This window comes from Cucurbita pepo, chromosome LG14, assembly GCF_002806865.2.
Source record: "Cucurbita pepo subsp. pepo cultivar mu-cu-16 chromosome LG14, ASM280686v2, whole genome shotgun sequence".
Taxonomy (NCBI): Eukaryota; Viridiplantae; Streptophyta; class Magnoliopsida; order Cucurbitales; family Cucurbitaceae; genus Cucurbita; species Cucurbita pepo.
In genome coordinates this window covers 3,030,018-3,099,068 of record NC_036651.1, presented here as the reverse complement: position 1 = coordinate 3,099,068, position 69,051 = coordinate 3,030,018, and the positions used below count along the sequence as shown (strand labels likewise).

General features: G+C 36.4%; 10 protein-coding genes across 11 annotated transcripts in view; 3 read left to right on the top strand and 7 right to left on the bottom strand.

Moving 5' to 3' along the window:
- Window positions 1–843, top strand: part of LOC111810945 (respiratory burst oxidase homolog protein A-like) — an 8,171-nt gene extending 7,328 nt beyond the window's left edge. Inside the window, exons 13-14 of the mRNA XM_023697805.1 lie at window positions 201–279; window positions 367–843. Of these exons, the coding sequence (XP_023553573.1) occupies window positions 201–279; window positions 367–476 (189 nt within the window). The 3' untranslated portion in view covers window positions 477–843. The remainder of the gene's footprint in view (window positions 1–200; window positions 280–366) is intronic.
- Window positions 844–3,531: 2,688 nt separating this feature from the next.
- Window positions 3,532–5,976, bottom strand: LOC111810946 (probable membrane-associated kinase regulator 2). Its single transcript, XM_023697806.1, has 2 exons — window positions 4,334–5,976; window positions 3,532–4,234 (listed from the first exon to the last, which is right to left on the bottom strand). Exons 1-2 carry the CDS (start codon window positions 5,652–5,654, stop codon window positions 4,155–4,157), a joined length of 1,401 nt encoding a protein of 466 aa, XP_023553574.1. The 5' UTR covers window positions 5,655–5,976; the 3' UTR covers window positions 3,532–4,154.
- A 4,997-nt stretch (window positions 5,977–10,973) lies between these two features.
- Window positions 10,974–16,887, bottom strand: LOC111809632 (peroxisomal biogenesis factor 6-like). Its single transcript, XM_023696000.1, has 16 exons — window positions 16,357–16,887; window positions 15,671–15,792; window positions 15,491–15,579; window positions 15,375–15,410; window positions 15,198–15,294; window positions 15,065–15,107; window positions 14,885–14,985; window positions 13,368–13,432; window positions 12,784–13,280; window positions 12,625–12,712; window positions 12,430–12,540; window positions 11,782–12,350; window positions 11,569–11,707; window positions 11,430–11,498; window positions 11,217–11,345; window positions 10,974–11,087 (listed from the first exon to the last, which is right to left on the bottom strand). Exons 1-16 carry the CDS (start codon window positions 16,575–16,577, stop codon window positions 10,974–10,976), a joined length of 2,490 nt encoding a protein of 829 aa, XP_023551768.1. The 5' UTR covers window positions 16,578–16,887.
- Window positions 16,888–21,877: 4,990 nt separating this feature from the next.
- On the top strand, window positions 21,878–28,009 carry LOC111810688 (ubiquinone biosynthesis monooxygenase COQ6, mitochondrial). Of its 2 annotated transcripts, none has more exons than XM_023697435.1 (10): window positions 21,878–21,928; window positions 22,475–22,586; window positions 22,718–22,817; window positions 23,183–23,326; window positions 23,611–23,669; window positions 24,543–24,610; window positions 24,686–24,737; window positions 24,939–25,112; window positions 25,201–25,800; window positions 27,584–28,009. In XM_023697435.1, the coding sequence occupies exons 1-10, from the start codon at window positions 21,921–21,923 to the stop codon at window positions 27,797–27,799; spliced, it is 1,533 nt and encodes a 510-aa protein (XP_023553203.1). In that variant the 5' UTR covers window positions 21,878–21,920; the 3' UTR covers window positions 27,800–28,009. The 2 variants fall into 2 exon arrangements, with proteins under 2 accessions (XP_023553203.1, XP_023553204.1); XM_023697436.1 differs by lacking the exon at window positions 21,878–21,928 and adding an exon at window positions 21,965–22,283.
- An 894-nt stretch (window positions 28,010–28,903) lies between these two features.
- LOC111810312 (disease resistance response protein 206-like) lies at window positions 28,904–29,812 on the bottom strand. Its single transcript, XM_023697005.1, has one exon. The coding sequence runs from the start codon at window positions 29,623–29,625 to the stop codon at window positions 29,038–29,040; it is 588 nt and encodes a 195-aa protein (XP_023552773.1). The 5' UTR covers window positions 29,626–29,812; the 3' UTR covers window positions 28,904–29,037.
- A 2,311-nt stretch (window positions 29,813–32,123) lies between these two features.
- Window positions 32,124–47,646, top strand: LOC111810277 (protein translocase subunit SECA2, chloroplastic). The gene is made up of 31 exons (XM_023696945.1): window positions 32,124–32,436; window positions 32,534–32,668; window positions 32,771–32,840; window positions 32,936–33,000; window positions 33,106–33,226; window positions 33,733–33,824; window positions 34,028–34,093; window positions 34,369–34,433; window positions 34,511–34,598; window positions 35,645–35,710; window positions 35,854–35,969; window positions 36,192–36,282; window positions 37,990–38,073; window positions 38,141–38,233; window positions 38,348–38,443; window positions 38,534–38,619; window positions 40,650–40,728; window positions 40,824–40,937; window positions 41,044–41,139; window positions 41,230–41,293; window positions 41,410–41,699; window positions 42,041–42,096; window positions 43,792–43,909; window positions 43,995–44,075; window positions 44,352–44,431; window positions 44,999–45,053; window positions 45,141–45,210; window positions 45,293–45,482; window positions 45,585–45,708; window positions 46,789–46,863; window positions 46,947–47,646. Exons 1-31 carry the CDS (start codon window positions 32,251–32,253, stop codon window positions 47,106–47,108), a joined length of 3,174 nt encoding a protein of 1,057 aa, XP_023552713.1. The 5' UTR covers window positions 32,124–32,250; the 3' UTR covers window positions 47,109–47,646.
- Window positions 47,647–47,777: 131 nt separating this feature from the next.
- Window positions 47,778–48,488, bottom strand: LOC111810613 (disease resistance response protein 206-like). Its single transcript, XM_023697343.1, has one exon. It carries the CDS (start codon window positions 48,476–48,478, stop codon window positions 47,909–47,911), a length of 570 nt encoding a protein of 189 aa, XP_023553111.1. The 5' UTR covers window positions 48,479–48,488; the 3' UTR covers window positions 47,778–47,908.
- A 2,256-nt stretch (window positions 48,489–50,744) lies between these two features.
- On the bottom strand, window positions 50,745–55,124 carry LOC111810311 (cation/H(+) antiporter 18-like). Its single transcript, XM_023697004.1, has 4 exons — window positions 54,943–55,124; window positions 53,500–53,768; window positions 52,344–53,345; window positions 50,745–52,243 (listed from the first exon to the last, which is right to left on the bottom strand). The coding sequence occupies exons 2-4, from the start codon at window positions 53,698–53,700 to the stop codon at window positions 51,047–51,049; spliced, it is 2,400 nt and encodes a 799-aa protein (XP_023552772.1). The 5' UTR covers window positions 53,701–53,768; window positions 54,943–55,124; the 3' UTR covers window positions 50,745–51,046.
- A 2,923-nt stretch (window positions 55,125–58,047) lies between these two features.
- Window positions 58,048–60,985, bottom strand: LOC111810911 (cation/H(+) antiporter 18-like). The gene is made up of 2 exons (XM_023697751.1): window positions 60,662–60,985; window positions 58,048–60,400 (listed from the first exon to the last, which is right to left on the bottom strand). Exons 1-2 carry the CDS (start codon window positions 60,860–60,862, stop codon window positions 58,229–58,231), a joined length of 2,373 nt encoding a protein of 790 aa, XP_023553519.1. The 5' UTR covers window positions 60,863–60,985; the 3' UTR covers window positions 58,048–58,228.
- Window positions 60,986–62,956: 1,971 nt separating this feature from the next.
- LOC111810403 (cation/H(+) antiporter 18-like) lies at window positions 62,957–65,834 on the bottom strand. The gene is made up of 3 exons (XM_023697110.1): window positions 65,634–65,834; window positions 63,698–65,247; window positions 62,957–63,616 (listed from the first exon to the last, which is right to left on the bottom strand). The coding sequence occupies exons 1-3, from the start codon at window positions 65,832–65,834 to the stop codon at window positions 62,977–62,979; spliced, it is 2,391 nt and encodes a 796-aa protein (XP_023552878.1). The 3' UTR covers window positions 62,957–62,976.
- Between the last annotated feature and the right edge of the window lie 3,217 nt (window positions 65,835–69,051).

Here is a 69,051-nt window from a genome sequence, read left to right as displayed (position 1 = left end):
CCTTTATTATGTTTACTGAAGTAAATGTACAAACTTGAAAATTATGCCAAATATGCAATCAACCAAACCCTAAAAAAAATAGCGAGGAATTTTAAGTGCTCCTATATTGACTAACAAATTTTGTGGCCATATTAGTCCTTGATTCACAGTGTCATCGTTTAGACATCCCCATATTAAAGCTTTTGTTGGCCCCAATGCAGGTGCGAACCCACTTTGCCAGGCCTAACTGGAAGAAAGTTCTCAGCAAAATCAGTTCCAAGCACTGTGGTGCAAGGATAGGTTGGTTGATTTCAACTATATAACAGTAGAAACTTATCAAATAAATCTTACCTTTTCTCATATTGTGGTTTTGACATTTTCTACTAGGTGTCTTCTATTGCGGTGCTCCAGTTTTGGCCAAAGAACTTGGCCAGCTCTGCCATGAGATTAATCGAAACGGTTCGGCCAAGTTAGATTTTCACAAGGAACATTTTTAAGATAAGTTTGGATGCATCACTTTCTCCCTCATTCTCATCTCAAAAATATGTCGAGATTAAAAATTTCTAGAATTGTAGAAGTCATGAAAAAGAAAAAGAATAAAAGAAATAAGATTTATAACTTGTAGAGACTAGGTAGGAAAGCAGAGACGAAAAAAAAGAGTTGAGTTATACCAGGTGACTTTGTAGATTTAGCCATATTAGTCCAAGCACAATCACAAATAAACATTATGGTTTAGTAGGATTAGGAATTTTAAACAGGCTGAGTTCTTATATTTAGAGAGGGAATTTTTGTTATTACTATTGTTCCTTGAACGCCATGTGATCATCCCATAAAAGTACAGCGTCAAATTTTTTTTCTTCGAAATTAATGGACACTTCTACTCTTGTAATCATTGAACTTATGGTAATGCCTTATATGGATCTCTATTTTAAAAATCATGTTATACTACTTCCATATTTTGCTTGCTTAATATTCTCTGTCCAAATTTCCTTAATAAGGATCATGGTGATATACATGCTTGGCATATCTTAACATCTATATCAAGCTCTATCTGCTTTTTCTAGAAAATTTCAAGGTTGGGACTGGAGAGAACGAAGAGCTGTACTAAGATCTTGAAGCATGGCAAGTCTTGTGGTATGTCATTGCCATATTATCTTGTTCTAGGTGTTATTTTGACATTCGACTAAAGATTTTGATAGAAAAACCATTTATTAAGACAAAGCACATTTACATAAAATTTAGGGAATAGTTGAGTTACTTGACACACGATTAGTCGTGAAACTACAATCTTATTGTTGAAAGGATAACATAGCAAGTTTGTTATATAATGACTCAAGAACTTTTGAGCTTTAGATAAATGTCCTGTTTTCTAAAAACTTGTTTTCCTAACCTCTTACCTGGCGAGGGCCGTAAAAACCAAGCTTTGATAGGGGACAAAGAAACCTTTTGAATATCGTCTCGGATTCATACATTTCCCCGGTCACAATCTCGGCTAAGAAGAGACCGGGAAGGAAGGCATGGACTTCCTGTTTGAAATCGAACGGGAAGACGAATGATCGATTGTTGGGAAAGGAGTCCCACATTGACTAATTAAGAGGAGTCTCACATCGACTAATTAAAGTGTTTATTATAGATTTACTTGAATACATCAGACCTTTTAGGAAAACCAAAAGTAAAACCATGAGAGTATATGTTCAAAGTGGACAATATTATATCATGGGGAGCTCTGTAATTCCTAACGTGGTCCGCTAGTTCGAGTCACCAGGAAGGAATGGGGCGACTGGTTGTCGTGTTTGGTAGAAGGAAACAACGAGGAGGAAGAAGAATACAGAGTGAAGTGAAGACGAGTACCGATGACGTCAATGGGTTAGAAAAACAAGTTTCTAGAAAACGAATCATTTATCTTAAAGCCCAATTGTCTTTTAGTAATAATTGGCTAGCTTGTTAGGCAATTTTAGCTCTATAGTTGCTTTAGTGGATAATCTCTCAGTAAATAGAAGCTTCATATTTGTACTAAGGATGAATGATCATTAGGAACAACTTTTGACTTTGAATAATGATAGACATTTGGCAAATGGAATTTTTGGAGAATGCATTAGGATGCATTACTAGCAGTAAAAAGCCTTTATACGTCCATGATCTCAGCTGAAGAAATCTAACGTATTATTAATCAGTTTAAATCTGATTATCCATTAGAATGACTCAGATCAAGAGGCATTCCAAAGCCTCCCAATAGACATAGTATAGTGGTGCCTCTGATCCTCGTTTAAAATTGTAGGAGAATCACAAGACAAAAAGGATGAAGACGAGGTCTCCTCTTCCTTAGATCCAGACATATATGACAAATTCAAAACTAAATTAGAAACAAAACAAGTCCTCACATGTCGACTCGAAGAATCCTATTTGAAAATTAGAAACCCATTGTTTATGATGAGTTAATTGATGTCTAGAAGGGAAGAACTGCTGGTCAACCTCTGTAGCTTCACATGTAGGAGACATTATACTTACAATTAATCATCTGCCTAATCTCTGTCTCCCGTTGACTTAAAAAGGATAGGAATGAAAAAGGGAAATGGAGATGTGAAAAATACCCGTGTTCATATACTACCATAAATGTACATCTCTGTAAAAGCCCAAACCCACCACCAGTAAATATTATCTCTTTGGACTTTCTCTTCTAAGTTTCCTTTCAAGATTTTAAAATGCGTGCATTAGGGAGAGGTTTTCACACATTTATAGAGAATGTTTCTTGTTCTCCTCCCCAACCAATATAGGATCTCACAATCCACCTCTTTTAGGGGCCCAATATCCTCACTATCACACCACTCGATATCTGATTCTAATACCGTTTGTAACAGTTCAAGCCTACCGCTAGTAGATCAGGTACTCTTTGGGGTTCCCCTTCTGGGTTTCCCCTCAAAGTTATAAAACGAGTGCACTAAGGAGAAATTTTCACATGTTTATAAAGAATATTTTTCGTTCCCTTTTCCAACCAATGTGAAACCTCACAATCTCATATAATGCCCTGGCCTCTGCACCTGATCAAGTTGGATATTAATTTTTCAATGGCAACACAGAAGAAAAAGGAGAGGGAAAAGGGTTGTTGTACAGTACAATCAAAGGAGAGTCTGAATCATTATACTTGTGAGATTTTGTAAGTTTCTGCCTCCTTCATTCAACTCTTCATCTTCTTCCTCCAATGAATGATGAAGATTTTAAGCAAGAAAACTTCTATCACATAGTTTAGCTTTTTAGAGTAAATAGTAAGGGCAGAACAACTTAGAAGGAGAAAAAGAAACAGAACTCAGAAAGGTCCAAAAACCCTCTGTTGGAAAAAATCTCCACCATCCATTGAGACAATAATACGTTTATATGTACTCCAAAAGATATTGAAACATAGAAAGAAAAAACAACCATGATATGGAACAAGATAGCATTCCCAGAAGCAGTGATTCTCATGGGACCAAATCAAAACCTTATGTCTTGAAAAGACAGAATTGAATCCATATATAAATACCTAATATTTTAAAAACTTTAGCTCAAGATTTCAACTGATTCATGAATATGGAGACCCATCATCATTAACCTCCATAAAGGCATTCAATAAATCCCCACATGCTTCCCTTTCTTCTTACTTTTAGACCATAATCCATTGGATAAAACAAGAAATGGAGAGAGAAAAGAAAACAGAACAAACAAAGAAACTCATTTTCACTATTTAAGTAAAACCCACTTTTCCCCACTTCTCTGACCACTAAACACACCATTTTTTGCCACAGAGAACACCCTAAGTTAAGACCCACATCCTTTACCAATCTCAAAAGCCAAAAAAAGCAACATAGTTTCATAGCACCCACTTGAGCTCAGTGGTTTTTCAGCTCCAATTGGTATAGGCAAAGGAAAAATCACATACTTAGGGGCAACGCTCTTGGTTTGTGTGCATCTTTCTACTGATTACAAAAAACGCATACAATCCAATATTTCTTCCCTTCTTCTCTTTTCCCTTCAATGGAAAGATTGAACTTTTACTTAGAAGCCACCCCAGGAATTCAATCCTAACCCAACACAGCTGGCTGCATATGTTACATATACTACACATATTTATATATAAAGCGAGAGAAATCTTCAGGATATCGATCAAAAATTTCCCGCCGTTTCTGTCGGCTTTAATCTGATCATTGTTTTTCTGTTAAATCTGAAGGTTTCTCACGCAGAGTGTCGCTTACTGACCTTGATAGCAAGGAAGACTCTGAATCTGTCATTGAAAGAAATTATCCGTTAATGAAGAGAAGAAGAAGAAGAAAAGGGTTAATTTTTAATACAAGTAACGGAATAGTTAGACAGTTTTATTCACCTCGAGATGCGTTGAAGGATCTCTTGCAATGGAGAATCGCGCTCTGGATTCCGTCTTGTTGCTGGATAAGCGAATCGTCCCTTCTCGAGGGAGCCATCCCTGGTGGCGCCGCTGCTACGGCGGAGGAAGCTGACCGACTTTTCCCCAAATGCTTGCAAACTACTCTTAGCTTAGCCGGCATGTTCCTGCCCTTGCTGTTGGCGGTGGTTGTTGGTGCTTGCACTTGCACACCATCTGTCTGTGTCTGTGTCTCTGTCTCTGTCTTTGTCATGGGTTTCTCCAACGGCGGCGAGGTGGGTGGCGGTGCACCGGACTTGGCTCCGGCTGCCCCCAAAATAAGCTGCCCGGATAGCCTGAACTTCTCGCCGTATCTCCTTGAAACCCGAATGTACAGAGGCTTCACCATCTTCAAGTACTTTTGCATTATTACGTCTTTGGAGAATCGATTTTCCTCCGAAGTTAGTTCATCGGAGCTTTGTTTCTGGGGTTTATTGTTGTTGTTGTTGTTGTTGCTGCTGCTGGTAGTTCCTCCGGAGCCTCTTGAACTGTTGTCTCTGGTAAACAGAGACATGATCGGAACTTCCTCCACCTTAAGTTTCACAGCGAAAAGCTTACTTTTCGTCTGGTTCTGTTCTTTTCCCGGTTGGTTCTCGTTTTTCTCCGGTGGGATTTCCGTCGTCTCTTCCTTCACCTCAGTTTTGGTCATTTCCCCAACAGATCCATCTGTCTCTGGTTTCTTTTCCCCGTTCGATTTCGACTTCTTGAGACCCGACATGAATACCCTAAACTTGGCAGCTGATTTCAACAATGTGACACGAAGCTGCGGCCTGGCGTTTGGTTCAGAACCGCCATTGGAGGAGGCTTCAACTGGGACAAGCTTTCCCTTGAAAAACAAGTCATCAGAAGGAGAAAACGCGAGATTGGCATCGGCATGTTCGTTGCTAGAGCCAGATGACAGCGTGAAGTTGAACTCTCTCTCACCATCCGAATCCCCATCTTCTTCATCATCATCTTCTTCTTCTCCTTCACTTCCACCAGCACAGTTTCTCCTCCCCTCATCATTTCCCCCCTGTTTTCGACTCTCATCCTCATCAGGAACAGCAAACTCCAAATCAAAGAACGGCCCATCATCCTCATCATTCTCCTCATCACTTTCCGCCTGGTTCTGCGGCACGGCGGTGACAACACTGACAGCGCCGGCAGCAGAGCAATTTCCATTAAAAGCAAAATCAACGGTGGCAGCAGCAACAGCAGCAGCAGGAGGAGGAAGAGTAGCACCGCCGCCCCCTCTCCAGTATTTGAGCAAGCTGAAGCTTTCCATGGTTGGGAGAGCCAGAATAGAGGAATGGGTTAGGTTTAGAGAAGAAGGGGGTAAAAAGGAAAAGAGAAGCAAGTAAAAGATAAGTTGGAAAAGGAGGTCCCTTGAGGTCGAGGTCAGTCAGAGGTTTCAGGAGAAGGACGATGGTAATGGTTGTTGCACTTTGCAGGTCTGAAAATGGGAGTGTGTCACAGAGTTGGTAAAGAAATACCCTTCTTTACCAAAGAAGAAAGATAAGATTTTTACGTTTATTTTCTCCCATCTCCATTATATCTTCTTCACAACCTTAACTCTGCCTTCAATTAAATTGATGATGGCGGAATTCATTATTGGGGTCAAAATTAAATAAATGGGTGGAGACATGTCAACTCCCAACCTTTTAATTAGGGTTCACTTTAATTTTCAAAATTTTCAATTTTTTTAGTTTATAATACTAGTTTTTACAGTCAATAAATATGAAATATATATATATATATACTTTTTTTAAATGTATTAGGGTTGAATTTTGAAGACAATATTAACACCAAAATTGGGTATAGATAATTAAAAGAAAAATTGGATTATTTACTATTTTTGGGTTTGGAGTCCAATTTCCCATAATAATATGATGAAGTGGGCCCCTTTGTACTGAGACGATAGCCTCTCCGAATCTTAAATGGGCCTCTCAGGGGTTGCCTGAGAACAGTACCCATCGGCTCCATTTCTCAAATAATTTTTTTTAAAAAAGTAAAAAAAAAAAAGGTTTTAATATTTTTCATAATTCATTGAAAAGCTTCCACCTGCATAAAATTCCCCACTTTCTCCTTCCTTCTCTTATCTGTGAATCCCAACCTACACGTGGGGTTATGACATTACATACCCCATACCCCCAAACATAAAGTTTATTTTATTATTTTTTTTTCTCTACATATTTCATTATTATTAATAAATTATTTAACGAAAACATGCTCTCAACCACGCTAAAATAAATTTTCTTCAAAAAAAAAAAAAAAAAAAATATATATATATATATACTAATGTATTTGTTGCAGCTTAATTTAAGGAATGATCATGGATTTATAATCAATGAATATTGTCTTCATTAGCTGAGATTTTCTGGAAAACCCAAAAGTCTTATACTCAAAGTTCTAAAGCAAAGTCACGAGAGCTTATACTCAAAGTTGACAATATCAATCTATTATGGAGAGTCATGTTCATCTAACATGGTATTAGAATCGTGCCCTAACTTAGCCATGTCAATAGAATCCTCAAATGTCGAACAAAGAACTCAAAAAGGAAAGAAGTCTAGCCTCGTGAACAATATCATACCATTGTAGAGAGTCGTGTTCATCGAGTAGAAACAATTTAATTCAAAAACACTTAAAAGCGTGTTCATCGCTTTTGTTTGGTTTTTTTTATGCTTTTCACTGCAGCTCTTTCCACACTTTCAAATGCCGCTCCTTTCTTTATTTCCTTAATAATCGAGTTGGCTATTTTTGTAACGTCAATGGTAGAGTTTGCGAAGAGAGTTGAAAAAGAAGAAAGAACCCCAAGATTTGTTCCTTGAAACGCCCTTATGAAAAAGGTAAAATAGATTGACGAGATAAATGGAAGAATTTATTAAAAATGTTTATAATTAAGTATTTTTTTATAAATAAAAATATATACTTTTAAATATGGTGTTGAATTTTCCTATTTTGAAATAAGTAAACAAAAAAACAAAATAATTAAAATTAATTTAAAGTGATAATTGTTGAGATATATTATTTATAGAATATATCTTAGATATTATATCTTAATATTCTTCCATTTATGATTTGATTTAGAGTATATTTTATTTTATTATCAGTATTTAATTATTTTATATTTTTCTCATTTGTACTTTTTGTATTCTATTTAAAGATATCAATATCAATGATAATATACACATTTCCAATTATATTTTCTATCTCATTCTTAACAATAATGAATTTATTTTTATAAAAAAATAAAAATAATATATTTTGGTAATGAAAATATAGAAGTGGGTACCCTTGGGTTGTCCTTGTCCCCCCAAACATAGATTTGTTTGGTGACCTTAGTTCAAATGTCATTGTAATATATATATATATATATATATATATATATATATATATATATATATTTCATTAATGAAAGAAACATATTATCCAAATTAATATATCATAACATCTGTTGCCAAAAAGATGGGAGCTTGGACCTTCCACGTGTTTTTTTTTTTTTTTTTTTTTTTTTTTTTTTTTTTTTTTTTTTTTTTTTTTTTTTTTTNTTCCAAAACAATTAAATTTTCATATTTTTTTTTAAAAAAAAAACAACTTTTTTCTTGGTGGGTTCAATGCATATTTATAAGTTAACAACAAAGTGGGGACATAAAAGATTTGGTGACGAATGAAACTAAGAATGAAGCAATGTTAAATGTTTGGTTTAATATGCAATTTAAAAATTCAAATTTTAAAATAAAAGATTCGATCAAATCAAAGTCGTGCTTCGTGTTTGGATACATGTGGTTGGAAGCAGATTCTAAGATTCGATACGTGTTTGATAATATATATTTATAAAACATAAAATTAATAATGAATATAAACTATTATTTTTAATAAATTTATGAATTTATTTTAGCGTATAATTCATAACACATATTTTAATTTAATAAAAATGAGATTAATAATTGAGTTTATAATATGAAGTACAATGCCCACATTAATATAGGACAAAACCTTAAAAAAAATAAAATAAAAAATAAAAAATAAACGGTTTAAAGAATCTTAATTTTATATCCACCTTTGTCGGATAAATTAACATAAAATAGTTATATTTACTTTTTAAAAACATATATTAATTGGCATTTAAAAAAAATTATCCAAAACTTTTTATTTAAAATTTTAAAAATAATATTGAAACTTTTGATAATTTACGTCTACTTCAAATTTCTAAGCTATTTTTTTAATTTATTTTAAAATAAATTACGTTAATATACCACAAATCTTTTCAAAATTCTAAAAATCATCGACTATCACAAAAACATATTAATTCTTCACCTATTTTATAAGGGTACAGTAGAAATCACTAAATTTTTAGATTTGAAACAAGACTTGGTTTGCTTACCCATTTGACAAGTATATTTAAATTTAGGAAGACGTCTAAGTAATAAATGAATTTTTTGAGATATTTGAAATCAAATGCATGTCTTAATCTTCTATATCATATGCAAAGTCGAAAGACACTTATCATTTGTAGGACAATCATTTAAATTAATAATGTACACATTAACATCTCTATTTCCAAACGAACATTTTCCGTATTATATATATATATATATATATATTATTAGTGAAAAAGAAAAGAAAAAAAAAAAGGGATGAGCATCTAGTTTATTAGAATGATTTGATTGGAAGTATGATGAAAAATGAGTATAAAGAGAACAAAAATGAGTTGAAAAATGGAAAATATTTCAAAAGAGAGTCAAAGGAGAGCTCTTTTCTCAATGCCTCAATAATTGCAACTCAAACTCTATTTTTTATAATATCAATTTTTTTTTCTTTTTTAATTTCCAAAATAAATATTAAACTTCACAAATTTGATTCATCTTATTAAAAAAAAAAATTAAATAAATGGAATTAGGAAATTAATATTCTAAAAATATGGACATTAATTTGGATTTTTTCGATTATTATTATTATTATTATGTTTTTATTAGAGATCAATCCTGAACCTGATGGATTACAAAGGAATCCACGGGTGACGAAAATTTCAAAGTCCAGCTGCCGAAAGCACGATATAACAGCTGCCGAAAGCACGACATAAAGTAGCGCCAAAGTGGGAAAAAAAAAACATTTAAACCTAAATTAATTTTAATATTCAAGATGTTTTTTTCTTATTAAGTGAATTTGTATTATTTATATGTTTATTTAAATTTTTAGAAATTTTAATGGGCCCATGGAGGTATATAGAGACAAAATGATGATGGTAAATCACAAATTTTGGCTTTTTTTTTTTTTTTTTTTTTTTTTTTTTTTTTTTTTTTTTTTTTTTTTTTTTTTTTTTTTTTTTTTTTTNATGGGAATTACACATTTTCTTCCTTTTATTATTTCTTTTACCTTTAGTTTTTGTGTTTTACTTTATCACATTTTTTACCTTTTTTTTTTCTTTTTTAACCTCCTTTTGTCTTATTTGGACATTTAATCAAATTCAAAAGTGACTTCTTTTATTTATTTTTTTAATCCAAATAGTAGTAATGACGATCGATAGAGGCCGAATTCAAGCCTTGGAGCTCTTAACGCCATAGGTGACAGGATAGAAGAAGTGTGGGTCAAATAGCATCGAGAAAGAGAAAGATAGGAAAGATGTCAAGTCAAGTCATGTTCTACTATCAGCCATTCATGAAGAAATGTTCGAGAATTGAGATATTTTCATAAAAAATCATTACACCTGAACATACTTAAAGAAAAATCGTCACATATTTATGTAATACTCAATTTTGAATGACCGATTTTTTTTTTCTTCTGTAAAATGAATGTATAACAGCCCAATCTCATCGCTAATAAATACTGTCTCTATGAGTTTTTCCTCCTATGTTTTCCCTCAAGATTTTAAAACGCGTCTACTATGAACAGTGTCTAGTCCTACTCCGACTAGTGTTTTGCACCGTCCAATAACTGACTCTAATACCATTTGTAACAGTCCAAGGGCAGTGTTGGTAGATATTATCCGTTTTGATACATGCCACTATTGGTAGATATTATCCGTTTCGATACGTGCCACTGTTGGTAGATATAATCCGTTACGTATCGTCATCAACCTCAGAGTTTTTAAACGCGTCGTCGAGAGAGAGATTTTCACACCCTTGTAAAAAAATGTTTCGTTCTCCTCTCTAACCGATGTAAGATCTCACGTAATAACTTGCTTTCTTGATATCATTAATCAAGAATCTCGCAAAAAAATGAACATTAGTATGTATAAATTCCACGAACACCAGTTAAACTTAACGTTTGATCTCTCTCTCAGTTAAAAAAACCAGGATCGGAATTTATATCCTTTCATCGAAACCTCCTAAATTACATTGATTTATCCTAAAAATTGAATCGAAATTGGATACAAACAACAATTTAACACAAAATATAGAACATAATGAACTAAGAACCAAAAGAAAAACAAGGTCTTTTACTGTCAAGAACAGCGCCAGCCGCCCATCCAAAGAAACTAGCTGCCTAAGTGGTAATGTAATAACATCCCGACAACAACAAAGCTCCATAGAAATGGAACAAATCATCAAACATCCATACATAAACTCTCCTCGTATTTACACAAACACACAGCTCATGATCCTCACAGGAAATAACTCAACTGTTGCTTCTTCCTACACCCTCCTTCCCCATATAACTCATTCCATTGCTTCAATTCACTCATCATCGACCCTTCCGCTGCAAAACTCGCTGCAACCTGAAAACCAACCGTTCAAACCGTCTTCCCGTTAGAATTCCCGTCTTTTTTCTCGATACGAAGCGTACTCTCCCTATGCCTACCTACCTAACAGGCTCGAACTAACAATGTGAGAAACGTCGACTTTACCTGATTCTTCGCTTGTTTGAAATCCTCCATATTTAGCGCCCGAAGAGTGATGACTCTTTCTTCCTTGCTTTCGCCATCTCCATCCCCTACTGCCTTATTCTGCCCTTCAGCAGCCCTTCGTTTTTTCTCCTTCGAAACAAGAAAACGAACGATATATAAAGAAACAACGACACGGGGATTGAAGTATGGCTGTGATGATTCCCTCATACTTACCATATCCTTGAGTCTTTCTTGCTTTATTAGCTCCCGAACGGGTCGATATGCAGCCGTCATACAGAAGTTCTGGTTTAAAACGTAACGGATAAGTCGATAAATTATTAACGTTTTCGAGGTGGAAAAAATGAAAGCAAACCTTGAGATCACTTCCACTATATCCTTCTGTGAATGCAGCAAGGAGCTTCATGTCTAGCCCTTCTTCAACCTTTTCTTTCCCCAACAGAGTTGTTAATATCATTTCTCTATTCTCTGCTGTTGGTAACCCCACCATTATTCTGTTCATAAAAAGCTTGGCCTTTGGTTAATCAATGGAGAAGGGTACATATTCAACAATGTTGTGGAGAAATACCTTCGCTCGAATCGACGTATGATGGCTTCGTCGAGGTCAAACGGCCTATTGGTTGCTGCAAGAACGAGCACGCGCTCCCCTGGCTTTGTCAACAGTCCATCCCAATGAGCCATGAACTCGTTCTTTATTTTCCTCATTGCCTCATGCTCGCCAACTCTCGTGCGCTGTCCGAGCATACTATCTACCTCGTCCACAAATATGATCGTGGGAGAGACTTTGGCTGCTAATGTGAATAAAGCTCGAACATTCTTCTCGTCTTCTCCGAACCATTTCGAAGTTATGGTCGACATCGATACATTAATGAAGCTTGCTCCGGCTTCTTTCGCTATGGCCTTGGCTAACATAGTCTTTCCAGTTCCGGGCGGTCCGAACAATAATATGCCTCTACATGGCTTCAAAAGACCTCCGAGAAATAAATCCGGCCTTCGTAAAGGAAGCATTACAAGTTCTTGAAGAGAATCTTTTATCTCCTCCATCGCCCCGATATCGGAAAATGTAATATTAATCTCGTTCGCTGGTATGACCTCCGGCCTAATGCGTTTCTCGAACTCGTTGTCTGGTTGAACTTCCTACGTGACAGGTGATCGTAATACAAACATCAGTAATGCCATTCATAGAGCTAGCAAAGGATTATAAGAAGAGACCTACCGGGGCTTTTGCAGCTGGAACCGCGGTCTCTCCCTCGGTTTTCGTCACTGCAGCAGGCGCTGCTTCAGCTGTGGTATCAGCTTTTGCTTCGGATTTCGCCGCTCCCGAGTCCTGGATATAACAATTAAAGCACTCGATGATCTTATTCGACCGTCCTCGAGGTTAAAACAAAAACGATCAAACTAAAATATGAACCTTTGAAGCTTCAGTTTGTGCTTCAAGCTGTACTGAATTCTTGCCAGTGGATTTTCCTGCTTGGAATATGCTCAATCCATGGGACAAACTGCTCGATCGACAACACGATGAGTACTTAAAACGAACAACGAGAACTCAAACAAAAAGAATTCATCTTACCTCTTGCTCGAAATGATCAGTTTTCCGTTTCGGTATTCGGGATCCTTGTTGTTCATTAGATGATAAGAAACTGCAGACACTACAATCTCTTCTACGTAGTTACTGAGAACCATCGTATCAGCAACGCAGATCGAGTCGAGATCATCACAGTCGAGATCATTTGCTGAAAGAACTTCGATGATATGGTTTCGGTTGTCCTGAACCTTGATCTTTTTCATATCTTCTTCCAATTGAGACTTCCAGCTGACATGCTGAGATTCATCTTCGGGTGGCCTGATCTCGATATTATAAGGAAAAAGAGCGGACAGCCGCTCGTCCACCTCCATATAATCATTGCTCGGATCGATAGTACGCGAACCGAGTATCAAAATTGATCCAGACAGTTTTTGTAGCATTTTTTGGAACAAGTTGTAGATCCTATTTGAGGTCGATAAGAAACTATCTACGTCACGAAGATATAAAACAATCGGACTCGCTTTCGACACGTATACAAGAACCTGAAACCAAATAAAAATGACTTATTGTCTAAACAAAGATCCTACAGAACTTCAATTGAATCAGTAAAGAATGCAACTCATTGTTACCTTATATAGTGACTGTATAAGCAGTTTCTCCTCGAACGCCCAGCTGCTCGTGTGCTTAAGGGAAGCTACAAACGATAAAACTTAAACTAAGCCGAGAAATCGGAACAAAGCACGACTAAAAGCAGATTTTTTGTAACAGTTCAAACCCACCGCTAGTAAATATTGTCTGTTTTGGCCCATTACGTATCGTTGTTAGCCTCACGGTTTTAAAACATGTCTACTAGGGAGAGGTTTCCACACCCTTATAATGAATGCTTCGTTCTCCTCTCCAACCGATGTGGGATCTCACAATCTATCCCCCTTGGGGGCCAGCGTCCTTGCTGGCACACCGCCCCGTGTCTAGCTCTGATACTGTTTGTAATAGTCCAAGCCCACTGGCCACCACTAACAGATATTGTCCACTTTGACCCGTTACGTATCGCCATCAGCCTCACGGTTTTAGAACACGTATACTAGGGAGAGGTTTCCACACCCTTATACTGAATGTTTCGTTCCACTCTCCAACCGATGTGGGATCTCACAAATCCACCCCCGTTGGGGACCCAGCCGTCCTCGCTGGCACACCGCGGTGTCTGGCTCTGATACCATTTGTAACAGTCCAAGCCCACCGCTAGCTAATATTGACCTTTTTAGCCCATTACGTATCGCCATCCCTCACGGTTTTAAAACGCGTATACTATGGAGAGGTTTCCACGCCCTTATAATGAATGCTTCGTTCTCCTCTCCAACCGATGTGGGATCTCACAATCTATCCCCCTTGGGGGCCAGCGTCCTTGCTGGCACACTGCCCGGTGTCTAGCTCTGATACTGTTTGTAATAGTCCAAGCCACTGGCCACCACTAGCAGATATTGTCCACTTTGGCCCATTACGTATCGCCATCAGCCTCACGGTTTTAGAACACGTATACTAGGGAGAGGTTTCCACACCCTTATACTGAATGTTTCGTTCCACTCTCCAACCGATGTGGGATCTCATAAATCCACCCCCGTTGGGGACCCAGCCGTCCTCGCTGGCACACTGCAGTGTCTGGCTCTAATACCATTTATAACAGTCAAAGCCCACCGCCGACTGATATTGTCTTCTTTGGCCCGTTACGTACCGCCATCAACCTCACGGTTTTAAAATGCGTATACTAGGGAGAGGTTTCCACACTCTTATAATGAATGCTTCGTTTCCCTCTCCAACAAATGTGGGATCTCATAAATCCACCCCCTTGGTGACCCAGTGTCCTCGCTCTAATACCATTTGTAACAGTCTAAGCCCACCGCTAGCAGATATTGTCCATTTTGACCCGTTACGTATCACCATCAGCCTAACGGTTTTAAAACACGTCTACTAGGGAGAGATTTCCACACTCTTATAAAGAATGCTTCATTCTCCTCTCCAACCAACGTGGGATCTCACATTCTTCAAACACAAAAAAGATCACAAAACATCTTCAACAACCAACAAACAAGTTTCGATTTTCAACGACATGTTTAAGTTCAACAACGACACGAAGATTTGAACAACAAACCTGACTTCTCGACATTGCACTGGTTCGCGAGGTTAATAATATTAGCAGCAGCAGACGAATTTCTTCGAAGTTTCGGAAGATTAGAAGATCCTTCCTTTCCCCTGCAATAGTTCAAGCACTAGATACATTACAAGACATCCCTTCTTCTATAACAATTAAACTAACATAGACCAATCATACCACGACGCTAGTTCCACACCACTACGTTGCCTCCGCAACGAACCTACAACGTGCACCAAAGTTTAGAGACTAAAACAGAATCGAAATCAACTTAAAATCATTATAGTTCTAAACTCGAAACTCAAAAACCGACCTGTTCTTTGTTCTTCTCGGGGTGGAAGGATCGAAAACGATCCAAATAAGCTAGACAATTTCTCCAATGTAGACTCTGAGGTAGACCTTCTAAAAGCCTAACACAACAAAAGGGATCATAAACTTGATTTCATGAACAAAAACCAAATAAAAATGACATCTTTTTAAGGATTCATACAGATTCCTTGACAGAAGTCCCATATTTGCTCTGAATCTGAACCAAACACAGGTATTAGTTCTTGATTCCAATGAAGAAAACCCCACAAAAACTGAAATGAAATTAAGAATCTTCACCTTCAAGGAGAAGTCAGTGATATCTAAAAGCAACAATTTGGCCTCGAAGTAGTGAGCCAATGCCTTGGCAAGCATTTGCTGGTAAAGCTCTTCATGAAGGGAACATAAGAACACAAAGATTACAACCTTTGAACATGATTTTTGGAAGATTGAAGTAAAAAGATTAGGGAGAAATGAGACCAGCTGGGCCAGAGAGTAAGATGGCTCGGCTTGCAGGCGAGAGGTTTCGAGTGAACTTCGAAACTTCAGCGTGTTTCAAATGCACGTACGCCGCACTTGTTAATACTACTCGTGTTTGTTCACTGTCCACACAAAAATAGAGTCAAGTGTCACTTATTTAATTCATAACTCTCATTTATTTAGTTCGTAGCCCTTTTGGTTAATAGTAAAGTTTTAAGTGGATATATAGTTTCGACACGAAAGAACATAAACATAGTGGTCGTCCAATGAGATGCTACTTCATAATAAGATAGTACCTCTTGGTAGCCGTACACATATTACGTGCTTACACTTATTTAATTTATTATTCTTCGTATTTTAATTATTTTCAAAATAGGATTTCGGCTTGTTTTATCGAACTCATTTCATATCATAGTTCAAACGTTAAAGATGGGGTTTACTAATTCCTTTCGGTTCCCACCGAATAGAACCCCTGGATCATCTGTCAAGTGCTGAATCAATTACTTCTTTTAAATGTGGCCTTTTGATCATTTTATTTCGATACATGAATTATCTTGATTCATGACATTAATCTTTGTATCTATTTGTTTAATTTCTATCTGTGAGGGTGTGTGAGTGCGATCAATCTTGTTTCAGCTTCCGTTAGAACGGTATCAATAGCAATAAGAGAGAGGGGGGAGAGATACCTGAGATAATAAGGGAAATCTTCAAAAGTGACTTTGCTTTGACGGCCATCAACAATCTGTTTAAGCATTTCCTGTTCGAGCTTGTCGGCGGTGATGAGGTTGGAGGAAGAATTAGAGGCGGACCATTTGGTGACGACGCTCTGTCCGGTGGCTAATCCGAGCCCCACTCCAACTCCGACGCCGACACTCAACGCCGACAGCAACAAACCCTTCTGCTCCATAATTAATAACCCAAAAAGCCTCTCTTCCTTTAATTGGGATCACAACGATCAAAATTCCTTATAATAAAAATGGGTCATCAATCAAAATTCCTTCCGACCTCTTAATTTTTCTTCTCTTTTACACAAAGATGGGTATTTTTAGGCGGAGCCGGCAGAACCGGATCTGAGTCACGGCGGCGGAGGGGAGTCGCTGCGGTGGTGGTGGGATATGTCCTCTGTTTGGTCTCTAGTTTTTTAAGGCATACACATCGGAGTGCGTGTTCCTCGGGTGGTTACGTGGCACTGTGTTGACGGTTGTACGAATCGGCAGGTCGGGTTTTTCCCCTTTTTTATTTCTCCTACTGTCCCACTCACGCGCCTACGTCACCCTTTTCTCAGAGTTTGCGCCGAAATGCGAGTCCTCCAGATGAGATAAGGTACCATTTTTATACTTTTAAGTATCCGTCAGTTTCACAGTTTTAAAATGCATTTGTTAGGAACAAGTTTTTACACTCTCATAAGAATGCTTTGTTTATTTCTTTAATCGACGTGGGATCTCACATATAAACTATAGTTCGAACCAATTCTCAATCAAATTTATTGGCTTAACCCAAAACTTTTCACTACTTATTCATACGTGACCTTAGTAAACAACATTGGATATTCATGCACTTTTAATTGCGAGAAATGCATAGACATTTCGTTTCGTATCGAGCACTCATGGTATCTTTTAAGGAGATGCAACATTCGTCGTATCTTATAAGATGGTATCCGAATAATTATAAATGGTGGATAAATAAAATTTTTTAAAAAATATTTTTTTTTAAGATGAAAGTCTCAGATACTCTAATTTAGGGAATGATCAAGGGTTTATAATAAAAAAATCCTATCTCCGTTGATATGAGATCTTTTGGGAAGTCCAAAGCAAAACTATGAAAGTCTGTACTCGACAATATTATACTATTGTAGAGAGTCGTATTCGTGTTTATCTAACTCCGACAACCCAACCCGAAGAGGAATAGGGAAAGGAGCCGACATTTAGCACGCAGAACAAGGTAGGCGCAACTCAGGTGGCTGCGTTACACTTTCCCGAGTACCCTATTTTGTACTGTTTTCCACAATTTCAAAAATCATTATAGTTCTAAACTCGAAACTCAAAAACCGACCTGTTCTTTGTTCTTCTCGGGGTGGAAGGATCGAAAACGATCCAAATAAGCTAGACAATTTCTCCAATGTAGACTCTGAGGTAGACCTTCTAAAAGCCTAACACAACAAAAGGGATCATAAACTTGATTTCATGAACAAAAACCAAATAAAAATGACATCTTTTTAAGGATTCATACAGATTCCTTGACAGAAGTCCCATATTTGCTCTGAATCTGAACCAAACACAGGTATTAGTTCTTGATTCCAATGAAGAAAACCCCACAAAAACTGAAATGAAATTAAGAATCTTCACCTTCAAGGAGAAGTCAGTGATATCTAAAAGCAACAATTTGGCCTCGAAGTAGTGAGCCAATGCCTTGGCAAGCATTTGCTGGTAAAGCTCTTCATGAAGGGAACATAAGAACACAAAGATTACAACCTTTGAACATGATTTTTGGAAGATTGAAGTAAAAAGATTAGGGAGAAATGAGACCAGCTGGGCCAGAGAGTAAGATGGCTCGGCTTGCAGGCGAGAGGTTTCGAGTGAACTTCGAAACTTCAGCGTGTTTCAAATGCACGTACGCCGCACTTGTTAATACTACTCGTGTTTGTTCACTGTCCACACAAAAATAGAGTCAAGTGTCACTTATTTAATTCATAACTCTCATTTATTTAGTTCGTAGCCCTTTTGGTTAATAGTAAAGTTTTAAGTGGATATATAGTTTCGACACGAAAGAACATAAACATAGTGGTCGTCCAATGAGATGCTACTTCATAATAAGATAGTACCTCTTGGTAGCCGTACACATATTACGTGCTTACACTTATTTAATTTATTATTCTTCGTATTTTAATTATTTTCAAAATAGGATTTCGGCTTGTTTTATCGAACTCATTTCATATCATAGTTCAAACGTTAAAGATGGGGTTTACTAATTCCTTTCGGTTCCCACCGAATAGAACCCCTGGATCATCTGTCAAGTGCTGAATCAATTACTTCTTTTAAATGTGGCCTTTTGATCATTTTATTTCGATACATGAATTATCTTGATTCATGACATTAATCTTTGTATCTATTTGTTTAATTTCTATCTGTGAGGGTGTGTGAGTGCGNCGTGTTTGTTCACTGTCCACACAAAAATAGAGTCAAGTGTCATTTATTTAGTTCGTAGCCCTTTTGGTTAATAGTTATGATTAAAGTGTTTAAGTGGATATATAGTTTCGACACGAAAGAACATAAACATAGTGGTTGTCCAATGAGATACTACTTCATAATAAGATAGTACCTCTAGGTAGCCGTACACACTTATTTAATTTATTATTCTTCGTATTTTAATTATTTTCAAAATAGGATTTCAGCTTGTTTTATCGTGAACTCATTTCATATCATGGTTCAAACGTTAAAGATGGAGTTTACTAATTCTTTTTGGTTCCCACCGAATAGAACCCCTGGATCATCTGTCAAGCGCTGAATCAATTACTTCTTTTAAATGTGGCCTTTTGATAATTTTATTTCGATACATGAATTATCTTGATTCATGACATTAATATTTCTACGCCTATTTAAAGGGTCGTCATAGCTGGATTGAGTTTGAGTGTCATTTTGTATTTGTATAATGACATTTGAGAGTAAGTTTATAGGGTGAGTGTGTGAGATATACACTTTGTAAACACTCTAATTATTGAGATTGGTTACTATCCGTAATTTCTTCTCTCCGACTTACGTAAATCTTTGTATCTATTTGTTTAATTTCTGTCTGTGAGTGTGTGTGAGTGTGNTTTTGATCATTTTATTTCGATACATGAATTATCTTGATTCATGACATTAATCTTTGTATCTATTTGTTTAATTTCTATCTGTGAGGGTGTGTGAGTGCGATCAATCTTGTTTCAGCTTCCGTTAGAACGGTATCAATAGCAATAAGAGAGAGGGGGGAGAGATACCTGAGATAATAAGGGAAATCTTCAAAAGTGACTTTGCTTTGACGGCCATCAACAATCTGTTTAAGCATTTCCTGTTCGAGCTTGTCGGCGGTGATGAGGTTGGAGGAAGAATTAGAGGCGGACCATTTGGTGACGACGCTCTGTCCGGTGGCTAATCCGAGCCCCACTCCAACTCCGACGCCGACACTCAACGCCGACAGCAACAAACCCTTCTGCTCCATAATTAATAACCCAAAAAGCCTCTCTTCCTTTAATTGGGATCACAACGATCAAAATTCCTTATAATAAAAATGGGTCATCAATCAAAATTCCTTCCGACCTCTTAATTTTTCTTCTCTTTTACACAAAGATGGGTATTTTTAGGCGGAGCCGGCAGAACCGGATCTGAGTCACGGCGGCGGAGGGGAGTCGCTGCGGTGGTGGTGGGATATGTCCTCTGTTTGGTCTCTAGTTTTTTAAGGCATACACATCGGAGTGCGTGTTCCTCGGGTGGTTACGTGGCACTGTGTTGACGGTTGTACGAATCGGCAGGTCGGGTTTTTCCCCTCTTTTTTATTTCTCCGACTGTCCCACTCACGCGCCTACGTCACCCTTTTCTCAGAGTTTGCGCCGAAATGCGAGTCCTCGAGATGAGATAAGGTACCATTTTTATATACTTTTAAGTATATGTCAGTTTCACAGCTTTAAAATGCATTTGTTAGGAAGAAGTTTTTACTTATTTCTTTAATCGACGTGGGATCTCACATATAAACTATAGTTCAAATCAATTCTCGATCAAATTTGTTGGCTTGACCCAAAACTTTTCACTACTTATTCATATGTGACCTTAGTAAACAACATTGGATGTCCATGCACTTTTAATTGCAAGAAGTGCATAGACATTTCGTTTCGTATCAAGCACTCATGGTATCTTTTAAGATTGTATCCAAAGCAAAACTATGAGAGTCTATACTCGACTATATGATACTATTGTAGAGAGTCGTATTTGTGTTTATCTAACTCCGACAACCCAACCCGAAAACAGAAGAAGATGAATATTGATTTGTGAATGCCAAGTTGGGGTTGTAGTGAAGGGAAAGGAGCCGACATTTAGCACGCAGAACAAGGTAGGCGCAACTGAGGTGGCTGCGTTACCCCTTTCCCGAGTACCCTATTTTGTACTGTTTTCCACAATTTCAGTACCAAATTCTAACTATTTCTCGTCACAGGACCAAATTTTGAGACACACACTTGTTGGAAAATGTGTCTCTCATACAATTTGCATCGCAAGTGCCCAAGTTTCTTCCACCATTTTTCTTCTTCTACACTCGCTACTTTCTCTAAATCGAAACTTAGGGTTACAATGTTTGTAGACACAATTCTGTTCGTAGGTTCAATATTTGTCGCTGAACTCCTTCTACGGCACCTCAAGTACCTCTGCTTCAGGTGTTTGATGATTATAATCAATATGCTTCAGACTCTCTTGATACAAGACAACCTTTTTAATTTAATTGATTACAACCCTTTCCTTCCCTTGAAAGAAAAATGTGAATTTTTTGTATTCTCTGTGTTATAGATATGATACGTCCCCAACTTCAACAATTTTAATTACGGGTTTATTTGACATGTTTCCGTATATGTCAAATAAGAAATATTATTGTTTGTTTTATTGTTATTGTTTTTCTTCTGTGCATAGAGAGATCTATTATCAAGAACAGGAAAGGAACGAATAGACAAGAACAATTGGGTCTAATTTAAAATTAGGTACGTGGTAATATTTAAAGAGTAAATAATAATTAAAAAAAAAACATAATATTTTTAACACAACTTGTAGGAAAATAAGATCAAAAGATAATATAATTGTAATTAAAAAAAATTGGAAAATTAATTTCAAATTAAATATACATTTGGGCTAAAAATAAGCCTTCTTTTTCACTTTTGGATTTTTTACTATACCCCAAATTTCCTCTCGTGATTGGGCTCGAACTATTTCGGCCCAAATTGAGGTTGGGCTCAAACGATTTCAACCCAAATTGAGATTGGGCCCAAACGATTTCGGCCCAAATTGAGATTGGGCTCGACTATTTCGGCCCAAAGTGAGATTGGGCTCGACTATTTTGGCCCAAATTGAGATTGGGTTCGAACTATTTCGGCCCAAATTTAAATTGGGCTCGAACTATTTCGGCCCAAATTAAGTAGGCCCAAAAGAGGGACGCTATCTCAAGGAGATCTCTCGGCCCCCTTCTACATTTCTTCGGGCGTCTTCTGCTTCTTCAGCTTCTGCAAAGGAAAAGAATGAACAGGTATGTAACTCTTCTTCTTTCACTCTACTTAAATTGACGGAAAATATGAATTTTCCTGCTGTTGGATCGTATGAATGATGAGTGTTATTTCATCTAAGCTTTGTTTGTTTCCGGGGAAAATGGTTTATCATCTCGGTTCTTTCTCTTTCCCTTACTCAAAAAGTCTCATGGGTTGCCAATTCAGTAAAGTCCTGTTCTAAAATTTGGCCAACGAAGAATCATGATCAACCCAATTGAAAATTTGTTCATTCAAAAGTGTTCGTTTAATTTAATTTCAATTGGCAACCTTCGACCACAGCTAGTTATTTTCTTCGTTGGTAGCTGCTCTCTACCCTCCGTCATAAGACACATAAATGTAGGTGAATAAAAATCTGGCATCCATGGCATAGAACTTTGTATTGGGTGCTCTCTTTTGATACTGGATTTTTAATCCAATATTTTGCTGAAGCTTTTTTTAATCCTTCGTAAAAGGGTTGTTTCGATTTTCCATCAGAAGAGAGCTATCTGCGTTGATATTGTAATATGATATAATATGTGCTGAAACAGGTTAGTTAGAAGAAACCTTGTCACTAATGTCTTTGGACCGAAGACTCGATTGAAGAACTTCTGCTCTGCTTCAGCTGCTAAAGTTTCTGGCTCAAATGGAGACCATAGCTATGTAATACTATAATACTACATCTGATAATGAGTAATATTGGTTTAATTCTTCTCAGAAGATTGTCTTTGCTTTTCTATATTTCCCTTTGTGTGACTGAGAATATTCATATATTTGATGCACCCAAATCTCAGGTGCAAGGGGAGAAGCCAGGTTCCACAGATAGCTTTCCTCAACATGACATTGCTATAGTTGGAGGCGGCATGGTAGGCATGGCCTTAGCTTGCTCCTTAGGTAGGTGATTTTTTGGATGAATAATTCCGCAACTTGTACTATGCCGATACACAAAGCACTCACCATTCATGTCTTCACACTTGAAATGATGTATTGTTGGATAACAGAATTGTTCTATAATTTCGTTTTCTTTTTAGCGACTGAGAGTTATCAATGTACGTTGGAGTCGAATGCTTTGCTTTTGTTGTTTCATGGATCTTTATTTGCTTGTTTTTTGTGTGTTTTGGTTATAATTTTGTGATTATCTTAGAATATCTAGACTCTATATACACGGGAAGTCCTTTTCGTCTTGCAATTTTAACTATAATTTATGAAATTAAAAAATGGAATTCTTATCAATAATCTTACTGTTGTTTGTATTGCAGCAAGCATGCCATTGACTAAGCAGTTGTCTATTGCCATTATCGACAGCAATCCAGCATTAAAGGGTGGAGTCAGCATTAAGAAAGATGGTCCTCCCGATCCAAGAGTGAGCACAGTGACTCCTGCAACTATATCTTTCTTCAAAGGTGGTGAATTTATATAGTTATTATAAATATTCTAAGATCTGATGTTTTTTTTTTCTCACTAAAATCACTCTTAGTTATTGAACAACACTGTTATCTAGGCTAACTTTGTCAGAAAATTTGAAAGCATATCATTTTTGTTTCATCCTTTTGCTGTTCCACTGTACGCAACATTGTGCATCATTTAAACAATCCTTTGAAGCTGACACGTAATGTTGGCTTACCTTTCATCTTCTTCATATTCCAAATTATTATTGAATTCAAATAACATAATTCTCATTGGGCAGACATTGATGCATGGAAATATGTTGAACAACAGCGGCATGCATACTTTGACAAAATGCAGGTATAGACTGTTCTTTGTAAACTATCCTTTGGAAATTCTAGTTAAAGGAATATATTGTTATAGATCAGTTTAAATACTTTTGCTATTAGTAGGTCCAGCTCCCTTGTAATTTCTAATTTCATGTCACAGTTGAAAGGGATTGAGTAATTATTAAGATCAATAATACTTCATCCCTTCTTGTGCTTTAGTTATAGCTATTTGAATGTTTTGTTTGTGGCGCATGTATACATTATAGAAGAAGGTAGGTGTGAGGTTTTCTACTCACAATCAGCCTAAAAACTCAATCAAACACAAGCAAAACAAAAAATCAATAGCAAATAGCACTCTAAGAAGCACGGATACTCTATTTCAGTAGAGAATTTGTGGACAACGTTTGGACGCGCTTTGGACATGTCCAATTCTCTAATTTGCGTGTCCACTTTTTTGTTTTCGGTTACGCATGTCAACACCCAGATACTTGAAGGGGACACACTAACATATTTTTTCCCTTTAATTTCGTGTTTATCCCAGCCCAAGGTAGAAGCCCAAAAAGTTTATAAACTTTAAATAAAAGAAACATAAAGAAAAGAAAAGACAAACAGGATTTCTGGTCTAATACTATTGCCTTTTTGTTGTCCTTGATTCTAAAATCCTGTTTGAAATGATAATTTTTAAGAGAAGAAAACACGAAAAATATTTCACGACCTTGTTGGATTTGTTCTGTTGCTTTCTAAATTTGTTGTTCATATATAATTACTACTTATTTTTTTAGCATTAACTTGTTAGAAATATGTTATATGCTGCTAGTGTAATGCATACAATTAAGCTTGGGAAGAGTTTTTCGTGGTTAGAAAATTAATCGGAACTATCGTATCATCTTTCAATCTTTGTTAGGTTTGGGACTATACAGGCTTAGGTTACACAAAGTACCATGCAAGAGATGTAAATAAAGAATTTTTAGGGTAAGCTCCAGCATGCAAAATGAAAGCAACTCAATTAAATAGTTATTGGGTGTACTCATTTGGCTTTGGATTCAGCTGCGTGGTGGAGAACAAAGTGCTTCAAAGTTCCTTATTATCACGCGTACAGGTAATCCTCAACTGTTAAATTCCTTCACTGATAAATGGACTTTCCAAACTCTTTGAGTTCAGTGTTCTGCTTTGCTTAAACTTTTCATTATAATGATAGATTTTATCACTGAAAGCCAAGCCGCATCACAACTGTTTTCAATTTATTTCATAATTATGCTTGAACAAAATATCAGAATGCTGAGTACCTAAATTTCAACAGTGTACAGATGCTCAAACAACAATATATTCTTCCAGATTAACCTCAATGAACTTAAGCCCAAGCGGTTCACCAACAGTAGCAGCTAACGTATCGTCCAAGACAACATTGAATGAACCAGGACATTTAGCCAAATTGGAACTGAGTGATGGCAGCAGTTTATATGCAAAATTGGTGGTAATTATCTCTAGTAGGAAGGAAAAAGTTTCTAATTTTGGAAAAGTTGCTAGTTATTTTTCGACATTGTATCCGAGTTTTCTTGCAGGTTGGCGCAGATGGTTCCAAGTCACGTGTTAGAGAGTTAGCTGGGTTTAAAACGACCGGATGGAATTACTCACAGAATGCAGTTATCTGTACGGTGGAGCACACTCAAGAAAACTTTTGTGCATGGCAACGATTTTTGCCTTCTGGACCGATTGCACTTTTACCAATTGGGGATAACTATAGCAATATAGTTTGGACTATGAACCCGAAAGAGGCTACAGATCGTAAAGTAATGGATCGGGATGATTTTGTGAAGGATGTAAATTCTGCTCTGGATGGCGGTTATGGTCCTTCTCCACAGTCGAGCATATTTGGAAGTCAAAGCTTTTTTTCATGGCTGAAACCTGATGTCACTGTTTCAGTAGATGAAGGATTTGAAGTTCCTCCAAAAGTGGTCAAGTTGGCATCTGAAAGAATGGTCTTCCCATTGTCTTTGAATCACGCCAAGAACTATGCTTCCAAGCGTGTGGTTTTGATTGGCGATGCAGCACACACTGTTCATCCTTTGGCTGGTCAAGGAGTTAATTTAGGTTTTGGAGATGCCTTTTCTCTTTCGAAAGTAATTGCTGAAGGAGTTGCACTTGGAACCGACATTGGAGAGGTGGGGTATTTTTCTCTAATACTCTTTCATCCGTTGTCCTAACTATTGTGTTTATCTTTTCATTTTTTTTAAATTTAGTCTGAGTCCAAGTTTTTCATTTTGTCACATGGAAGGTTGTACTGTAGCTTGTCTAGCCACAATTATTAGGTGTCATCTGACCCTTATATTTGGGAGTGGGAGACTATAGGTTAAAATATACTCTTTGTCCCAACGAACAGCCTTAGGTTTGTTTTCAATTTGATCCCAAGGTTTTAGAAGTTTGAGTAGTGCCCTCAACTTAAGAACGAACTCAAGGACATAGTTGTAACAGCCGAAGCCCACTGCTAATAGATATTGTCCTCTTTGGGCTTTCTCTTTTACGCTTCCCCTCAAAGTTTTCTAGAACGCGTCTGCAAGTGTGAGGTTTCCACACCCTTATAAAGAATGTTTTGTTCTCCTCCTCAACCGATATGAGATCTCACAATCCACCCCCCTTCGGGGTCCAGCGTCCTCGCTGGCACTCGTTCCCTTTTCGAATCGATGTGGGACTCGTTCCCTTCGGGGCCCAGTGTCCTTGCAGGCACACCGCCTCATGTCCACCTCCTTCGGAGCTCAACTTCCTCGCTGGCACATCGTCTGATTTCTGGCTCTGATATCATTTGTAACGGCTCAAACCCACCGCTAGCAGATATTGTCCTCTTTGGGCTTTCCCTTTCAGGCTTCCCCTCAAGTTTTTTTATTTTTATTTTTTTTTTTTAACGCGTCTGCTAGGGAGAGGTTTCCACACCCTTATAAAAAATGTTACATTCTCCTCCTCAATCGACGTGGGATCTCATATTGGTTGTTGTTTCATTTTGTCACATGGGAGGTTGTCCTGTAGCTTGTCTAGCCACAATTATTAGGTGTCATCAGACCCTTATATTTGGGATTGTGGGACTATAGGCTAAAATATACTCATCGTCCCAACGAACAACCTTAGGTTTGTTTTCACTTCGATCCCAAGGTTTTAGAAGTTTCAGTAGCGCCCTCAACTTTAGAACTCAAGGACACAGCTCTACAACCTATAGAACACATCCTGTTCACGTAACTGTACAACCTCAGACTTATCAATTGTTAAAAAATTTCCCTTAATCCTGATTAGATTTAATAAGATGTGCGGTTCTTGACGTGCCAAGTTGTACTTGCCTGACAACCTTAACATCCAGGGATTGAATAGCAATGACCAACAATAGATTTGAATTTTTCATGATATTTCCTTTGTTTTCTTGTACATGCTTAACATCAGTAAGTCGAACTTATGTGATAGTTTTAGCATGTATATAACTCTGAGCGTTCGGGTTAGTTTACGTTACTTGAATTGAACTCCATTGAATAAAAATAACCAAAGCCTTCAAAGGCATCTAAGTTTTGATCTTGCCTTTTTAATCACATGTCAATCCATGTTGGTTCATTTGATTGACCCATTATATTTGGTAAGAAGTTCCTTTATCTTTAAACTGAAGGATGATGCATATGTCCATTTCCTGAAGTTTTCTGTTAGTGGAGAGTTGCAAGGCACTCTCGACCCTCCAAATTGACATCTGATCCATTAGGGGGACTTCATAAACATGCTCTTAAATTCAACATCGTCGTCCTCATACGACAACGACTGTACTTTATCTCTGTCTTTGTTTTTGAAATTCTGCTTGTAGAATGAAGAAAGTTGGTCATAGACGACGAACCAAAAACACCATCGTTATCAGATGGTCTGTCGTTTTCGTTGCTTTTGTTATTGAAGTGAGTTGAATGAATGAACTTCATGCAGGTAGGATTGATGAAGAAATATGAAGCAGAGAGGAAGCCTGCTAATATTGCTATGATGGCCATTCTGGATGGCTTCCAGAAGGCGTATTCTGTGGATTTTGGACCTCTCAACGTCTTGCGAGCTGCTGCTTTTCATGGGGCTAACTATATTTCTCCTCTTAAAAAGAGTATTATTTCATATGCCTCCGGAGATCAAAGGCTGCCTCTCTTCACTTGAGGCTTAAATAATACACACAAAGGAGACTGCAAATCTTATAGACAGCAAAATGAATTGGTTCTTTTTTTTTTTCTTTTTTCTTTTTTTTTTTTTCATTATGCTTTGGAATAAAATTTGTTCTTTGTAGAGAAATTTCGTAGTGAATCGTTTTCGCTTATTAGAGGCTGACTCTCTTTTCTACTAGACATAAAATTAAAATTTTGTATTTAATGACACGACTAATTAATAGAATATTAAACTTTTAATTTTAATTTGGTGTATAATACATTCATAATTTAAAAAATTGAATAAATCAATAACATGTTAGATAGTTTTTAAAATGATCTATTAATATAAAATTGAAAGTTTAGCGATTTATTAAATATTGCAACAAATTGATTCTACTACAAAAAAAAAAAAGAAAAATTAAGGCTTAAATTAATCTAATAATTAATTAAATGTTAACTTATACAATTCCAAATTAATTTGATTTTTATTAATATTTGGAATTTTGACTTGACACTTACCTTCATCACTTGTTTCTTAAGAAATTTCGTAAGAAGTTAATCAACAGAAATGTATCATAATTTCATGCGATAACACGACCCTCCGCAATGGTATGATATTGTCCATTTTGAGCATAAGCTCTCATGATTTATTCTTTGTTTATAAACTCATGATAATTCCCTAAATTATGCGACGTGGGACTTCCATCATCCAACACCTCCCCTTAATTAAAACTAGACTCCTTTGGAGTCTTAGTCATTTCCAACACCTCCCCTTAATTAAGACTAGACTCCTTTGGAGTCTTAGTCATTTGTTATTGCCTTCAAGGAAGCTCGACTCCTTTTTTTTTGGAGTCATTTGTTCGACATTTGAGGATTTACCAATCTATTGGCACGACTAAATTTAGGACATGACTTTGATACCATATTAGATGAACACGACTCTCTATAATGGTATGATATTGTCCACTTTGAGCATAAACTCTCATGGTTTTACGTGTAGCACTCTCCCGCAGGTCACTGATGTGTGACTTCATCAAACACTATAGATAATAAATATCAATTCTTTTAAATTTTCTTAAAGGTGATTTCGTTTTAAGAAATTTGAAAATGGACGAAATTGAAATTAATTTTTTTAAAAAAAAAACGGTCAAATAAACCTTATCCAATCAATTTATTACATTACATTGAAATCAGATTGGAATTGGAACAAACGAAAACGGGAGAGGGAAAAAACAAAAGCCCTAAAAATCATCACCAACATTCAAACAGTTTAATATCCGCTCGAAGCCGAAAATAAACTTCCCCTTCAAACGAATCCGTGGACAGAGTCGCAATCCCTCTCGCCATGAAGAAATCCCCCGTCCCACCGATCACCGAAACATCTCTCGTCTTGTTCATCAACGGATCAGCGCCAGCGAAGTTCAAGCTCCCTCTGTGTTCCGTCGAGTTGAACACAAACGAGAATCCAAGCCACGCCGTGAAGATCTCCTTCTTATCGTAAATGTAGAATCCCTGAGCCCGTCCCACAGGAGTCCCGTGCAGATTGTTATCGACAGTGATCGGATCGTCAAACACCACCACATCGCCGAAGTGGTTCATTCCTGTAAGAACCGTCGTATTTCCCCAAGCCGGAGCTCCGACAATGGCGGCGGTTGCGTTCGCAGCGTTTTTGCCGTTGTAGAGGATATCGTGGAAATAGAACACCAGACGGCGGCAGGGGCGGCGAGAGCGGAGTTTTCCGGAAGCGGCAGCGGCGGAGAATGCAGAGAGTATGAGGAGGAGGAAGAAGAAGTGATTGGGAATGGGAGATTTGGGAGCCTTGGGAGCCTTGGGAGCCATGATTGTGGATGAAATTAGGGCAGTATTTGAACATGGAATCGGATTGCGATGGTTCTTATAGAAGATGAGTGGAGATTGAATGGGGGAAAAAACAAAAAACGGAGGTGTAACTTGGGATCGAAGAAAAAAGAAGGAAGAAGAGATTGAGGAATTTTTGTTCTACGTTTCGGGATGCTTAATGTCTACTTCTACGACTGATAAGGGATTAGTTGGTCCACTTGCGGCGGCTGGGTGCGGCAGCGGGTCCACTTGCGGCGGCTGGGTGCGGCAGCGGGCTAAATAAATTTTCCATAATTTCATCATGGGAAGGTATAGTTATTTATTTATTCTTTCTTTAACGTTATAATTTATTAAAAAAAAAAAAAACTTGTGAATTTTTATTCAAAATTTTAATATTACTTCATAAATATTTTTGGAACGTGCTATTTTTGAACTTTTAAAAATGTTTAAAGCGTTTTTTATTTTTTTTATTATAAAATTTAACGATATTAACGAAACTTTGTAATACTGAAGTGAAACTCTTTTTTATAAATTAAAAGATTTTATTTTGGAGCACAGGAATATATATATATATATATATATGAGAAATAATATGGTTTAAAATTTAACCGATCTTAGTTTTTTTTTTTTTTCATATTTTAAATTTATTAAGATACGATGATAATAAAAAGTATGCGTTATTAAATCATAATTTTTAATAATGTATTTGAATCTTAATTTTTTTTCGGGAGTTCATTAGAAAAAAACAAAAAAAATATTTTATGATTTAATTATTTAAACCAGAGCTGGTAATTTAGACTTGATGATTCTGATATTATTATATTACTTGTCTTGAAATGTTTCTAAGAGCCACAAATCAACACTTGTCTTTTAAATATTGTCCTATCTGTAAACATATGTTTCCTAAGAGTTTTTCTTATCCTGAACATAACTTTGAAATTTTTATGATTGCGCTACCGAAATAAAAAGTGCATTTTTTTCGGTAGCTATTAATTTCGTTATGATCACTCTCATTTGGATGTAAAACCACTTAAAAGGAAGATGCACATCGTTGACATATATAGTAACTATCTATTGTTATTTTTTTTTTTGTCATTTTTTACTATATCCTCATATCACTCTCGTTTCGATGTGGTTTTGGTCTATTCATGTACCTTTACTTTACTTAGACGTCACATACCCACTAACTTTTGTCTTGGTTCCTCGAAATTATATCACAATAGATTGTATAACGCCTCATGACTAGAATTATGATTAATATTAGAACATATAAGCGTACTCGTTCATACCACCTAGATTATCTAAGATTGTATTATTTATTACAAAGTGGTGTAGTTCATATGTCCTTTCAAACGTTTAAATTGATTAAAAAAATTATTTTCAGATGAACAACAAACATGAGAATAAAGAAAAGAAGAGATGAGTAATGACACAGCTGGGTATGTCTTATGAGATTCAAATTAAAGCAAATTTAATTAAAAATTAATGTAATGGGGGAAGTTCTTTACCTAATTGGTGGGTGAACAAAACCCACCAACTGTTTGTTATGATTTATTAAAGTCGGTATTAATTAGGGATTTTTTAGTCTGTATTTTGTGTTTGTAACTGATATTAGTGATGCGTTATAATTTATAAATGCTTCATATTTGAGTTATATAAGATTTTAGTGGTTAATATAATAAGTATGGCAGATAAAAAAATAACTCTACCCAATTTGAAAATAGAGAACCCAACTTGAAAATAGAGAGTTAGGTTGAGTTAGATCAAGAATTCTGTTCTAGTTCTTTGAATTACCAACCTAACCAACCCAGTTTTTGGAGTTGGTTATTTTTGTTAAAACTTTGGTAAAATTATTATTTAATCTATATCACTTATAGTATATTAGGAGAGGCATTGCAAGAATAAATGTATTATGAACGTGTTTGGATATGCAAAGGCACTGCCTCGGATGTTCTCTTAACCCAATTTGGGAATGGACGGGAGGGAATCACAGCATGGAGAATGTCAACGTCTTATAGTAAACCTAATTTTAAGTTATGGGTCGTATGGAAGTTTATCTTATTAGGTGAGAAGGGTCGGTAGGGTGAAATTGATCCTAGTGATTTACTCTACACGACATCTAAATTTAGTAAAAGTACAATTAACCACCGCTTCTAAAGTTACCAGAATCACAAACTATTTATTTTATTTATTATTATTATTTTTTTTATACGTAGATTTGCAAATAATACAACTTATTATTATTATTTTTTTTATACGTAGATTTGCAAATAATACAACGTTCATCTGGTTCTTTAAATTTCTATATCTTTTTTAAAATATTTAAAAAAAAAAAAAAAGAAAAAGAAAAGAAAGTAATTAAAAAATAAGTGTTGCTTTTAATCCATAAGGTTTGAATTTGGGCCCAAAATAAATATGGGCCCAAACTCAACTGTTTGGGCCCAAAATAAATCCAGCAATCAGTTATCACAGCAAAAAAATCACATACTTGGCACAAACCAACGGCGTTCACTTCCGTACGGACGGCGAAAATACAGCTACTCCGTTGAGGCTCGGGGTGACCGAGCAATACTCTAACCGGTTCTGTCGAAGGGGTGCACTGGCAAGAACCCTGGATAAACCTGCATGGCTACCACTCATGCTTTTCCGAAGCCCCCTTCCTTGCTGCCGTCTCTGCGGCCCACCATTGGCTTTGTCAATCCCATTTCTTTCCAAACGTTGTCATCTTTTCCCTTCCCTCTCCGGCGACACCGTTCAATTGTCACTTCCTCATCGGCGGCCACCGCCTCTCCCGTTGTCGCGTCATTGAAAGTTTGTGTTCTTTAAAACTTACTTGTTTCGACGTCTTTTCCTGGATGCAATTCTTCTGTTTGAATCTTCACTCTGTGTATTTCTATTGTTGGTTCAGGACACTTTGGGGTCTGTTGGAAAGACTTGGAGTGATTTAACGAGCATGAATTATTGGGTTGTTCGTGATTACTATCGTCTTGTTAACTCCGTTAATGATTTTGAGCCGCAGATGCAGAGCCTCGCTGATGAGCAGGTTCATTGAATTGACTTGTCCTCTCTTGGCTGTAATTGCTTTTGATATCCATGTAACTCTACGGCCCAAAAAATGAAATTAACTGAATTTTTCAATATCCAGCTCACTGCAAAGACTTCGGAGTTCCGGAGAAGGCTTGAACAGGGAGAGACTTTGGCAGACATTCAAGCTGGTTGAGGCATTCTATTGTCATCTACCTGAATTTCGAAGCTTATATTCCAATTTCACTTGTTTGTTTATTAATTCTTCTACTTACAATCCTTTCAGAGGCATTTGCGGTAGTCCGTGAAGCTGCAAAAAGGAAGCTTGGAATGCGCCACTTTGATGTACAGGTATCCGTTTCCTTCATGTAATTTGGAGTTAGAATTTCTTTTGACGGCTTGAAATGGTGGTGGTTACTATGGTGATCAATGTGGGTTTGTTTATATTTATCACAGATTATTGGTGGAGCAGTGCTTCATGATGGTTCTATAGCGGAAATGAAGACTGGTGAAGGGAAAACGCTGGTTTCTACATTGGCAGCATATCTCAATGCCTTGACGGGCGAAGGTGTTCATGGTAGGACTTCAAATTGTCCTTTTGCGCGTGATATTATCATGGCTTGTAGCGAATTAATTGAAGTCATCCTGTAGTAATCGGATATGTTAATATGTCAACAAATGTTATTTAATAAAGAGAGGAAGAAAGGAAAAAGAAGTTCTTATCAATTTGTACACATCTAAATCATAAGATTGTTACTCGTATTACCTTATTATTTAGGAGAAAATCATGTTTGTTTAGATGAAGTATGATCTTATAATCCTCACTTGGTGATCCTGTTCTGGTAAATCTTGAAGCATTCTATTTGTGTTACCAGACATTTAGAGCATCAATTGTTCTAACACATTTTGTTAAAGGTACCTGTCCTGAGTTACTTTCCTTTTATTAATTCCTAGTCTGTATGGTTGGTTTTGTTTTAGCTTACAAGTGGTACACCCTTTGAATTTGAAAGGAAGTATATGGGGTCTTTGTGTGTTCATCTGTTATTTTTTTGGTCAAACTCTAATAATATCTCATTTTTCTAGTTGTAACTGTGAATGACTATCTGGCTCAACGTGATGCTGAATGGATGGGTCGTGTTCATCGCTTCTTAGGTTTATCAGTGGGTTTGATACAGGTGATTAGCAGTTTGCTTGTTGTCCGTACTTTACATGTTTACAAGATATTTTGTTATAGTTATCAATGATAGAGGACAAAATCTTCCTCCTCAATCCATAACGTTTCTATTGTTTATATATTTTTTTTGGTAGGAAACGATGATTTCATTGATGTATTTCAAGTTTTCACTTCATTTTGATTTCTTTTTAATTCAATAAACAGAGGGGGATGAAGGCTGAAGAGAGGAGATCCAACTATAGTTGTGATATCACTTACACGAATAACTCAGTAAGTCTTATTTTTGTTATTTGTTTGTTGCATTTTGCTGCACTCTTACCATTGGTTACTTGATAATACTGAGGCTAGAAGTGCTGGTTGATTGGCAGTGTTTTTGCTCTAGTATGAACCTAAATGATTATAATTAATGGACATCCTTCATCCAACACCCATATAGTCTGAGGAACCATTCCGTGTTTTTTTCTCCTTAATGACATAGCGTAAATCTGAGGGAATCATACCGCTTCTCCCTTCCAGACATAGCATAAATCTGGGGTGTTTTTCAGGAACTTGGCTTTGATTATCTACGAGACAATCTAGCTGGAAATGAGGAACAGCTTGTGATGAGATGGTATGCTTATGACGCAACTTGAACTTGATTGCCATAGCTTTGTTGCCCTGACAGTGACATTATTATGTAAATGACAGGCCAAAACCGTTCCATTTTGCTATAGTTGATGAAGTTGACTCAGTTCTTATTGATGAAGGAAGAAATCCTTTATTAATAAGTGGTGAGGTAAGAATTTATTTTTACCCTCTGCATTTTCTTTGTAATTATTTGGAAGTTCAGTATCTTAAATGGAAATCTTGTAAATTAGTAGTGCAATTATATTGCACGTGGAATCTTTTTGTTAGACTTGCTATTGTAGAGAGAGATATAAAGAAGGAAGAACGAAAATTTCATAAAACTGAGGAGATCTCTAACCAATCCTATTGACCAATTTTCCAAGCTTGGTATGTTAAATAGAAAATTTCATCAAGAAAGAAGAAGACAGAGGTGAGAGAGAAGAAGACAGAGACGAGAGAAAAGAAGAAAACAAAGAGGAGACAGAAATTTCAGTTTTGTTTTTTAGATAGAGGTTTTTGGGTTTTGGGTCCTTTTGAGCAATTTTCCAAGCTTGGTATGTTTGGTTCAAGTTTGCGATTGTGAGAATGCTAGTCATTTATTCGTATTTCATATGATGACTAAGTTCATTTGGGGAAAAGCTCTTGGTATCTTTACTTGGAACATGCCTTGGTCTGAGAAGGATTTTCTATTGCTCTCTCTCATTGAGCAATAGCATACATTCAAAACTAAGTGCGAACTCTCTCTGGCATTTGGTTAAATTGTAATTTTCCTACTATTTGGAAATTTGAATTTAAAGAAACTGATTGATTCAAGATTTGGAGGAGAAAATTTCGGAGGGCTCTTGGGCTATTCTTTTCAACTTTTCCAATCGCAGCCTTCCCTCAATGGATTTTGTAATATTTTATTATTTTTTAAAGTGGATATAGAATTTTACATTGATGAAATAAGGAATTACATAAGGATAATAACAAAGTGTAGGAAAAAACTAGATTACAAAATTTGAAGTCACAGACACTTGGAAACTATCTAAACCTGAACTGCCTAATTTCAGACTTTGCATAAGCTTGACATCAATGGATTTTGTAATTTTCTTCGGTAATTTCCTTTGTTTGGCTTTGGTGAATTTTGAATCTATCATTTTTATGTTCCTTTTACTTTACCGGAAGCAGTTCTCCGTAAAAAAATTGTATTGTCTTTGTTATTTTCTTTCTTAGGCTAGCAAAGATGCTGCCCGATATCCAGTTGCTGCTAAGATAGCTGAGCTGCTTGTGAAGGGAATTGTGAGTTGATCCCTTAATTTATTTCTCCATTCGAATTCTAAGATTCTGAGAGTCTTTGGCTTGTTAAATAGTAACAAGAGGTGCACATACTCTAGTGTTGTTTCTACTCAGCATTTTATTTATCTTTTTTTTTTTGGTTTCAGCATTATAATGTGGAATTGAAAGACAATTCAGTAGAGTTGACCGAAGAAGGAATTGCAATGGCAGAGATCGCTCTTGAAACCAATGATTTATGGGATGAAAGCGATCCATGGGCTAGGTAATGGTGCAATCTTTTGTTTTGAGTTTTATTTTGTAATATCTTTTAGTCTTGGTCTTGAACCTTCACCATGGAATTCTCTTTTGTATTTTTTCTGAAATTATTTTTTAAAGAAATTGTTATGTGCTTTTAATTTTTTTTTACTTTATTTTTCTAGTAAATAATATTCTCATCGTATATCAGAAGCTGAATCTTTCTCCCTTTAAACTTTGGCACATACAGATTTGTGATAAATGCACTTAAAGCTAAAGAATTCTATCGACGAGATGTCCAATATATAGTCAGGAATGGGAAGGCTCTTATAATAAATGAGGTAAACTTATACTTTTGTAATAATTGCTCTCTTACTGTGCTACTATTGCCATTATTGTTAATCATTGTGTTGGTGTTGGGTTCATAGTCTACTTTAATTTGATCTTGTTTCAAAAGATTTTGAAGCATATTATGTTCATTCAAAAATTGCGTGGTGGTTTTCCCTGATGCAGATCGATATTTGTGTTTTCTATAAGAAAAACATGAAACATAAATATCATATTCAAAGGTGTTTCATTGGTTTAGCCACTAGTGGCATAGGTCCTTGGTTGAAATCTATGGTTATGACTTTAAAATCCCATTAGACTACCTCTGCAAGATCTAATTGAGGACCCTGTAGTGTTAAAAATCTCTAGTTTTAAATTTAGTGAATTTTAGAGTTTAGGGATGACACGGCTGGAAAAGAAAGCCAAGTCATAGCACATCCTAAAGGCAGTTTTTTCAAGAGTTTGGGAGCACATTACCACTCGCACTTTTGTGGGTCTCTTGGGTAAGAGAAACAACAAAATCTTCTGAGGCGCCTGAGAGTTACTCTAGTGATATTTGGTCCCTTATTAGATTCTTTGTTTCTCTCCAGGTCTCAGTTNTTTTTTTTTTTTTTTTTTTTTTTTTTTTTTTTTTTTTTTTTTTTTTTTTTTTTTTTTTTTTTGTAATTATTCACTTGGTCTTATTTCTCTTGACTGGAGCACATTATTGTAGTTTGGCTCCCTTTTGTGGGCTTTTTTGGCCTGTGTATTCTTTAATCAATTAGGGTCAAGTTTTCTCATAAAAAAAAATCATTAAGATTATGTCGAAAATGCAAATCCCAGCATCAGATAAGGCTATCCAATTTTCACCCACAGTCAAGTGGTTAGTCGCTAGAGGCAAGGAAATATAGTTGTGAGGACCCCACAAGTAAAAGCCAAAGAAACAGACTGGCTGTTACCAAGACATCTTCGAATATGAGTAGCAACAATATCAATAGTAGAAGCTCTCTGAATCGGCAAAGGCCAATGACAATTTCGTGCAGTCAAATAATAGTTGACAACAATGAGTTCATGCCAAGGAGCATTAGCTCATTTAAGAATCTCATCATCCATTTTGCCAAAAGAGCTAAATTATTCTGCTGAAATTTTTATCTATGCCTGGCCACCTGGAGATTTAGGAAGTTGAGTCATTTCCCATTTAATATTATGCATACCACTGTTGCCTCTAGATCCTTCCTAAAAGAAACCACAAATAAGTTTCTCCAAAGATTTAGCTACCTTTGCTGGTAGCTTAAATGATGATAAGTAATAATTCGGGATGTTTGAGAAAGTAGCTTGGAAAAAATTTAGTCGCCCACCTTTCAAAATAAAAGCATATTTCCAGCTATGAAGCTTATGTTGTACTTTCAATATCAGGCTGCCAGAAAAAAGAACAATTCGAGCAGCCTCCCAAAGGAAGCCCAAGATAAGTAGAAGGCCAATTACACTGCTTGCAACCAAATGTCGTTGTCAAATACTCCATTTCTGAACCATGAAGATGAATATCCAAAAACGCACTCTTAGCAAAGTTAATATTCAGTCCAGAAGCAATATTGGAACCAAATGTTGTCGAATACTCCGTGTATTTTCTGAATTTTCATGTATTTATTGTCTCTTCCATACAATATTGGCGGCATTCTTATAGAACTTTCAGGGGTGAGCATATACACGACCATATCTGACAATGAATTCACTTTCTGCAGCTGACAGGTAGAGTGGAAGAAAAAAGAAGATGGTCTGAGGGAATACATCAGGCAGTAGAGGCCAAAGAAGGCCTGAAGATTCAGGTATTTTTTCTTAGAAAGAATAAAAGATAACTATTGTTGGTTTAGTCTAATTTTGTGTACTTCTCAGGCTGATTCGGTTGTAGTGGCACAAATCACATATCAGTCTTTATTCAAACTCTATCCCAAGTTATCAGGGATGACTGGAACTGCAAAAACTGAGGTGGGCACTAATGTAGAGGAATCAAATTTGATTTCATATATTCTTATTTAGTCATTTTTGCGTTGAAGATTATTTTGTATTTTAATTATCATATTCTGATATGTATCATTTCAGGAGAAAGAGTTCTTGAAAATGTTTCAGACGCCTGTAATTGAAGTGCCCACAAATTTGCCAAACATTCGTAAAGATTTACCTATCCAAGCTTTTGCGGTAGGGCTTTAATACTTTTCTAGTCATCTGCAACCTTCCCATATAGTTCAATTTTTCAACTTGACCTTCTCTGATCTCTCTTTTTGTTAGTCTGCTAGAGGAAAATGGGAATATGTTCGCCAAGAAGTTGAATACATGTTCAGACAAGGTCGTCCTGTTTTAGTTGGAACCACCAGGTATTTTTTTACTCTTTTTTTTTTTTTTTCTGGCCAATGTGCCATGTTATTTTTGACCCTGAATGGATCACAAATATATGTTTTTTAAATCAAGTCCCCTATCTTTACAGAAGTATTTCCATTTACTAACAGCGTGGTTGATTTTATGTCCTTTCTGGTAGTATATAGAGCTTAGAGCTACTAATGCTATCTGTTGATGATCTTTGGCATTTTAAAATCACTAATAAATAGAGACCGCAAAGGTGCCAGATTACATTTGAAGGAGATAGGGAGGGAACCCAAGCGCCTAGGCCCTTTACTTTCTTGATAAAGATGGAAAGTCCTCGACGACCATGTTTAGAAATTTGGTCTGTGCATTAGGTCCATTCCTAGAAAAATGCAAGTTAGACCTTATTCCCAAAAAACAAGGGACAAGTAGAGAATTAAAGGAACTTTTCAACTCTGTCAATTATGAGAAAAATTGTTGTATTGACACTGTGGAAGGGAAGCTTAGTGTAGATCAATGAAGATTCCTTAGTGGAATGTCAGGCACTTTGGGGCTACGAAGAACGAGGAATTATTAAAGACACCTAGTTTTCATTGATCTTGTCAAAGTTTTCCTTAAAGAATCGGAGCTGTAGAAAGTGAAGAACATCAGATGGCTTATTATTCTTTCCGTTGGTATTGCAAGGGGACCGTAGCTTTGTGGAAGGATAGGTTCACCTTTGCCTACGATGTTTTCATCAGGAGTATCTATCTTTTTGACAATTGACTTGGGGAACAAATCAGTTTGTTGGGTCTTTAGTATCTATGGTCGAAGAAACACCTTTGGAGGGAAATTTATGATTCTGAATGTTTGGTGTATGGGTGAAGTTCAATGTTTGCTTGATGGGTGCGAGAAAATCTTCACGTCATTCCGTAAACAAAAGCATGAGAAAGTTCAAGCAACGGTCCAATGCCTCTCATGATTCTCCTATTTCTAAATGGGACCTTCACTAGGTCCACCATGAGAGAGCGTGCGTCTCTTATTGGTGGATTTGTTCTTTCAGATGATTGAAGTAGTAGGGTTCATTCGTTCCAGATTCTTACATAGGGAAAGGAATATTGTGAGTATTTTTCCCATTCTGCTTGTAACCAGATTTTTCACCTTGCCATAAGTCCTAATGTTTCCCTCACCCAGGTTTCGAGGACTTGATAAAAGATTGTGGTTGAATTACTCTAAGGTGGAAGGTTGGGCAAGATTTTCTTTAAATAAATAGCTTAGCTGCTGAAAATTGATCTTCAAAAATTGCATTGATACACTTTTGGGCGACTCTCAGTTTTGAAGATGAACATTACTACCTCTCTATCATGAACCGAGAGTTAAGGAAGGAAGGCGATGGCCTTATCAATAATGTATCCAGTTGGAAGGGATAGAGAAAGACGAAATAAATTAAGATTTCAGTACTTATGATTGGAAGGTGGATTTTAGAAGAAACCTTACTGATTTGGAGGTGGTTAACACAAGACACTTTGGAGACAGCAACTTTGTAAAGTCTAGGAAAAGCTTCAAACAAAGGCACACATATCAACCATTTGTATTTCCAGAAACTAGTTTTATTACCTTTGCCAAGCTTAATTTTGTACCAACCTGCAGAGGATTGGATATTCTTCATGATCTGGGGCCCTTTAACATGTGAGAAACATTCATGGAGGGCCACCACATGCTCATTCCAATGATACATCGTGGCAGTGACTTTCCTCCACAAGATATCCTTCTGCACCATAAAACGCCAGCCCTGTTTGGCAATGAGAGCCTGATTCCTCAATCAATAGAAGTTTTTTCATAGAATCTGATTCCTCTCCATCATACTTTTTTTCAAAAAAAAATTCTTTTATTCAAGGTTTTGTTTCTTTGTTGACGAGTATTTATAACAAGTTGATTTTTATATTTTGAGAAATTTTTTTATGAATGTTTTACTATCCTCTTTTTTATAGGGGAGGATTTCTATTTCACTATTGTAGGTATTATGAGTATATCTACCCCAATGTTCTCTTATTTCTTGATGCAGCGTTGAAAATTCTGAATACCTATCTGACTTATTGAAGGAGCGAAAAATTCCCCACAATGTTTTGAATGCACGACCCAAGGTTAATATCTTACTTACTAAAACTGTATTTTGATTGATTTGTCTAAATCCTCTATTAAAACCTTTTCGCCTTCCCGTTTCTTATAATTTACCCAGTATGCAGCTAGGGAAGCTGAAACTGTCGCACAAGCTGGAAGGAAATATGCCATCACCATTTCAACAAATATGGCTGGGAGAGGCACTGACATAATTCTAGGAGGAAATCCAAAAGTAGGTTTAGAAGTGAAATCAGTTTTTAAGTCAGTTTAGTGAACTCTGTCCCTTTCTATGAAGAAAAGTTGCATCATTTTTTAAATTTCTTGTCTAATACTTGAAGATGCTTGCGAGAGAAATTATTGAAGACAGCCTGCTTTCATTTCTGACAAAAGAATCTCCTGATTATGAAATTGATGGCGAAGAAGTTTCAAGGAAGGTAACTAACTATGGTTATTTGTTTTTTTTTTTTCTTTTCTTTTGTGAAACTGCTGCCTGAATTTCATATCCAATTTATTTTGTTTTATAGGTTTTGTCCAAGGTAAATGTTGGACCATCATCATTAGCTTTGCTAGCCAAGACAGCTCTAATGGGTTTGTATCTCTTAAAATGTTTTGCCTCAGAAATCATTTTAAATAAATAGGATTTCACTTCTACTACAAGTGACGCAAATATACTGAACTTTGTTGCTTTGTCTTGTGAATTCCAGCTAAATATGTATGCAAAAATGAGGGTAGAAACTGGACATATAAAGAGGCAAAATCCCTAATCTTGGAGTCGGTGGAAATGAGTCAGTCTATGAATTTTAAAGAGTTACAGAGGCTGGCTGATGAACAGGTTGAGTCATACCCTCTTGGCCCCACTATAGCACTTACCTATTTGTCAGTTCTAGAGGATTGTGAATTGCACTGTTCGAAAGAAGGGGCTGAAGTAAAACGTCTTGGAGGTCTTCACGTTATAGGAACATCTTTACATGAGTCCCGGAGAATTGATAACCAGGTTGGCTTTCCCCCTGAAATTTCACCTTTTATGAGCAAAATAATTTTGGTACAAAACTTGGAAGTGAGATTCTATACTCAACAGATAGATATGCTGGTTTATGTACATTGTTTTACTCCCCTTTGTAAATTACATTTTAAACTTAGTGGTATATACCATGATAAAGAAGCTACTGTTTTTTGGTTCTTCTCAGAACATTTTTGCTGTGTCATGGTAACCATCATTGTCTGATCCTTGAATTCGTAGTTCCTTTTCATTTTTGTCCATTTTCCTGCGGGAAAAGAGAATTCATTTTTGGACTTGGGATCTTAAATCTAAATGGTCTCATTGATATCTTATAGCTTCGAGGGAGAGCAGGAAGACAAGGAGACCCTGGATCGACCCGATTTATGGTCAGGTAGAATACTACCCCATGATACAAAAAAGCATGCGGACATACAATTTGCCTATTAATGTGCACCTCATTTGAAGTCTGTAGATGATATCTAGTGGGATGATAGCATTCAGCTTGAGACTGGAACTAAGATCCCTGGTTTTAATCAGTTTTTTTCATCCATTTTTATTGTTGTTATGTGTCAGTATAAGAAATTATAGTACAAATATGGCAGTGTTGATCAGAGAGTATGAATTGACTCTTAGAACACATTGAGCCTAACTTTGAACAATACCAGCTTTTCTGTATAAGAAAACGGGTTCCACCACTAAATCCTTAAGCTGATGTCTAAGGCAAGCTAGGTGCAACAAGGATCCCTACAAGAATTGAAGCACACCCAAAAGAATTAAATTTCTGGTATGGCAGCAGTCTCTTGCCTAAACATTGCTGTTGGCTGCGAGGTGTCCTGGATAGCCTCATCTCCTAATTTATATTTTCTTTGTAAAGCTGAAAACCCTAAACCTATGCACTGCCCTTTGACCTCCAAGATATGGAGGTCATTTTTAAAGCTTTTGATTGGCGTCCATTATATTATATGTCGATATTTTAAATGCCGGGCTAGGTGATCTCCGTCATTGAGAGTGATTAGAAACTTCCTCTGGAAAGGTAATGGAGATTCTAAGGGGCTGTACCTCCATTAGCTGGAAAAAACTTCTCCCCCTTGATAATGGCGGCCTTGGTTTATATAGCCTTAACGAAATAAACCCAGCCCTCCTTGCAAAATGGGTTTGGAGATACCCTGATGAAAAAACAGCCCTATGGAGGAAGGTGATTTATGAAATATATGGGACCTCTCTCCTCAACACGAAACCAGGGTACCTTTCCCTTACATCCGCCAAGGGCCTACGGAAACCATTGTGAACTACTGTTCATTTGTTCTTGACTGGCTGACTGACAGAATTGGTGAGAAAGAATCTCCTTTTTGAAAGACGTGTGGCTTGGGGAAGAACCACTCTACCGAAGATTTCCTCTTATTTTTAAGCTCTCCCTCAATAAAGAAAGGGCTGTAAAAGAAATGTGGCTTGCTGAATTGGGTTCTTGGAACCTTAGGCTAAGATGAAAACCAAGAGATGTGGAGATTGACGAATATGCTACACTGATACAGTGACGAATATGCTACACTGATACAGTGCTTGGCTTCGGTCAGCTTATCACAAAGGATGGACAAATGTCTATGGAAAATGGAACCAAATGGAATTTTCTCCTTAAACTCCCTTTTTCTTGATCTCTCTCACACAAACAGCGAGACTTCTCCACAATTTATGACCTGATTTGGAAGGAACACTACCCTAAGAAGTAAAATTCTTTCTCTGGGAGCTCTCTCACAAGGCCAGCAACACACGAATGACAAGCTACGAAGAAGGATTCCTCACTGGAATTTATCCCCGCATGGTGTTCTATTTGCAAACAGAGCTTAGAGACCCATTCTAATTAATTGTGAAATTTCAAAGGCTCTCTGAAGACATCTTTTGCTGTCTTTTATATGGAAAATGGTTCTTCTGGAGGATCCTAAACTTCTAATGTGGTGAGAGAAGAAGTGTAGAAAAACAATTCGGTTTAAGCTGCAGAAATAATTTATATAAAAAAAACTAAAAAGGTGCATGTAATATCTTTAACTTAGCTTGCTCTAGCTAATTGATGATCTATAAATTTTGACAGCTTGCAGGATGAGATGTTCCAGAAGTTTAATTTTGATACAGAATGGGCTGTGAGACTCATTTCTAAGATAACTAACGATGAAGATATTCCAATTGAAGGCAGTGCGATTGTGAAACAGGTAACAGTTTCTATAATCTTTTTAATCATCCTTTCCGTTTAAATAAAAGATTATGTTACTAATAATCTTTAATTATTGTTTTTAGCTCTTGGCCCTACAAATTAATGCAGAGAAGTACTTCTTTGGCATACGGAAGAGCCTAGTTGAATTTGATGAGGTGTTAGAGGTCAGTTTATAGGAGTGACCAAGTTTTTATGGCAAATTTTTATCATCTGATTAGCCCATGTACTCCTTGGAGGATAGGAAATGCAATACTGGCTTCAAGGGGCCTATATTAAGTAATACCTTCTGCCATTGTCATCAATTAGCCAACTATTGCTGTTGGTTTTTGCTTCATTTCTAGAAGAGAACTTTAGAGTCGAAATTGGATTATATGATTGGCTTGAGAAACTATACGACAATCTTATGGTGACTGATTGAATGTTCGGTTTCCTTTGTTCAGGTGCAGCGCAAGCATGTGTATGACCTTCGACAGTCAATTTTGACGGGCAATAATGAAAGCTGCACACAACACATATTTCAGTGAGTGTACTTTTAAATGTAAACGGCTATGCTGTCATCTTGTCTAACCAGCTAACTCACCTAGAAAATAAACTCCACACTTGGATGGATTTTCTCGCTCTTGTTATTTTTTAAAACAAACTTATAAAAGAAACCGATCTTTCATTGAGCCAAGTGTGAAAATGAAAAGGTTTAATCTTCACTGTACGGACTACTAATAAATACTGTTCTACTAATAAACTCCACACAAGTCTATATTATTCCTTTTGTAGTGTCAGCGTGGATCATAGGAGGGATCAGGAGGGATCATTGTCGTCACTGTAATGGAAAATTGTCTGCATTCAAATTTAAGATTTTGTTCGAATCAAATAAAAACTCTCAAGGACCTTATTCTTTGGATTACATTATAACATCTATGTATAACAAATTTAAAGTTGGAGAAGGTAGCATGTAATATTCCTAGAATAACCCATAGTATGCACATGCACACTCACGATGAGACGGAAAACATCATTAGTTTCCAGTGATTATAAATTGGTTTCTTCTCAGTTTTTGTCAATGTTTGCGCTAAATTGTAGTTGTTTATAGGTATATGCAAGCTGTGGTTGATGAGATCGTCTTTAATCATGTTGATCCAATGAAGGTGTGGTGATTATTATTAATAGAATTCTTTGTCCAAATTTTATGTTTTGCTATCTAATAATTCATCTTTTAAATGAACTTCTGTCAGCATCCCAGAAGCTGGAGTTTGGGTAAACTTGTGCAGGATTTTAGGACAATTGGGGGGACGATATTGGAGGGTGAGTACTAATTTGTGAACATTCCTCTGATTCTTGATCTTCTTATTGATCTTGTGACTTCAACGGAGATGTTCTTCTGAAGACTTGGGCGCAGAAATCACTGAGGAAGGATTATTAAAAGCCATCATGAAATCTCATCAAACGATCTCTACAGATGTTTGCAATTTCAACCTTCCAGAAATGCCAAAACCTCCTAATGCTTTCAGAGGAATTCGCATGAAAAATTCTTCATTGGAACGCTGGCTTTCAATCTGCTCTGATGATTTGACACAGTGAGTATGCACCAAGATTTTTTAGAAAAAAATAGTTTTTCCTTCTAAATTTTGTTCTCAATCCTACTTCAGAATAGCATTAATGATGAACTTGAAGTGCAGAAATGGCAGGTACAGGATGATTGTCAACCTACTTCGCAAATACCTTGGGGATTTTATGATTGCTTCGTATTTAAATGTCATTCAAGAATCTGGTTATGATGATTTATATGTGAAGGAAATTGAGGTAGCGTCCTTGCTCCATTTTCACTTTCTGATGTTTCAAAATACTTGATTTAAGGGGTTTTTTTTTTTTTTTTTTTTTTTTCCCTTTGATTAATTTAGAAAAAAAGTTTTAATCAAGGAAATGAAAGTACAAAGGAGGGCATCACAATAAAGGGGTCAAAACAGAAGGGGGAGTGCAGAAGCCATTTTTTTGGAATAACAAGGGATAATAATAAAACAAATTTGATTTAAGAGCCCAGAGGATAACATTAAAATGCACCACCACCTCCCACACATTTTCCCACGAAATATCTACCCAAAAAACATCTTTCCTCCAGCCTCGACACTTGCTTTTGAATTTACCAGGCTTGGGAGGAGAGAGTTGCAGAGTTTTGCATTGCTCTCAGGCGGATATCGGCCAGGAACTACCCTAAACCCTAAACCCTAGAACTCCAATAGACATGTTTTAAAAACCTTGAGGGGAAATCCGAAAGGGAAACCCAAAGAAGAGGGTATCTGCTAGTGGTGGACTTGAGCTGTTATAAATGGTATCAGAGCCAGACACCAGGTGATGTGCCAGAGAGGAGGTTGAGCCCCGAAGGGGGTGGACACGAGGCAGTGTGCCAGCAAGGATGATGGGCCCCGAATAAGGTGAATGAGGTGGTCCCACATCGATTGGAGAAGAGAACGAGTGCCAGTGAGGACGTTGGGCCCTGAAGGGGGGTGGATTGTGAGATCTCACATCGGTTGGGGAGAAGAATGAAACATTCTTTATAACGGTGTGGAAACCTTTCCCTAGCAGACGTTTTAGAAACTTTGAGGAAAAGTCCAAAGAGGACAATATCTGCTAGCGGTGGGCTTGAGCCATTACAATACATCAACCCAAGCAATAATAGTTTTTTGTGCACCTCTTGATTCCTTTCCGTGTAAAAGGTTTTTTTTCATTTGGGACAAAAACATTTCCGTGGCAGTGGATAATGGACTAACGTTAACAAGTGAAAAAGTCTCTTAAAATCATGTTATCTAATCAAATGATACTGAATGTTCTATTAAATTACAGCTCTTCCTTTTCTTATGCCTGTGAATTTTTGTTTGAACGCAGAGAGCTGTTCTTGTGAAGACTTTAGATTGTTTCTGGAGGGATCATCTCATAAACATGAACAGACTCAGTTCTGCGGTACATTCATTACTTTTTGCTCTTTTTTCTTTCTTTCTCCAAACTTTTTAGTTGACCCTAGTTTTACATGGAACATTTGACAGGTAAATGTAAGAAGCTTTGGCCACAGGAATCCTCTAGAGGAATACAAGATCGATGGTTGTCGATTTTTCATCTCAGTGCTTAGTGCAACTCGACGACTCACTGTGGAATCACTCTTGCGTTACTGGTCGTCCCCAATGGAGACTCAAGAAATATTCTTTTGATTATACAGTAAAATTTTCATACCTCATGATGTCCATTGATCTGGCTATCATATGCATTGAAGCCAAACATTCCTCCTCCTCCCTAATCAAAGCCAAAGGCTGAATGTTATTGCCCTGCCTTGTCCTCTAGAAGCCTTCTAACTCCATCATCTTAAACAGCAGCTTGCATTTTTGTGATCTAAGGTTTTGAAGCATCAACTTCTGTAGATGTATTTTTACTGATGAGTTAGTAAAGCATTGGGGCAACCAAAGCCATTCTCCATCGACGTGTAGTTTACCATTACCGATCGATATGTTGTATACTCGTGAAGTTATTTATATCATACGTGGACGAACGCTTTGGAGTAGCTTGCAGGTGTGAGCTTCTTCATGGTTGATTTCAAGCCAAAAGAAACTTTTCTTCTTAATCATGTAATGTTTATGTACATGCTAGACTAGTGATTTGCTTACTTGTAATGAAGAATAAAGGAGATTAGAGGTTTTTCTTTACCTCTTCAACAGTTAACAAAAATGTAATACAATCGGAGTTGTTAAGTCATCTCGAATGTTCTTAGATAATCGGTACTATTATTTTTCAATAATATAAGTATTACTTCAATTTTCATCCTTAAGTAGTTAAGTATATAACAAATAACACATAACAAATAACACATGAGGAACACACCAATCTTTCAATATCTTTCTACCACAACTTTTATTGAACCAATCATTTGGCAATAGTTCTTTTTCAAGAACATTACATCATACATAAATACGATGATAGAAAGAACAAAACCAAAGCGAATAATATCAGCTCAAAATCACCAACATTCATAGAATTTAATATCAACACGGAGCCGAAAGTAGACCTCTCCTTCAAAAGCATCAGTCACAATGGTAGCAACACCACGGTGCATGAAGAAGTCTCCGGTACCACCGACGACGGAGATATCCCTAGCCTTCACCAAAATTGGGTCAGCTCCAATGAAGTTGATGGTGCCTTTATAGGCCGTGTAGTTCAAAGAAAATGAGAAACCAAGCCAAGCCGTGAAGGTGTTTTTGGTGTCATAAATGTAAAGCCCTTGAGCTCGACCCACTGGCTTGGAGTGAAGGTTGTTGTCCAAAGTAATGGGGTCGTCAAAAACAGCTATGTTTCCAAAGTGAAATTGGGGCGCCAAAATGGTCAAGTTCGCACCATGTGGGGCTGCAACAATGGCGGAAGTGGCATTGCGTGCATTCTTTCCATTGTAAATAATGTCATGGAAGTAAAGAACAAGCTCCTTACAAGGCTTGGGTCTTTGCTTCTTTCCCCATGGGAAGGCTGAGGAGGAAGAAATGGAGAACAAGAACAAAGCTAGAAGCATAATGCAATTCCTTGCTGTGGAAGCCATTGAAGCTTTTGTGAGTGAGCTTTCTTGGTTCATTCATGGCTTTATATAACCAACAAAAATGAGTATGCAATTCAAAACATCAATGGGGTTTGCTTATTGGACTTTGCTTCTTTAGAGTTCACTCCTACCTACTCCCATCCAGCATGTCGTCGAGTCACTTTCAACACATACATAACTGCATCGAAATTCTAACCCTGAAATTAAGGATTTTTGTCGCTCTTCGTTCAACGTAAATCATTCATGGTACATATACGAAACTGCATTATCATCCCCTATTTCGATTATTAAAATTTCCTTAATACCATAATGCATGCGTTCTAATCTTACTTGATCATTTTTTATGCTAGATCTTAACAGTAAAATATCATACACGTTCATAAAAGTCAGCTAGAAATGTGTTTGGTATGAACGTTACGAAATAATATTTTAATTTTAATCTTTTGTATCTATGGGTATATATTTGTTAAACCGAAGGGGCTCTGATACCATGTAAATGTTTGATTAATCCACCACACCTAAATGGTGTGAAAGTTATCTTATTTATAATCAAATAAATTACAAGGATATGGAAATAGTAATAAATGGAAATAACAATAAATAGAAAGATACCTTCTAATATTTGCCTTATAATAAAATATCAAATATAATATATATGGTAAACTATAATTTATTACTAAATAACACTAGGTAACGTAATGCTATTAATGGGAAAAAAATTTAGATTATTAATTTAATGATTCAAACTAAATGGGTCACAAGAAAGTTGTTATGCTTTACGAGTAAATTGCATTTTAATGACTAAAAGTGCGACGAAAATTAAGCATCTTTGACTTGTTTTTATTAATTATTAATACATTGACCTTAACCAGCCTTTCTAGTTAAGCAATCCATTCAAGGATTCAATTATTTAAACCGACTTATTATTGAAATGTTTATTAATAAATTTAAAAGTTACATGTATTTAGAGATGTTCACAGAAATGAGAGAGTACGTGGAGAGAGATTTTTCCCTATTAAATAAATAGAAATTTGAAAATTTTTATAAATATTATTATTTATATGCTATAATATCTAAGATTTTGAGACTGTAATTCTAATATTTAAATTAAAATTATTATCATATAATTTTTATTTTTAAAAAATGAAAAAAATTTGTCGTGGGAACCCAATCTGCATGCATTCTTCATCGTTCCACCCTGCTTCACAGAGATGGGGATGGGGAAGGCTTCTCCGACTCTGTCCCCGCCCAGCCCGTGGACATTTATATTATTTAAAATAAAAAGGCATTTAAATTGAAAATATAATTGGAAGATAGGTGAAGAGTAGGTAAATTAGGATTTCATTTTCCAATTGGTGGGTGGAAGCCTAAGCCTAACTCTTACCATTCATATATATATATATATATTTTTGTTCAAATCATGGTAGGTAAGAAGTTGGGTTCAATCCTTCACTTTCCCACTTTTTAAACATTTCTTTGTCTTTTTAATTCACCCAATTATTTTTTTCTAAATATAATGATTAAGCTTATGGCCTTTACGATGGGAGGTCGAGGCCCATGTCACCGACCGTTGGTCTATTTTCCTTGTTCGGATCTGATCTACGAGGGAAATAAAAAATAAATAAATATTTTTATTTTGAGAAACGAAAATCATTGAAATTGAGGATTAAAAGTGATGCATGCTGTCTTCCAAATCAACTTTTATTTTTGTTATGCTATCATTCAACAAGTTTGAAAATAAGTTCAATCCAACGACAATAAAATGATTCTTTGATAATAAATTAATTAATAGTTGATGTTGACGTCCATGATTTAACTATTAATATTTTGAAGGAATCTCTTTAAAGACATGATTATATACAAATATTAGTTTAGAAATAATCGATAAAAGTTATGGGCACTCGTAGTTTGAGTTAGGTTGGGTTTAAGAACATTTTAGACCTAACCCTAAACTCGTGGTTGTATATGAATAGTTGTTCATGTCAGTGAAGTCGTTGGTCAATTGGACTGATAGTATCGTTGTTGATGTGATGCAACAGTGAGAGTGACACAAATGATTGTGAATGTGATGTTGAGTGAGATAGGCACGGAAGCAAAATATGAGATCACACATCAGTTGGAGAGGGAACGAAGCATTTTTTATAGAAATCTGATAATCTCTTCCTGCCAAACGCGTTTTAAAATCATGAAGCTAACAGCGATACGTAACGGGCCAAAACAGACAATATCTAGTAGTGGTGGGCTTGGAGTGTTACACAAAACAAGATAATGTAAATGCCCATACCTAGTTAAGGATAAGTTGGGCCGCTAGGCTTTCTTTTAAGAACGAAATGGGTTGGTTCGGTTCAATCCGAGACCCTCGACTCACGAACCGAATAGACTTGTTCGGATTCAGAAACAAAAGGTCTGGTATATCTGCAGCTTTAAGTAACACTTGACATGTTTGAGACTAACACAAAAAGAAAGGGAATTAGGAAATCTAACGCTGTGGTTCACAAAGATGCTGCTCTCAGCTCTCCTATGTGCAACTAAATCAACCCACCACTGGACTATAAAAGCAAGAAGCACACACTATGCTGATTCTGATTCTCCATCAGCAGAATCTGAAGCTGAATTCACCAGCGACTCGGAACGATATTGCTGCACCACCAAAACCGACGCCAAAATCGGGAGATTTGGGGAAGTCAACAGGTTCCCGACTGGACCGAGCTCTGGACAGTCGCTTCTGTTTAAGATATACGTCGCTTTGACATCTGGTGTTCGGCCAACGAGATACAGATTGCAGTTTTTCATCTCCTGCACTGTATCCATTACTTCTGCAGCAGTTCTTATGGTTTTCTCGACATATATGATGGAATCGTTCTTGCACGTATCGTGCTTGAACTCGGAAAGAAATTCATCATCCTGAGAAACTGACTTCACAGGAGAATTGCCAACAGTATCAGCACTGACTATCTCCCCAGCAGGCTCGGGTTCAACGAAGAAACGAATAACCATCAATCTAATGCCAGGGTGCTCGGCCATACGAATTCCATAAGAAAGCGCTTCGCGATCATCTCCACCACCAAAGAAAAAAACAGTGACGAAAAGCGAAACATGGCTCGATGAAACATGGGTTGTTCCACCAAAACTACGATCAACTAAAATTCCAACCGAACATCGAGCATGCTCGAGTACATTCTGATTAACAACACGAATGCTGCTACGAGTAGTCTCCAGCGAACCATCCACCCTCTGGTGCTTATGAAATGGAAGAATTATGATTGCAGTTCTTTTCCTCTCAGCAGTGGCACAAATATCTTCATGTATATCAGACATGGAGGAGATCGCCGTCATCGGTCGAATGAATACTCTGCTCAGTTGTTGGTAAGCTTCAAATGCGACAATAACATGGTTGGAATCTGACCTCCGACCCTTGATCGAGAACGGCAACCCGTTTTTCCTCGCCTTGTGAACCATTAAAATGGCCGAGGACCTCTCGGACAGCTCCATGAGATGCATTGCATATACACAAAGCTCTTTGTCCTTCTCGGTTCCTCTCGACACCTCGAGCAGATTAATAATCGACGGAATGTTTCCTGCACTATGAAAACAGGTCATAATCCGAAGTTGTGTGTTCTTGTTTTTCCTTTCAATCTTCCTATGCTTATAATCAGCTATTTTGGCACTCCTTGCCGGTTTGTATACAGCAATGACAAGGGGAGTGGTAATGAAAGTAGTAAAAAGAGCCATTAGAATCATTATAGCAAAGGTTTGGTCATTCAAAACCTGAAAAATCAAACAAAAAAGCAAATCAGAACACCAAAACACGAAAAACGACGATAGGAAGGTCCTCGACGACTGGAAGTAGAGGCTTAAGATACCTTACCTTTCTGTCTTTTCCAATATTGAGAACAATAAGCTCCACCAACCCTTTTGTGTTCATTAGAAATCCTAATGCAAGAGCCTCACGAACGGGTACTTTACAAAGAATGGACACGAGAAACGTGCCGATGATTTTTCCAGAACAGGCGGTAACGATAACTAAAACTAGGAGACCCCAGGACTGTGCTCCTTGAATTGTGGCTACATTAGTCTTCAATCCACTTGAGACAAAGTAAAGAGGCAGGAATAGACCAGAAACAAGATCCTCTATTTTCTCTACCAATGCACCTACTAATGGTCCATCCTTTGGAACTAATACTCCGACAACAAAAGCTCCAAACATAGCATGTATACCGATAAAATCCGTGGCAAATCCAGCAGCTAGGACGATCGCCAATGTAGCGCATATGTAGATTTCACGTACCGGCTCCCCTTGAAAACACTGCTTGGTCATCCATTTGAAAACAGGGGATAAAATGACAATAGCAGCTATAACAAAGCCACAGCCAGATAAAAGGACCCAAACTGCAGTTAGGGGAGATTTATCAGAACCAGATAACGCAATGGCGAGAGCAAGGAGAATCCAGGCAGCTACGTCGTTTACTGCTGCAGCAGACATAGCCATCCTACCAACATCAGTTGTCAGTAGTTTAAGCTCGGCAAGAATACGAGCTAAGACGGGAAATGCCGTTATCGAAAGTGCAACACCCATGAATATGAGAAACGCAGAAGCATTTACACCTTTGGATATGGTTTCTCGAAGAACAAATGACGATCCAATTCCTAATGCAAACGGAAGGCAAATTCCAGTAATGGCAATGCCAAGAGCCTTCTTTCCAGTACGACGTATCGACTTTATATCCAACTCGAGACCCACAAGAAACAGAAAGAATAACAATCCAATGTTCGCTATGGTATCTAACAACGTGATACTATTGGATGGAAATATCGTATGAAGAAAGTTCTTGTTACGTCCGAGAGCTGATGGTCCTAGAAGTATTCCTCCCTATCAAATTAGTAATAAGACGTAATTCAGAAGGGCGATCGCTAGCAGTCGAAATAAACTCATAGCAGTTTCAACTTCAATTCAAGAGTAAAAAGCATTACACTCAAAAGAACCAAATGAACACCATTAGCATCCAAAGAACAAAGAGACTTACAATGATTTCTCCGATCACTCGCGGCTGTTTTAACGGCCTCAGAAGAAAAGCAAGACCACGAGTAAGAACAACTACCAAACATATTTGTAGAATGACAAGAGGAAGAGCGAAATCAAGAGGATTATCGCCCTGGAAAATGCCGTTCGATGTTGCTTTCATTGGAGATGGACATTTGGTTACTGTCGTAGCATTCGAAGCCATTCTGACCCCCGAAAATATACCAAGAACAGCTTACTTTAATCTCAGTTCCTGTTCAAAATAGGCTTCCTCTGCAGTGTGAACAGATTCAATCAAACTGAGCACCCAGATCTGTACAGAAGAACAAAAACAAAAAAGAAACAAACACACAAGCAAAGAGACTAATCAAATAAAGACATTTTTAGAACATGCCAGGCTCTGTGATATCCCACGTCGGTTGGGGAGGAGAATGAAACACCCTTTATAAGAGTGTGGAAACCTTTCCCTAGCACATGCATTTCAAAAATCTTGAGGGGAAGCCCAAAAGGGAAAGGCCAAAGCGAACAATATCTACTAGCACTGGGCCTAGGCCGTTACAAATGGTATCAAAGCCAGACATCTGACGATGTGCCAGCGAGAAGGTTGTTCCCCGAAGGGGTAGACACGAGGTGGTGTGCCAGCAAGGATGCTGGGCCCTGAAGGGGGGTAGATTATGATATCTCACATCGGTTGGGGAGGAGAACGAAACACCCTTTATAAGAGTGTGGAAACCTCTCCCTAGTAGACGCGTTTCAAAACCGTGAGGCTGATGGTGATACGTAACGGGTCAAAGCAGACAATATTTACTAGCGGTGGCATTGGGCCGTTACATGCTCAAACTCATATACAAATAAGTCAATATTTTTGACAGAAACTGAAATTATCCAGCTGGGTTAATCTCAATTCAACCTAATTACTTGGTAGTAAAGAAAACGCCACTCTCCAAATTTCTACTTTACACAAGAATCAAAGCAGACCACACAATATTTAAAGAAAAAGAAAGAACAACCGCACAAAGTGTATAAACAAAGGACAGAAAAGTTTGCTTTCGTCGAAGGAATAACTAACATTTTGGGTTTTTAATGTGAGGTCATCAGTTCAGCACCAAAAGATTTCTAAGGAGAGCGATAGCACAACGTTCATACAAAGGAATCACTATTTGAAGAACAAGAATAAGAACAAAATCCAGAACCAAACAACAGAAATCAATAAAATAAACAAACCCCCACAAAGAACAATCCAACGAAGAAAAACAAAATCACCAAAATTCAAGAAACAGAGAAGAAAGTTCAATATCCAGAAACGTTTCTAAATCAAAATGATGAAACTAATATGCAATCCGGTGGCGGCCGAAGACAATCGTGGATTATTTACTGAATTTCTACTGGATTGAGCTTGTAAAACAGAACAGGGGATTAATAGAACAAGTAGGGAAATAACGCTTACAGATGAAGAAACAAACTGCAATGGCAATCTTCCAGTGCGCGAGTGATCGACCTGATCATAAGATCAAGAACAAAATCTCCATTCCCGTGGAGTTTTCGATTTCTGCGGCAGAAAATAGCGGCTTCCTCAAGTAATAGAATACAAATGAGCTTTATATTGTAAGATTTGTGAGACTTTTCTCAAATTTTGCTTATAATGCGTCAAATCAAGACCCCACTTCGACTAAACTAAATTCTATAAAACAAATTAAAAATAAAAAATGTTAAATTTAGTGAATAAAACCCAAAATTGTAAAATGAATATGATAATTTGAACTAATATTTTTTGTTTAGTGGGCTCAATCGATTCATCATGCTCTAGCACCTTTTGTTAAGAACAAATTAGAAATTAACTTTTCATATTATTAATATTAATGTAAAGGTAAAGTGTAGGAATAAAATTAAGTATCAACTCAAAAGTGGCTTTTGTTTTGATTAATCCCTAGTTTGGTCTCGAACGAATAAATTATAAACTTTGCCTTTTCCGACTCGCTTTTATCTCTATATTATTCCTTTTCTAAATCGACCTTAATTCAGCCTTTTCTGCTTTCAGGGTCTAGCGTCATTGCTATCACTAACCCTCATTCTTCTCTCCCATCAATATGAGATACTCATAATCCACCTCCTTCCGTGGCTCAGCATCCTCACTACCACACTGCCCGATGTCTGGCTCTAATACAGTCTATGCACATATATATGAACCCATTAGGCGAAAATCTTTCCTGCAATCCATAATGTACCTGTGAGAAGTAACTCATGATCAATGTATAATATGTATGAGATCCCGCATATAAAATCATGCTTTCGTAGGTTTGATATGGCATGCATACTTGCGTGCCCTCGTAACATTTCAATCAAACTTTAAATCAATTAATAAACATGGTGGGCAAATGAATTAGTCCAAGTCAAAATGCATTTTTAACGACTTCAAATTTTATTACAAAAATATTTAACCTACGTAGAAAAATCGACATTTTGAGTATTAAATTAGAATAAATTAAATGAAGTTAGTATTATTTATTATTTTGGTTAGCAAGGTGGTTTAAATTAAGTATGAATTTAATAAAAAATTATAAATTAGTAATTGTTGAAAATTTTAATACGTATATTTACATCGGTTGATAAATAATTATTAATAAATTATTGTTTATTTAACTTATAAAAACAACTCATTTCAGGTTCAATGAATCTTTAGGATCGTGAAATGACTTAATTTAGAAGCAAAATTTAGTCAAATAAATATTATATTTATCAACTTTCACATTCAATATTGATCCGCCAGAAATGTTTATGCAAATTGAACGTGCCTCACAGCTTTTTTATTATTATTATTATTTTTTTTATTTTATTTTTATTTTTATTTTTATTTTTGTTGTCGTGTTTGATGGGAACTAAAAATTATAAATTAATAACATGATTGTGAGATCTACACTCTCGAAGAACATTTCTTATAAGAGTGTGAAAACATTTCCTATTAAAATATATTATAATAATTAGTTATGAAATATATTTTTATGATGGAATATATCTTAGATATTCGTATCGGTTAATATTTTTTTTTAGATTTGATTAGTAGTATATTTTATTTTATTTTCAAGATTTAGTTAGTTTATATTTTCTTTATTTTTTACCCGTATTTAAACATATTAATGAAAATTTAACTTTATAGATTCTACTGGCACTTTTGATCTCACCTATTGATATGATAAGGAATTACTAAAGAGGGGTAAGATTCGGATTACCTTGTCATCGAATATCTCAAGATAAGAATATTATTTGAGATTCGAATCACTCTATAAGCAAGATCGATCATGTCTAGCTTCAATGATTCTTGTTGATCAAATATCTCAAGGCAAGAACACTTGATTGAGATTCGAATCACTCCACAAGCAGATTGATCATGTCGAGCTTCAATGATTCTACATGCAACCTAAACTACATAGAATTGCAAAGAAATTTAGTCATTGGCTAAAGAAAATGTTCTTTAGTATATTTTACAAGTCACCTACAAATATAACATACCTGGCTTTATATATATAGCTTCAAAATGAAACCACCCGTAACCTAAAATAAATAAAAAATCTTAAAATACATTAATGAAATACAATAACTCTAAATTACTTTAAATTGTAATCCACTCAAAATTTATAACATGAAACTTCATTCTTCATCAATGTGACATGAATGGAAATATCNTAAATAAAAAGTCTTAAAATACATTAATGAAATACAGTAACTCTAAATTACTCTAAATTGTAATCTACCCAAAATTTATAACATGAAACTTCATTCTTCATCAATGTGGCATGAATTGAAATATCAATATTTTCTTCCCATCTTTATTGAAGTATATTGTATGATTGATGTCACTTGGTTCATATCACCTATGTTTATGGCACTTTTCGATTCCAATTCTATTTTTCATTTTAACATCTCCCTAATCGACGCGGTTTAAAACCGTGAGTCTGACGACGATATGTAATGAACCAAAACGAATCATATCAACTAACGGTAGACTTAGACTGTTACAAATGGTACCCGTGAGTTTGACGACGATATGTAATGGACCAAAAGGGACAATATCGACTAACGGTGAACTTGGACTGTTACAAATGGTACCAGTCATATACCAAGTAGTATGTAAGTGGATGTTAGACGAATTGCAAGATCTCATGATGGTTGGAGAGAAGAACAAAATATTTCTCATAGGGATCTAGAAACTCCTCTCTAGTAAAGGCTTTTCGAAAATATATATAATAGGTCAAAGCCGACAATATCTACTAATTTAAATATATATTAATGGATCAAAGCAGACAATATCTTAAGTGGTATCTAACAAGCTCTACATTTATAATTTTGTGCATAAAAGATATTTAATATTTCAATTTTATATTCAAAAAATATCTAATAAATAAGAGTTTTATGTGAGACAAAAATCAAGCACATATCTCAAGATTGTACCAGGCAGGAGACACGTCTCATGCCGAAGCGAATTGAGATTCCTCTCCGTTAATTAAAGGGTATCATAAATCATTTAAATATTTTGAATGACGTAACGAGAGGTTGGTGAAAAAGAGACGAAACTTTATTTTTATTTCTGGGAGTTCAAATAAAGAATGAACTCAAATCTAATCGGTATAAGAAGTCTCCTAAATCCCAAATCTATAATAAGACAAAAATGATTGGAATCAAATATAATATAAAATCTATAAATTTCAAAATCCCATTTTTAAAAATGGATTCTTTCTTCAACGTTCTTCCTCAGTCGATTCCCCTTTGGAAGCCGAATCCGCGATCAACTGTAAATCACCATGAAACTGCTGCACCACCAGCACCGACGCCATCGTCGAGAACTCCGGCAACGCCAACACGCCGCCGACCGGCCCAAGTTCCGAACCCTCCACAACATTCATATTCAAACTCCTCACCACTTCCCCTTCCGGCGTTCTTCCGACCAAAATCAAATTACATTTATTAAACTCCTTCATCGCTTCAACGGCTTGGCTCCCTTTCGTCACGTATCTCTCTTCATATACAATCGACGCCAATGCCATTTTATCGGCATCGGAATCGGTGGAACCGTTGTCTTTTACATCGACGGTGACGGATTCCGCCGCGAAATCGGCACTGGGGGAGAACCGGACGACATGTAGGCTGATTCCTGGATGCTCTGACATTCTTTTCCCAAATGCCAGAGCTTCACGGTCGTCACGACCGCCGAAGAAAAACACGGTAACAGTGGAAGAGACGTTACTAGCGCAGACGTGGGACCCACCACCGAGGCCTCTGTCGATCAAAATTCCGACAGAGCAGGGAGCTAGTTCCAGAACTTTTCGGTTGACCGACCGGTAATCAGTCCTTGTCGTTTCCATGGATCCATCCAATCTTTGATGCTTGTGAAACGGGAGAATAATAATGGCGGCCCTTTTCGTCTCGGCGCTGTTACAGATGTCTTCATGCAAGTTGGACAGAGCAGAAATGGCGGTCATTGGCCGGATTGAAACACGGCTGAGCTGTCGGAATGCCTCGAAGGCAACGACGATCTGGTTTGAATCGGCACGGCCTTTGTTCCAAAAGGGTACGCCATTTTTCCTTGCTTTATGAACCATAAGAATGGCAGAGGATCTCTCTGTTAGCTCCATTAAATGCAGAGCATAAACACAGAGCCCTTCCTTCTTTTCAATTCCTCGGGATGCCTCGATTAAATTAATCGTCGCCGGAATGTTGCTAAATGAGTGGAAACAAGCAAGAATTCGAAGCTCAGAATTGGGATTTTCTCTTTCGAGTGTTCTATGTTTGTAATTTGATTTGCTCTGTTTTTTCTCCGGCTTATAAACAGCTATAACAACAGGGGTTGTTATGAACGTTGTGAAGATCGCCATTAGAACCATAATCGCAAATGATTGATCATTCAAAACCTTCCTGTCTCTTCCAATGTTAAGAACAATTAATTCCACCAAGCCTTTCGTGTTCATCAAAACCCCCAAAGCTACTGATTCTTTAATTGGCATTTTGCAGAGCAGAGCAACAGAGACAGTTCCGACGATTTTACCGAAACTAGCATTGAAAATGACTAAAACGAGCAGACCCCATGATTGAGCTCCTCGAATTGTTGCAACATCTGTTTTCAATCCACTGGAAACGAAGTATAATGGAAGAAAAAGACCCGACACGAGATCTTCAACTTTCTCCACTAGAGCGACGGCGAATGGGCCTTCTTTCGGAACCAAAACTCCGATCACAAAAGCTCCGAACAAGGCATGGATTCCGATCAAATCCGTAATGAACCCAGCCGCCAAAACCAGAGACAAAGTAGCACAAATGTATAACTCCTTCACCGGCTCGCCTTCGGAGCACCGTTGCGACATCCACCGGAACAGAGGTGGAGCAGAGCAAATGCAAAGCACGACAAAAGCAGAGCCAGAGAGAAAAACCCATAAGGAAACAAAAGGGGATTGTCCGGTGCCGGAGAGTGAAATTGCCAATGCTAGAAGGATCCATGCCGCGACATCGTTAACAGCGGCAGCCGACATAGCCATCCGACCAACATCCGTCGTTAAAAGCTTAAGCTCAGCCAAAATTCTAGCCAGAACAGGAAACGCAGTAATGGAAAGAGCTACACCCATGAAGACGAGCAGTGCACCTTGATTGACGCCTTTGGAGATGGTCGATCGGAGCACAAATGAGGTGCCAATGCCAAAGACAAACGGGAGAGTGATTCCGGCAAAGGCAATGCACATCGCTCGTTTTCCGGTACGGCGGAGAGCTTTTGGGTCCAACTCCAACCCCACCAAAAACAGGAAGAAGAGAAGACCCAAATTGGCTAACGTGTCCAATACAGTGATACTCCTCGCCGGAAAGATTGTGTGTAAGTAATTCACGTTCCGGCCAAGCGCCGACGGACCCAGCAAGATCCCGCCCTGCAAACCGCCATTAACAACAATTTTTACATATTCCACACTCCAATTTCTTAAAAAATAAATATAATTAGATACTATATTTCTCAATCCAAATCCAAAACTAATTTATTATAATATATAATATATTTTAAAAAAAATGAACATCTCTACTAATAATCAATCATAAAATTAAAAATTAGAGAGATAANTCTACTAATAATCATGAAATTGCTAATTAGATGGTCGTGATCGAAAGAGATAAGAGAATTAGATGATACATACGACGATCTCAGCAATGACACGAGGCTGACGAATGGGGCGAAGAAGAATGGAAAGGAGTCGAGTGAGGAGGACGACGAGACAAATCTGAAGGATGGCGAGAGGGAGAGCATAATTCAAAGGGTTATCGCCTTGGAAGACGCCATTAGAGGTGGCCTTCATGGACGCCGGACAAGCACCGGACACGGTCGCATTGGTCGCCATTGTTAGCCGCAGAGATCTTGAAATCCCTCTGTTTCTTCTACTAATTGTTTGTGTGAGAGGGAACTGAATCGGAGCTCCAGTTTTGTAGCCTTCTACTTCTCTCTCCCTTTCTCTCTCTACTGAAACTTTTTCGCAACAATTGCAAATTTTATGGTCAAGAATTTGTTAAAAACATGGTCAATTCGATCCCCTTTTTTATTTCTTTTATTTTTTTTTTATTATTTTTTTTCCCAACCAAAACAAATTCAATAATTACTTACTTATCCATTTCCTTCCTATTTAATTCTCCCTTATCATTAATCATTTTTAATTTTATTTCCCAAATATAATCAATTTTGTGTATATCTTCCCTTCAAAAAATTAAAATTTTTATGTATCATATCTTAATTTTTTTATTATTTAATTTTCGTGTTCAATATGTTGGATGATGAAAGTCCCACATCCACTAATTTAGTGAATGATTATAGGTTTATAATCAAGAAATACTCTCCCCATTCTTACTAGGCTTTTTGGGAAGCCAGAGTAAAGTCGTGAGACTTTATGCTCAGGGTGGACAATATCATACTCCTGTTGAGAATCGTGTTTATCCAAAACAATAAATACTTTGTATTTTATAGCTATGGTTACTTTTTTTAAAAAATTGGAAACTAAAATAATTTATAATGCCAAATTTGAAAATATAAGTATGCATAAGTTTATTGAAAGTTATGAATTTTTTCTTTAATTATGAGGATATTTTAAGAAAATAATTATGACGTCAATATTGAAAGTTTAATATCAATTAACTTAAAGCATATTCTTAGTTTAATTGGCTACCATAATTACCAATTGGTTGGCTGGCTTAATTAATAAATAAAGAAAAAATAAAAAATAAAAATAAAAACATTACAGATTGGTTTAAATTTAAATTTAATTTTTTTTTAATTAATTAATTTATTTTTATAGAATGGGTTTATTTGGTTAGAAGAATTTTAAAAAGTTTTAATTTCATCCATGGATTTTCCATTATTGTTAATATTATTTAAATATAGACCCGACATGCTAATTTATTAGCGAATAATATTTGACATAAAGTTTAAATCATACCATATAAAGGTGGGAATACGCGACATGTATTCTTCCATTTTTATAGAAAAGAATTTTTAAAGTTATGCATCATTTAAAATAGGAATTTTGACCGTAAACGACTTTTATTAACTAAAAAACAAAAAGAAATATTTTTTAATAAACCTATCGTAATGGATAGCCTTTACGTTGGGAATTAATAGAAGCTTAGTTGTGTAGATAAATACTAATTATTATTTGAAAGATTGACCGTTCCATTTTAACTAGGGTTAGTTAAGTCAACCTTAAAAAATGCAAATGACTCGAGTATGGTTAAGTTTATCTATTGAAAATTAAAGATTTAAACCAATGTTTGATACATAATTTTTATTTATCTTAGTTTCTAATAATGATACTAATATTTAATATGATTTTATGGCGTAATTGAGAGAGTCTAACCCTATTCCGATCAGTGTCTTACACTATGACTAACTCTAATATCATTTGTAACAGTCTAAGCCCACCGCTAGCAGATATTGTCTCTCTGGGCTTTCCCTTCTAAGGTTCACTTCAAGCCTCAAGATTTTAAAACATCTCGAAAGAGATTTCTCCGGTCCCCCTCTAATTGATGTGAGATCACACAATCCACTCTTTTAGAGACGTATCATCCTCGTTGGCCCACTACCCAATAATATCACTTGAACTCTCGCATCAACTTTAATGTTAGTTGCAGTTAAAATGATATAAAATACGAAGGTAACTATATAAAATATATAATAACAATTATATAAAATATATTTTATTATACAACAAAATATATTTTATAAATATCGTTCAAATTTCATAATAAATTTACTAAATAATTAAAGAGTGAAATTTGATTAGTAGGAAGGTTTAGGATTATATTTAAAATTAATTAAAATTATTAAATAATTATTAACACCATTTTGATATTATATATATATACAATTGGGAAAACAAACTTTGCCATTTAACTTCCACATAATTAAATTGAAATACATACAGATATTTAAGTTACACACAATTAAAATTAAAATTTTCAAAAATATTTACTCAACGTCTTCCGGCAAGACCATGGCTGTGGACGTCGACGGAGATGGCACCAACGGACCTCGAAACTGTTGCACCACCAACACGGAAGCTGCCGTCGAGAGCTCCGGTGATGTCAACAAGCCGCCGACGGGACCCAACTCCGAGAACTCGGCATTGATCTTCAAATGGAGGCTCTCAAAGACTGGCCCTTCCGGCGCCTGACCGACCAATATCAAATGGCATCGACTGAACTCCTTGATTACTTCAACCGCCTCGCTGCCTTTCCCCACCGCCCTCTCCTCGTACCTCACCGACTCGTCCTCTGTTTTCTTCTCCTTGAACTCCGTCAGTATTGTTTGATCAATGTCAACCACCGTGGATTCCACGCCCATGTCGGAGCTGGGAAGGAAGCGAACCACGTTTAGTGTTATTCCCGGATGCTCTGCCATTCTCCGACCGTAGGCGAGAGCTTCACGGTCGTCTCGGCCGCCGAAGAAGAAGACGGTTATGGTGGATGAGACATTGCTAGCACAGATATGGGAACCGCCTCCTAAACCTCTGTCGACCAAGATCCCGACAGAGCATGGTGGCTGCTCTAGCACTTTTTGATTTACCCATCGGAAATCAGCTCGTGTCGTCTCCAAAGATCCATCGAACCTGCCAATTCATTATCAATTGGGTCAATTGCCTGGTCAATTACTGCTAGATTCATTAAAAAAAACAGGGGAATTTTGAAACCTTTGGTGTTTGTGGAATGGGAGGATGATAATGGCGGCGCGTTTCCTCTCGGCGCTGTTGCAGACATCTTCGTGCATGTTGGAGAACGGAGAAATCGCTGTCATTGGACGAATAGACACTCGACTTAGTTGCTGAAAAGCCTCAAATGCCACAACGATTTGGTCGGAATCGGACTTTCCTCCTTTATTCCAGAAGGGTAGGCCATTTTTTCGAGCTCGGTGGACCATAACAATGGCGGACGACCTCTCCGTCAGCTCCATTAAATGCATTGCGTAAACGCAAAGCCGCCGACCACGGGCTTCTTTCCCCTCCGTCCCACGGGAAACCTCAATTAGATTCAAAATTGAAGGGATATTGGTAACAGAGTGAAAGCAAGCCAAAATCCGCAGCTCAGAATTGGTGTCCTGGCGCTCGATTGTCCTGTTCGTGTAATCGGATTTGCTCTGTTTTTTGGCCGGCTTGTAAACCGCCATTACAATTGGGGTAGTGATGAAGGTTGTGATGATCGCCATTAGAACAAGAATTGCAAAGGTTTGTTCGTTTAAAACTTTTCTGTCTTTCCCAATGTTGAGGACGATCAATTCCACAAGCCCTTTTGTGTTCATTAAGAATCCTAAAGCCAGAGATTCACGGAATGGCATCTTGCAAAGCAGAGCCACTGATATTGTGCCGATGATTTTCCCAAAACAAGCGGTGACAACGACGAGTACGAGAAGACCCCATGATTGAGCTCCTTTGATTGTCGTAATGTCGGTTTTCAATCCACTTGATACGAAATACAGAGGGAGGAATAACCCCGAGACCAGATCTTCGACTTTCTCGACGAGAGCTCCGGCGAGTGGGCCGTCTTTTGGGACGAGGACGCCGACGACGAAAGCGCCGAACAGAGCATGGATTCCGATTAAATCGGTGATGAATCCAGCGGCCAAGACGGTGGATAAAGTGGCGCAAATGTAGAGTTCGCTAACCGGCTCGCCGTCGGCGCAACGGAGAGATATCCACCGGAAGACCGGCGGGAGAGTGAAGAAGCAGAGCAGGACAAAACCAGAGCCACAGAGGAAGACCCAGAGGGCAACAAGAGGGGAGTTGCCGGTGCCGGAGAGGGCGATGGCAAGGGCGAGGAGAATCCAGGCGGCGACGTCGTTAACGGCGGCGGCGGACATAGCCATTCGACCAACGTTGGTGGTTAAGAGCTTGAGCTCGGCGAGGATGCGGGCGAGGACAGGGAAAGCAGTAATGGAGAGAGCTACGCCCATGAAAACGAGAAAAGGAGGGCCGTCGACGCCTTTGGAGATGGTGGAGCGGAGGACATAGGAGGTGCCAATGCCGAGGAGGAAAGGGAGGGTGATTCCGGCGGCGGCTATAGACATTGCACCCTTTCCGGTACGGCGGAGGGAGTGGGGATCTAACTCCAACCCCACCAGAAATAGGAAGAACAAAAGACCCAAATTCGCCAACGTGTCCAAAACCGATAAGCTTTTCGCCGGAAATACTCTGTGTAGGAATTCGTGGCTCCGCCCTACCGCCGACGGTCCCAGCAATATTCCGCCCTGAAAACATCAACAACTCCACTGTTCAATCACAGTAAATATTGATATTTCTCAAAAATTATAAAAATAAATATTTAAATTAATAAATAAAATTGAAAAACTAATCTTGAAACTAGTCCCAATTCGAATTTTAATTTTAAAAATTATATTTTCTATTAAGATACAATTATATATATATTATTTATTTATTTATTTATTCTCCAATTCACAAAAATAATTTTTAAAAATATATTAATATTAAATATTTAAAAACAAATAAATATTTACATACTATCATTTTTTTAATTAAAAATAAAAATTTAAATGTCTAAAATAATCTATTAAATATTAAATACTAAAATTAACTCATAAAAAATGGTTTTTAATGAAAAAGAAAGATTACTTACGACAATCTCAGCAATGACTCGAGGTTGTCTAAGCGGTCGGAGAAGCAAACCAAGAAGACGCGTAAGAATCACTACCAAACATATTTGAAGAATAGCCAAAGGGAGAGCAAAGTCGAGAGGGTTGTCGCCTTGAAACACGCCGTTCGACGTCGCTTTCATTGCCGCCGGACAGCCAGCCACCACTGTCGTATTGACCGCCATTTCTACCCACCAAAAACCATTCAATATCAAATGTAGCCGATTATAACTAAATATAGAGGTTAAAACTGGCTGTGATCTTCAATCTAGTACATGAAAATCCTAAAACACAACATCGAGTAGTAGTAGTGCATGTTTACCCGTGATAACCAACACTAGTAAATTATCTGACACAAAATAATAAACTAAAACCACATCTCGACCAGAGTAGATATAAAAATATAAAATTAGGTTTACAGAGATTATATAGTTATCCGTGCAAAATTACTAACTATATATTGGGACGATATTCTAATCCGTATATTAAATACTAATTTTTTTTAATTAATTAGTATATTTATATACGTAAATAATTATATTAAGAAAATGTCAGGTAATAATTGATATTTTATTTATCGGTATAATACTCGAACATGCGTCTAGGTCCCTAAAAGGTAACAGTAACATTTTTAAAATAATAGTGGGATTATTTGACACGACTTTTACAAATTGAAATTTATTTATGATTAAATATTGAAATTTATTTATGGGTTTGTGGGTTGATTAAATATAAAATTTACAATAATTTGCCTAAAAAATTAGCATATTAATTTAAAATTGGAGTGAATGATGGCCCTCCACATCATGTCTGAATAAGCTTTGACTATTTCAATAAAATATTAATATATATTAAGTAGTCAACCTATTTGCTCAAGCTTGGAATGTTCAATAAGTTAATGTAACCATTCTCAAGAACAAAATTGTAATTAAATTTCTTATATCCCAATTGATAATATTTTTTATTTTTGTTTTAAATTGTTAATTCTTTATCTTCAACTCCCTAAATTATGTCATTAAGGAAATAAATTATTTAGAAATTGTTGTCGGTAATTTTAGATTCAAGAAAAAAAAAACCGAATATAAGACCTAATGAAGATAGATGAAAAGGCGAGAATTCGAATTTCGAGGCTTGATGGGAGGAGAGTAGAGCTCGACTCAATTCTCTCAACCTCAACTCGGGAGAACGGCTGATGAATGCCCTTCGCTAAGAGGACGTATAGTGAGCTTAGTTTAGATACTCTCTTGACCTAATTTATGAGGATATGGGACGAGATCTAAGTCAAACTCTCTTAAAATACACTCTTTGATTTCTTATTAGAGTCCCACATCGACCAATTTAGAGGAAGATAATGGGTATATTATAATAATAATAATATTTTGCTTTTTTTTTTTTTTGTGAATTTTAATGTTGTTGTAATTCTGGTTAAAATTGGTTATCTGTTTGTTGGTTTATTGGAAACCTATGTTTTGTGTTGACTTTCAAAATTTGACTAAATGGTTCAATTATTTTTCTTATTCTATAATCTTTACGCTATCATCTTATTTTATTTTTATTATATAGTTTTAATATTAATTACAATCTAGAGGATAGTGATTGGATGGGAAAATTTGTTCCATATAATTAAATATTTTTATTTTTTTTAAGTTTCTTTTTATTTTTTATTTTTTATTTTTTACGTAAAATTGATGCATGTGTTTGCTCATAAATTTTTTTTTCTTTATAAATCCATTTGTATATTAAATTTAAATGTGAATTTGAAATATCACTAAATAATTTAAATTAAATTATTATTCTAAAAAAATACACACAATTCTTTGCTTTTTCTCTCTCTTTAGTATCCGTTATCGGAAACGGGATTACCACCCTCGGTCACCTCTTGAGGATTGTTGGGAGGGAGTCCCACGTCAGCTAATTCATAAATGATCATGGGTTTAATATATTTTTTTTTCTCGTCAACAACTCAAAAATCTACGATACATCATTTTGTAAATAATAATAATAATAATTTATTTAATCGAGTTAATATGTTAATGGTAGAGATAAAAAACGAGATTATTTTAAATTTGAGGGACTAAAATCTCGAATTTATAAATTTATAGGCCTAAATGCAATTCAAGTCAAACTTGACCGCTTTAATTTATATATGCTTTTAAAAATCGAATCTAAAAACTAAAATAAAAATAATACTTAAAACAATTTTTATTTTTATTTTTTATTTTTTTATTCTATTGATGATTGAGGTAGTTTTAAAATGGGGAGATTTTATTAAAAAAAAAAAATATATATATATATCTGGTAGGGAACTCGATATCTGCCAATTTGCCCCGATTCTCTAAAAAATAAATGAAAACTTTAACGAAACGGGGAGTGAAACTAGATGACGTGAATGTGGATAGTGAATTTGTATGTTAATGAAATTAAATAAGAATATTGATTTCTGAACGTGCTTACGAATCAATTGTGCTGAAAAGAGACATTGACTTTTCTCACTCGTAAGACATCTTAAAATAAAAATTAAATATTAGTATTTTCATAGCACGCTTAATTCAGCTAAAATTTTAATGCAGATAACGACACTCATATTCATTTACACACTAAATTAAAGCTCGACCCGTGTACCAAATTAAAACGCTGTAAATATACAGAATTTTTANAATCTAGAGGATAGTGATTGGATGGGAAAATTTGTTCCATAATTAAATATATTATATATATTTTAAGTTTCTTTTTTTCTTTTTTTCTTTTTTTCTTTTTTTTTACGTAAAATTGATGCATGTGTTTGCTCATAATTTTTTTTCTTTATAAATCCATTTGTATATTAAATTTAAATGTGAATTTGAAATATCACTAAATAATTTAAATTAAATTATTATTCTAAAAAAATACGCACCAGGGAGTCCCACGTCAGCTAATTCAGAAAATGATCATTGATTTAATATTAACTTTTTTTTTTCTCGTCAACAACTCAAAAATCTACGATACATCATTTTGTAAATATTAATAATAATAATTTGTTTAATCGAGCTAATATGTTAATGGTAGAGATAAAAAACGAGATTATTATAAATTTGAGGGACTAAAATCTCGAATTTATTAATTTATAGGCGTAAATGCAATTCACGTCAAACTTGACCGCTTTAATTTATATATGCTTTTTAAAAAATTGAATCTAAAAACTAAAAATANTTTTTTTTTTTTTTTTTTTTTTTTTTTTTTTTTTTTGATGGTTGAGGTAGTTTTAAAATGGGGGAGATTTAAGATGTCTTATAAATTGTTATAATCTAAAAATATGGTAGGAAACTCGATATCGACCAATTTGCCCCGATTCTCTAAAAAATAAATGAAAATTTTAACGAGACGGGTAGTGAAACAGATGACGTGAATGTGGACAGTGAATTT

Excerpts from the sequence above, each read along its gene's own strand:
- LOC111810946 (XM_023697806.1), bottom strand. The coding sequence starts at position 5,654 with ATGGAAAGCTTCAGCTTGCTCAAATACTGGAGAGGGGGCGGCGGTGCT. Across the intron at positions 4,235-4,333 it reads ATCCTTCAACGCATCTCGAG|ATTCAGAGTCTTCCTTGCTA; the intron begins GTGAATAAAACT and ends TTTCAATGACAG.
- LOC111809632 (XM_023696000.1), bottom strand. The coding sequence starts at position 16,577 with ATGGAGCAGAAGGGTTTGTTGCTGTCGGCGTTGAGTGTCGGCGTCGGA. Across the intron at positions 15,108-15,197 it reads CCGAGAAGAACAAAGAACAG|GTTCGTTGCGGAGGCAACGT; the intron begins GTCGGTTTTTGA and ends TGCACGTTGTAG. Across the intron at positions 12,541-12,624 it reads CACAAACTGAAGCTTCAAAG|GACTCGGGAGCGGCGAAATC; the intron begins GTTCATATTTTA and ends TGTTATATCCAG.
- LOC111810688 (XM_023697435.1), top strand. Across the intron at positions 22,587-22,717 it reads CAAATGGAGACCATAGCTAT|GTGCAAGGGGAGAAGCCAGG; the intron begins GTAATACTATAA and ends CCCAAATCTCAG. Across the intron at positions 23,327-23,610 it reads AACTATATCTTTCTTCAAAG|ACATTGATGCATGGAAATAT; the intron begins GTGGTGAATTTA and ends CTCATTGGGCAG.
- LOC111810312 (XM_023697005.1), bottom strand. The coding sequence starts at position 29,625 with ATGGCTCCCAAGGCTCCCAAGGCTCCCAAATCTCCCATTCCCAATCAC.
- LOC111810277 (XM_023696945.1), top strand. The coding sequence starts at position 32,251 with ATGGCTACCACTCATGCTTTTCCGAAGCCCCCTTCCTTGCTGCCGTCT. Across the intron at positions 32,437-32,533 it reads CCGTTGTCGCGTCATTGAAA|GACACTTTGGGGTCTGTTGG; the intron begins GTTTGTGTTCTT and ends TTGTTGGTTCAG. Across the intron at positions 36,283-37,989 it reads AGGCTCTTATAATAAATGAG|CTGACAGGTAGAGTGGAAGA; the intron begins GTAAACTTATAC and ends CACTTTCTGCAG.
- LOC111810613 (XM_023697343.1), bottom strand. The coding sequence starts at position 48,478 with ATGGCTTCCACAGCAAGGAATTGCATTATGCTTCTAGCTTTGTTCTTG.
- LOC111810311 (XM_023697004.1), bottom strand. The coding sequence starts at position 53,700 with ATGGCTTCGAATGCTACGACAGTAACCAAATGTCCATCTCCAATGAAA. Across the intron at positions 53,346-53,499 it reads GAGTGATCGGAGAAATCATT|GGAGGAATACTTCTAGGACC; the intron begins GTAAGTCTCTTT and ends CTAATTTGATAG. Across the intron at positions 52,244-52,343 it reads ATATTGGAAAAGACAGAAAG|GTTTTGAATGACCAAACCTT; the intron begins GTAAGGTATCTT and ends TTGATTTTTCAG.
- LOC111810911 (XM_023697751.1), bottom strand. The coding sequence starts at position 60,862 with ATGGCGACCAATGCGACCGTGTCCGGTGCTTGTCCGGCGTCCATGAAG. Across the intron at positions 60,401-60,661 it reads GTGTCATTGCTGAGATCGTC|GGCGGGATCTTGCTGGGTCC; the intron begins GTATGTATCATC and ends GGCGGTTTGCAG.
- LOC111810403 (XM_023697110.1), bottom strand. The coding sequence starts at position 65,834 with ATGGCGGTCAATACGACAGTGGTGGCTGGCTGTCCGGCGGCAATGAAA. Across the intron at positions 65,248-65,633 it reads GAGTCATTGCTGAGATTGTC|GGCGGAATATTGCTGGGACC; the intron begins GTAAGTAATCTT and ends TGATGTTTTCAG. Across the intron at positions 63,617-63,697 it reads CCATTCCACAAACACCAAAG|GTTCGATGGATCTTTGGAGA; the intron begins GTTTCAAAATTC and ends ATGAATTGGCAG.